Source organism: Grampus griseus, assembly GCF_964374135.1.
Source record: "Grampus griseus genome assembly, chromosome: 14".
Classification (NCBI taxonomy): domain Eukaryota; kingdom Metazoa; phylum Chordata; class Mammalia; order Artiodactyla; family Delphinidae; genus Grampus; species Grampus griseus.
In genome coordinates this window covers 5398556-5470644 of record NC_139008.1, presented here as the reverse complement: position 1 = coordinate 5470644, position 72089 = coordinate 5398556, and the positions used below count along the sequence as shown (strand labels likewise).

Sequence of the window (72089 nt, the reverse complement as noted above, 5' to 3'; positions counted from 1 at the left end):
CTGCCTGGAGCACAGCTGGTCAACAAACCTTGTGCTGATTTCAGGTCATGCCCTCCAGGCTGCTTTTGTCACTGTCCCGCTCCCACTTTTGGGAAACTGTGGCAGTGCCATGTTTTCTGTCATACCTAGGCCCCACAGGATTCTGGCAAATTACTCAGTGTCTCAGCTGTTCGAACTGCCGTAACAGAACAGCACAACCTGGGTGCTTTGAACAACAAACATTTATTTTCTCACGGTCTGGAGGCTGGAAGTCCAAGATCAAGATGTTGGCAGGGTTGGTTTCTGGCAAGACCTCTCCTCCTGGCTTGTAGAAGGCTGCCTTCTCTCTGTCCTCTCATGGTCCTTTTTCTATGTGTGTCCCGGGAGAGAGAGGGATAGAAAGGTCTTCTGCTTCTTATAAGGACACTGGTCCTGTTGGATTAAGACTCCTCCCTATGACCTCATTTAACCTCAATTACCTCCTTATAGGCTCTGTCTCCTAATATAGTCACATTGAGGGGTTAGGGTTTCAACATATAAATTTAGGGGGGACACAATTCAGTTCATAACATTTAGCAAAGACAATGCTGTGGTCCAGGCCCAGCCAGCTTTGAGGGGAATCCAAGAAGCTTAGGTCTGCTCCCTCTGTCTCTATCAGGGCAGTTCATCTGGTGGTGGCACTAGCTGGATGGCTGTGCAGGTCTCAGGCAAGTCACTTCATTTCTCTGAGCCTCAGTTTCCTCATCTGTAAAATGGGTATGAAAATAACTTCTATATTACAAGATTAGCATAAGGATAAAATGAGGTAACACATGTGAGGTGCTCAATACAGCAGCTGAAGCACTTTTAAATTTTATTCTATTATTTTTTAGATGTTATTTATTTAATTTTATTAGTTATTATTATTATTATTATTGTGTGTTGTGAGCGGCATTACTGCTGTTTCTCACTCTCCATCCCTCTTCTCCTTCTGGACCCCAGGAGGATGGCACCTCCCGCCCCCTTGAAGTGAGGCATGGATGTGTCATTTGCATTGGCCAATGAGAAGTGAGCAGATGGTCACATGACCTTCCATAGGAAAGCACTTCAAAAGCTAGTGCATGATGTTCGCAGATCTTTCTTCCCTGGGAAGATCATGCTGATGGGAGGGCTACACAAGACCAAAGCAGCTCACGTTGGGACAACACCTCTATGGGACAACACATAGAGGACAGCTGCCTGGAAAGCCACCTGGACTGGAGGTAGAATTTATGTGAACAAGAAATAAACATCACCTGGGTGAAAGCCACGAGATTTGGGAGCTGTTCATTACTTTTCAAAGCCCAGCTTAACCTAATACACTCTTCCAAGTAAACTCTTTAGTAAACTGATAATAAAATCTTCAATAAACCATCCTGGCTGGAGTGGTGGCTACCATTGCAAATGAAACATTGTTCTAAGCCTTTTGTTCCTAAGGTAGAAAAAATGACCCTCTATTCCTAAGAGGGAGAGCTGGGGATATCCTGGAAGGAAGATGTTGGTTCTAATCTGCTCAGGAGGGCCCTCACAGGCACACAAGCCTGGTTCTAATCTGCTCAGGAGGGCCCTCACAGGCACACAAGGCTCTGGCTGGGCTCATGCACAGGATGTAAAGTGGCTTTGCCGAGGGCCACCTAGCCTGCAGAGGCACAGTCTACGGAAGCTCTTCTGGGCATCCAAGCCCAATGGGCAGAGAACAGAGGTGGAGCCCCGAGGCCTGGGAGATATAGTAGGAGGGGTGCTCTGGGCCAACAAGGTCTGGAAAACAGAGGACAGAGGCAAGAGCACAGGGGCAATTTGCTCCCTCAGTAGAGAAACAGAGGCAGACGCCCTCCCAGGTTTGCAGTGGTTTTGTGACATCATCGGCAGGTATTAGAGGCAAAAGGGCCTGAGATGAGGGGCCACATGACAGGGTCACGTGGCCCTGCTGCCACCTGCTCTTCCATCAAGATCCCTGACGAGCACGATGGGAAGGAAAGAACAAGGATCACCCATCAGCTATCAGAAGGCGAGGGACCAGGTGCTACCTCCCCCCAGCTCCCTAGGAAGTGCTCAGCTCTGGCAGATGCCAGCACTGGCTTTGGACCTCACAATACCAGAGGTCACACGTCACTGCCCCCATTTTACAGATGAGGACACTGAGGCCCAGAGATGCCAAGTCTCGACCAAGTCACATGGCCATTTGGGTGGTTGGAACAGGTTTTTAAACCCAGGGCTGCTGGACGGAAAGCCTGTTCTTCTAGTAGGTGGCTGATGGCTGACAGCTTGGAGGGGATCCCTCTCTCAGTGATCCAGGAGGCTGGTAGCAGTTTGGGGGAAATGACCGTGGCCTCAAAAGGGATCTGGGCAAGGGTCTGGGACAATGATTTAGGCATGAGTCTGAAACCCCAGTGTGGTCCCCAGACCTCCAAGCCTCCCTTAGTCCTGGGAAGCAGAGAGAAACCCGGAATATGGGATTGAGTAGACCCAGCTGTGGCTTCTGACACCCGCCCTGCAGGGGACAGATGGTCTCGGGTGTTTGGCTCACCCCCTGTGCCTGACATTCCTTCTGTAGCCTGTCATCTGAAGGCCTGGCCCGTTTCCCTTGGTACCTTTGCATTCAAGTATTGTCTGCAATATGGTGGGGAAATGAATGTCCCTTTTTCTTTTTGGTGTTTTAATGACTTAATATGCAACAAAAGGAGAATTTTTCTCCTGGGAGATACTAACAGATGCTGCTATTTCAATCCGGGCTGTGCTTTCCCTTCCAGCTGCCTATCCCAGATAATGTAGACGCAACACTCCCGCGTCAGAACACGATCAGGATGTAGCTCAGCCACGCGGCGGGGACCACTGGATCCAATCTGGGCTGTTTGTTTAAAGGAAGGGGGTGGAATTCAAGTTTCTGTCAGATGTTCCTGGTTTCTTCCCAAACTGAGATGACAATAGAATCAATAGGGATGCCAGCTCAGCACAGTTGTCTTGGGGACTCTTCGTCTGGCTGAAGAAAGCCCCTAACTGCCTTCCTGGCTCCCGCTTGGTCCCCCTCTGCAGCCTGCATCCCAGCCTCATCTCTGTTCAGATGGTGATATTTGTAGTAACTTCCCGCTGTGTTGCATGATCAAGTATTTGGCTGCAGACAGGAAATCTGGTTGTAAAGTGGTGACAAGCGAGGGCTCAGAAATGAGCTGATCTAAGGTTTCAAATCCTGTTCTGAGTGACCTGGGCGAAGTTCCTGTATTGAGCGGGTAAAGCAGACATTTTGACATCTGGAGCCATGTTGACCTGGGAGGGACTGCCCACCCAGGGCTCACCAATTCCTAGAGATAGTAAAGGACTCACCTGCAAGTGCATCTTCCATATGCAAACCAACCAATCCAGAGCTCATACCCTCAACACCTTCCTCTATGAGGCTCTCACATTCTGGCCCAGAATCCATCTGCCCTAAGCACCCCAGGGCCAGGTACCAGGCAAGTAGGGACAGTTCTTATGCTTCAGAGCCACTGAAATTATTCAAATTAGCCCATCCTAAGTCTGCATCCCTGTGGAAACCACAATAAAGCTCTTGCCTGTGATGCCCCCTCATTCCCTCTACCACCTGGCTGACCCTGATGCTCCCCTGTGTGGCCCTATAAGACATGCCCCCTCCTCTTGGGATCTGTGTGTGACAAACTATCTCTTCAATGGCAGTCATCTCTTAAGCTGCTGGCCTCATCATATCTGAATAATAATAAAACCTACATTTTAAAGCAGTTCCTTAACCATCTGGACCTTAATTTCCTCATCTTTAAAATGGGGATAAAAATAGTATTTTCCTCCTAGAGTTGTATAATTAGGATCAAAGGAGTTAATGACTATAAATGCTAAACACCCAGTTCAGCACATAGTAAGTGCTCATTAAATGTTAGTGATGATGATTACAGCTCATGGTATGTCCACTGTGGGATTATTGTAGAAACAGCATGATTCTGAGGCCAGCGGTTCAATTCCTGACTCTTGACACTCCCTAGCAGGGTGACCGGGTACTCAACCGTTAGGGTTTCAGTTTTCTCATAGCGAAAATGGAGATTAAAACCATCAACTGCACGATATTAGTGAGAGGATTGAATCACCTGAAGTCTGCTGAATGCTGGCACATAGACCCGCTGATAAAAGCGGGTGCTATGCTAGAAACAGTGATTCAGTGTGATTTTGGCAAATAAAAAAGAACAGGTTTCAAGTCCAAAATATTGGTTGAGAGTTTATCAGTCCACAAGGGGAAGATTTGATCTTCCTTTCATCCCTGGGCCTGATTTTTGCCACTTGGGATTTCAGAAAGCCAGACTCTTGAGGGATATGATAACTCATGCTTCCCAGCACCTGGTGGTTATAAAAAGCTCTCATCTTCTCGAAGAGTGACTCAGGGTGCCTGCTGTAGAAGCACTGGGTCTGGGTTCAAATCCTGCCTCCAATGCCCTGAAGGTGCCACGTGGGGAAGGTGACTTTAATCTCAATGTGCCTTGGTTTGCTCATTTGTAAAATGGGCTCTGGGGAGGCTGAGATGGTCCATCCGTACCAAGTGCTCAGAGCAGCAGTGGCCTGTCACAGGCCCTCGTGGATGTGGCTCGGCACCTCCTCTGGCCTTCTTGCTGTTCCTCAGAGACTCTGAGCTCAGAGCACTGCATGGCGTCGAGCGATGTTCAGCCTCCTGCCCCATGTGTGAAACCGCAGGACCTGGGGTTGCTTAGCCTGGAAGAGAAAAGTCTCTGAAACAAACAGGCAAACATTTATTGAGCACCTACTATGTGCTAAGAGCTGTTCTGGGTGCTGGGGCTTCAGCAGATGAGCCCAATTTCTGCTCACACGGAGATGAAATACTATCAGAGGAGACAGAAAATAAAGAAACAGATAAAACCCACAAAACCATCACATAATGACAAGAGCTCTGGAGAAAAGAAAACTGGCTTGTATGAGAAAATGACCTGGAGGGGACAATGGGAGATGGTGAGATGAGGGAGGAGAGTGACCAGGGTTGAGGCTGTGACCCCAGGTGACCCAGATGTGAGTCCGATTTCTATTCTCAGCTTGTCCTGGGAGCGGGGCAGGATCACGCCGACCTTCCCTGCCAGGGCCTCCAACCGGGTGTGGGTGGAGAGGCTGGAAGGCCCTGGGAGAGCAGGAGAAGCCCCTCAGAGCTGTTTTAATTGAAAGATGGCTTCTTCCCTGTGTTCTCTGTAGGCAGTGGGGGCTTTGAATTAAACATGAGCGGTGATTTATTTATCAAGTCTTTGAAAAAGTCTCTCTCCGACTGTGATTCAGCACAGTCCTCCAGTTAACCCTTCCTGGCCTCTGATCATGGGTGGCTGAGAGCTTGCACATCAGGTTCCTCTGCAGAGATGCTGGGGGAGGGGAGGGGAGTTGATGCTGACTCACCTGGGAGGAGGTCAGAGGAGACCCGAGAGGGCATCAAGCTGCTGGCTGCTCTCTTTAATCACCCCTCCCATCTCTACCCCTCCCTGGGTTCTGGAGCCTGACTCTGCAGACTACCCCACCCTCCCCAGTGGACTGACTTTACTGGTCAGGATTCTTCACTCCCCTGTAGCAGAAATGCACTGCCACACCCTTGCCAGGGCCTGGGGGTAGACGGAGTGGACTTGCCGCCCACTAATTGTGGGCGTGGCCAAGAGGAGGCTAACGCGTGAGATGCACAGAGGTTCTAAATGTGCTTGTGCAGCTGGGCCTGCTTTCTTGGGCTTCTGCATTGCATGGGAAGAACACACCCTGGGCAGCTGCGGCCCCTCAGCCTGGGCCACAGAAGGAGATATGAGATGTGGGAACAGAGCTGCCAAGCTGTGAGAATAAACGATTGTTATTTCAGCCACTGAAACCTGGGGTAGTCTGTTACCAGCATCATCGCGGCAATATCAGACTAATACCCTCAGGCTCCACTGGAAAGCACCAGCAGATCAGAGAGCTGGAGGAGGTGTCGGGATAGCGCGGCCCCATCAGCAATGGCCTTTCTCCCTCTGTGCCTTGTGGTGGTTCTAGAAGCTACAGTTCCTGCTGTGTAGCCCCAGACAATCCCTGCAAATACCCTTCCCTGTCATCACCCATCAGGCTGGGGGGTGATGATGACTTTCCATTCTTGGGAGTCTCTGAGTATCACCCTTCCTGATTCCTCAGTCCTGCCCCTACCTCTGAAAACAGCCCCTCATTCAAAAATCCCAGGAAAGTACACCCATGTTCACTGCAGCATTATTCACAATAGCTAAAATGTGGAAGCAACTCATCCGTCAACAGAGGAATGGAAAACCAAAATGTGGTCTATCCGTATACAATGGGATATTGTGCAACCTTAAAAAGGAAGGAAACTGTGACACATGCTACAACGTGGATGAATCTTGAAGACATTACACTAAATAAAATAAACCAGTCATACACAAAAAACCGAATACTGTATGATTGCACTTATATGAGATCCCTAGAGAAGTCAAATTCATAGAGACAGAAAGTAGAACAGTGGTTGCCAGGGGCTGGGATGAAGGGGAACGGAAAGTCAATGTTTAAGGGGTATGGAGTTTCCTGTTTCCAAGACGAAAAGAGTTGTGGAGATAATGGTAGTGATGGTTGTACAACGTTATGACTGTATTTATTTATTTTGGTTGGTGGGATCTTAGTTCCCCGACCAGGGATCGAACCTGAGGCCCTGGCAGTAAAAACACCGAGTCCTAACCGCTGGACTGCCAGGGAATTCCCTGTTATGACTATATTTAATACCACGATAAATTTTATGTTGTGTGTATTTTACCACAATAAAAAAAAAATTGGAAAAAAAAATCCCAGATGAGGGTGTTCCTGTTTCCTGTGGGGACCATGAGTGACCTGTGGGATGTGCCCTCCCTCATCTCCAATCTCCGTCTCCCATCCCACCTGAGGACAGGTGTCAGGGCCAGAAGCTGAAAGGGACCACGTGAGACTCCAGGACCAAGCAGGGCTCTTTAGGGCCTGAGTATCAGCCAGAGCATCACTCTCATACATCCTTCCAGACCCTGGTACCCAGCCACCCAGAGAGCTCAGCTGTAGCCTGGACCCAGCCTGCTGGAGCAGCAGGTGACACTTGTCACCCGATGATGGACTCTGCCTTGAGGAGCCCAAGAGTCATGAGAAGCAACGTGTGAATTTGTCCCTGTGACGTGGGAGGCTCTGGGGATGCCCTCAGTGGTGGAGGTCTTGGGGGTGCCTGTGTTTCCTGCAGCTGTCCTTGTGGGCTGCCAAGACCCATGATCGACACTGGCCTGGGAGTCACAGAACTGCTGGGTCCCCTGTCAGCGAGAACAGTTGAGCTGAAGGACGGTATAGGTCAGAGCTTTTTAAGTTGTGAGAAGCGGAAACCTCACGTACACGTCCTTGAATGAAAAGGGTCTTTATTAGCTCACAAAACTGAAAAGTGCTTAGGGGGTGGGCTTCAAAATCAGTCTCCATTCAGCTGCTTGACCACACCAAGGACCCGGATTCTTCTGTCTCTCTGCTTTGCCGCGGGCTTCACCCAAGCCTGGCTTCCCTATAAATGGAGGAGTTGGGAAGCCAAGGAACTTGGGTGTGTGTTGCAGAGTGGAAAGGCGCATAGTCAGCAGCCCTGCAGCTCAGAAAGGCGGTTATTCTGCAAGTTCTTGCTTCTGTGTTGACTGCTTATCCCCGCCTGGAATATCAGCCCTGTGAGGAGGGAAGCCTGTCCAGCTGGCCCGCTGCCTGTGTGTGTGGGCGGGGTGGGGTGGGGGGGGTGGGCTGGGAGGGTGCCGAGCAGGACTCCAAGAAACGTGGTGGAAGGGCAGCCGTCCGGGCGTGTATCTTCAAGGTGACGGGGCGTAAGAGCTGGTGGAGGGTCCTGACCAAAGCCGCCCCTCCCGGGTGTGGGATGACAAATTCCCAGGCCCTCCTGTCCTGTTCCCTGGCCCTGCATTGGTCGGGGAGGGCCAGATGGCTCCCAGGGGCGGCAAGGCATGGCTGGGCAATTTGATTAACTTGCCTGATGAACTCTGAATTCACTCTATTTTTCCCCCATGACAACTGTATTTTCTCCCTAAAGTCGTTATTGATTCCTCATATGTGGAGACGTAGGTGTGACAGGAAAGCATGTTCTGCACACAGCCGACAAGAACAAACCGGTGGGGGTGGAAGGAGGCAGAGGCAGGCGGGGGGTTGATTTTAGCCAAATGTGGTCAGATGGCCTCTTCGTGAGGCCGTCGTGGACCTGGCCACGAGTCCTGGTTGCCAGAAGCACGTTGAGGGGTGAGCAGGGTTGCCAGATTAGCAAATAAAAATATAAAGTGCCCAGTTAAACCTGAATTCAGATAAACAGAAAAAATGGTTTCAGTGTAAGTATAGACAATGCTGTCACTCTCATTTATCAGGTAAGGAAAAAGGCAGGGAAGAGGCTCGCTGAAAAGTGGCAGAGCGGGACCCCAACCCTGGCCCCCTGGACACAGAGTCACCTCTACAGTCTCCCCACAGAGGGTCACTAGTGTCCCAGCTACAGCGGGTCAGAGTGGAAGGGGGACAGAGGGAGCAAAGCAGAGTGGGTCAGGGTGCTGACCCTCTGGCTAAGGATGTCCCCTAGGGGTGGGCTGGGGAGCACCTGGGTACCCACCTGTTAGTTTCCTGGAGCTGTGGGAATAAAGCACCTGCAAAACTGGGTGGATTAAAATAACAGAAATTTATTCTATCACAGTTCTGGAGGTCAGAAGACCACAGTCAAGATGCCGTCAGGGCCACGTTCCCTCTGAAGGCTCTAGGGGAAGACCCTTCCCAGGCTTCTTCTGGCTTCTGGTGGTTCCCGGCAGCCGTTGGTATCCTTGGCTTGTAGACACATCACTCCGATCTCTGCCCCTCTCATCATCTCCCCTTCTCCTCTGCATCTCTCTGTGTGTCATCTCTTCTTTTTTTAAAAAAATTATTATTTATTTATTTGTTTTTGGCTGCTTTGGGCCTTCGTTGCTGCATGCGGGCTTTCTCTAGTTGTGGCGAGCGAGGGCTACTCTTTGTTGCGGTGCATGGGCTTCTCATTGCGATGGCTTCTCTTGTTGCGGAGCACGGGCTGTAGGCGCGCGGGCTTCAGTAGTTGTGGCACGCAGGCTCAGTAGTTGTGGTGCATGGGCTTAGTTGCTCTGCGGCATGTGGGATCTTCCTGGACCAGGGCTCGAACCTGTGTCCCCTGCATTGGCAGGCGGATTCTTAACCATTGTGCCACCAGGGAATTCCCATCTCCTTTTCTTATATGTCACTGGATGTAGGGCCCACCCTGATCCTGTAGGATCTCATCTTAACGAATTACACCTGCAAAGATCCTATGCCTAAGGTCACATGCTCCAGATAAGCGTGAATTTTGGGGGGACATTTTCCAACCCAGCACACCGTTCAGTCAGGCACTGGATCTCCCTCCTTCCCAAAACACGCTGAATGCATTTTCCCAGGACTCTACCCTCCACATGTTCTTTCTGTCACCAGCAGCTGCCGCTCAGTTCCTCTGCTCTCCTGACCTCTAACCTGTAGTGTCCAGGACCCAGCGTCTCCCTCTCCTCTCTCCAATGCAACCCCCATGCCTGGGCCTCTCACATTCCTATCCCCAACCTGACTCTCTCCCAAATTCTGAACTCTGCACACACACCTGCACGCACCTGTGCACACCTCCACCTGATTCCTACAAACACCTCCGTCTCCAATGCCGACACTCGACCGCGTCACGCCCCCCCCCCACCCTGGTGCGTTGTCTCAGCCAATGGCATCAGCGTCCCCCGAGCTCTGGCCCAAATCTGAGTCATCCTCACGCCCTCCCCCTCTCGCACCCACAGCCAATCTGTCAGGAAACCCTGTCAGTTCTACTTTCAGAACCAATCCAGAATCCAAGCCCTTCTCACCACCTCCACTGCCACCTTCTTGCGCTCAGTCACTGTCATTTCCCTCCCAAGTTGGTAGAACAGGCTCCTCGTCCTCTCTGCCTTCTTTCTGGGCCCCTATATCTTGTGTCTGCAGCAGCCAGGATGGTCCTGTTAAAACCTGTCAGATGATACCGTGGTCTGCACCCTCCAGTGGCTTCTATGATACTAAATGAAATCCAGAGTCCTTACCTGCAGTATCGAGGTCTCAGAAGCTTCGGCCCCGCAGATCTCTCCCACTCATGTCTCACCACCTCCCTCCTCCTGCCACATAGGTCCTTCCTACCCTGGTGTTACTCTCAACTCTTCGTCTCAGCACCTGCCATTCCCTCTGCTTATATATATAGCCTATTAGTTCTGTTTCTCTAGAGAACCCTAACTAGTACAATTACCATCTGACATTCTAAGTATTTTACTACATCTATTGATAGATTGATTGATTGATAGATAAATAGGTAGGTAGATGATAGATAGATAGATAGATAGGTGTATGGATGGATAGATAGATACTGCATACATATTACTATATAAATTTATTAGAATATGAACTCCATGATAGGAGGAATTTCTTTTAATTTGTTTCCTGTTGCATCCTCAGCTTCTGAAATAGTGCCTGGCACATAGTAGGTGCCCCACAGTGTTAGCTAAAGGCATCATCGTTGTCTTGTTCAGCCCAGGCGGTCATAACAGAACACCACAGACTGGGCAGCTTAAACGACAGAAATTTATTTCTCACAGTTCCGGAGGCTGGAAGTCCAAGGTCAAAGTGCTGGCCCCATAGGTTTCACTCTGAGGCTTCTCCTGGCTTGCAGACGGCTGCCTTCTTGCCGTGTCCTCACATGGCAAAGAGAGAGTGCTCTGCTGTTTATTCCTCTTCTACTTTTTCTTAAATTGTATTGAAGTATAGTTGATTTACAATGTTTCAGGTGTACAGCAAATGTTCAGTTATACATACACACACACACACATATATATAGATATATAGATATATATATTCTTTTTCAGATTCTTTTCCGTTATCGGTTATTGCAAGATATTGACTATACTGTTCCTCTTCTTATAAGACACCAATCTTATCAGATTAGGGCCCCACACTTATGACCTCATTTAACCACCTAAAATCCCCATCTCTTGGGACTTCCCTGGTAGCGCAGTGGTTAAGAATCTGCCTGCCAATGCAGGGGACACGGGTTCGAGCCCTGGTCCGGGAAGATGCCACATGCCACGGAGCAACTCAGCCCTGCCCCTCCTCAGTAAGGAAGTGACCTCAGGACAGAGAGGGATTGGAGGGAGGCCAGCCTCCTTCCTAGATGTATCTGTGATCCCAGGAGGTCCCCCGGAAAGAAAGCAGCCCCTGGCTGTGCCTGGTCCATGCTCGGGTCACTGCCACCCCTGGGGCCCTGGGGACTCCTGCAGGCAGAGTCACTGTCCCTACCCACCCAGGGTGGGTCGAGCTCCTTGGAGACAGCAGGAGCCTGATGACATGCTTTCTTGCCACCAGCATGCCCAGGACCCAGTGGGGTTGCCCTGATTGGCTCAGGACAGACAGGGCCCAGCCCTGGAGATGGGTGTGGGCTCATTTCCCCCCACCCCAGACACAGTGGAGGAGAGGGTGTAAAGAATATTGGGGGCCACAGTACCCAGCACACACTCGATTAACTGCTGTGTGAATGCAGGGGAGAAGTCAGTGGTCAGGGACATTCCTGGAGGAGTGGGAAAGGAGCGGGGTCTGAGGATGGGCAGCGTTTAGAGAGATGGAGAAGAAAGGGCATTCCCTTGGGGCCATAGCCTGAGCAGGGCCTGACATCTTGGGACGTTGCCAGGACCTTCCCCAGGGCTTAGCACACAGCAAGCACTTAATAACTGCACAGCTGGCAACTGTACCCACAGCAGCAGGCGGGTAGACCAGAAGTCCCTTCATCCTTCTTGCTGAGTCATACTGCTTCCCCCACTTTTACAAGTGATCGCCCACATCCACCCAATAGAATAGCCTAGAAACTCAGGCTCAAAGAAAAGATGTTAAAGTTTCCATGTTGATGCAGGAGACATGATTGACATTCCAGTGGGACTGGTGTTTGTCTCCTTTTTCCCTTTGCTTCCCAGCTAATTAGAGTTTAATATGTGGTACCCCTGCCACTCGTCTGGGGGTGTTATGAGTCTAGAATGATCCAGACCAATGGAGATGGAAATGGGACAACTTCTCTTGCGATTAAAAGGCAACACGGCCTGGGTCTGAAATTGTAGTTGGAAAAGCTGAGCTGATCCCAGGTCTCCTCAGGGGCCATGTTGGCCCCACCGTTTTGTCCCCGTCTCAAAACGTAATGACCACTCCATCGGGCCTGGCAGGTACTCTTCCCACCTAGAAAGTGTCAGTCTCTTCCCTTTTTCATTCACTTTTTCTACAGATACTTATGTGCGACCCTACTGGGTGCTGCACGGAGCTGGGCTCAGGGGATGCAGAATGAATAAGACAGACCCGCTTCCTGCTTCTCCAGGAGATTTCAGCCCTGGAGGAGACGACAGCGATCAAGTCATCAATCGATCAATCAAAAACAAGCAATCAGTAAATCATTATATGAGGTAATGGTGGAGAGCAATTTGTGCTTTGGAGAAGATAAAACAAAGTTAAGGTTAGAAAGGAAGGATAGAGCATTTGAGACCGGGTCCAGGAAAGCCTCTCAGAAGCAGTGTCATTGGAGCAGATTCCTGGGTGACGGGAGGGCGTTGGTGCGAGGAGAGAATCTCGTTCTAGGCTCTTTGCATCTTTCAAGTGCTTGGATGATTATTGAATTCGTTCCTGGGCCCCAAGGAGGGTGAATGAAGCCGCAAGAACACAGGCGAGTAATGAGGCACTCCGGAAACCACGGGGAAGGCAACTGCGCCTGAGGCTTGGCATATACTCACACCAGAAAGAAACAGTGAGAAACCAAGCAGAGCTGGCTCGTCAGACTTCAGCTGAGTGTGGACAGAGCATGCACGGGGACCAGGATTGCTCACAGAGTGATGGGCAACTTCAGAGAGTCTCCAAGGACAAGAGGGTCCAGGGTGTCCACTGCACCCCAGCCTGCCCTCCAGCGCCACAGGGTGCCCTCTGGGCCTTGTCCACCCTCAGGGAAGACAGGGCGGGGGTCCACCCGGCTTCTCAGCCATACCTGACCCAGGCTGCGCGGCTCTACCTGGAACCTTACTCCTGTCAGTCATTCCTTGCTGGGTCACACCTCCTGCCCCTTCTCCCCCTGGCCCTTGATCTGGTTGCCAAGTCTCTTTGCCTGGCCCAGAGAATGTGCCTCATTTGGGGCCTGGAGTCCTCGTTCTGGGCCTGGTCTTTTTCCTGCATTCCCTTCTCCATCCTAAGTCATTCTAGTTCTGGGTTTGTAGCCCACATAGCGACTGTACTACCCCCATATGCTAAGTACTCACTACATGCTGGTACTGGGTGAGCCCTTTCCTCAGGTGGTAGCCAACCTTGAAGATGGTCCCCATGCTCTCTGCTCCCTGGATGCACAGTCTTGAACAGACCCCTCCCACATATTGCACCAGGGTTGGTCCATGGGGTCTATAGAAGGCAGCAGATGTGATGGTGTGAGGGGAACCACTGACCGAAACCGCCCACCCTGGCCAGGCACAACAGTGGCCACTCGTATGAGTTCTCTTACAACAGGAGGTCCTGGTAAGGAATGCGGAAGTAACAAGCTACCACCAACCGGAAGAATTCAGGCAAGGTCAAAAGGAGAGAGGGAGGGCTTCCCTGGTGGCGCAGTGGTTGAGAATCTGCCTGCTAAGGCAGGGGACACGGGTTTCAGCCCTGGTCTGGGAGGATCCCACATGCCGCGGAGCAACTAGGCCCGTGAGCCACACTACTGAGCCTGCGCGTCTGGAGCCTGTGCTCCGCAACAGGAGAGGCCGCGATAGTGAGAGGCCCACGCACCGCGATGAAGAGTGGCCCCCGCTTGCCACAACTAGAGAGAGCCCTCGCACAGAAACGAAGACCCAACACAGCAGAAATAAATAAATTAATTAATAAACTACTACCCCCAACATCTTCTTAAAAAAAAAAAAGGGAGAGAGGGACTCCAGTCCATATGTCCCACCAGCCTCCCAGAATCCTTACTGGAATCCATCTTGGCTGAGTGATGCGCACGCCACCAGGAGGGACCCTGAGTTAGAGTGATTGGCCAGAGACAACCCGGAAACTCACCCCATCACCATAAACCCTGAGACTGAGAGCCATGTGGCAGAGCAGCTCTTCCGGGTTCCCTGACCCTGCTGCTCTCCGCCCGGGCGCCCCTTCCTCATAAAGTCTCTGGCTTTGTCAGCACGTGTGTCTCCTCGGACAATTCATTTCTGAATGTTAGACAAGAGCCTGCTCTCGGGCCCTGGAAGGGGTCCCGCTTCCTGCAACAATGGCATGCCACTTCTGAGATTAGGTTACAAAAGATTTGGCCTGCTCTCAGAATACTCGTTGTGGGAAGCCAGCTGCCATGTCTGGAACAGCCATTTGGAGAGGCCCACATGGTGAGGGACTGAGGCCTCCTGCCCGCAGCTGTGTGAGGGCGCCATCTTGAAAGGGGGTCCTACAGCCCAACTGAGCCTTCCGAGACGGCAGCCCGACCGACATCTCAACCACGACTTCATGAAGGATCCTGAGCAAGAACCACCAGCTAAGCCGCTCCTGGATTCCCGACCCACGGAAAGCATGAGATAATAAAGGTCTGCTGTCTTCAGCTGCTCTGTTTTAGAATAATTTGTTACGTGGCAACAGATGACGAACACACTCATCTCAGCTCTTTCAATACTCAGAACAACTCTATGCTGTGTAGTGATTGTTGTCTCATTATATAGGCAGGAAACGGCTGCTCAAACACGTGAAATCACTGGCCCCAAGTCACCCAGAGACGTTGTGTAGAGGAGTGTGAGCTTGGGCGTTTGCATCCATTATAACCAGATCTCTGGATTTCCATCCACTTACAACCACATGTTCCTACTCAGAAAGCATGTCCTTAGCCGAGGGCTTTACTCTTCAAAATAAGCCCCGGGGATGCTAATCACCCTTATTTCACAGATGAGCAAACTAAGGCTTAAAGAACCACGACTTACTCAGGATCCACAGCTGGGGTGGAGGGAGCCCCATCAGAACTCAGTCCCCTGGGGTCATTGCAAGCTGCCCAGGGGTGGCACCCCTTCAGAGCAGGGGTCAGCCCTGGTGTGTGGCCTCAGGCTCTTCTTCTCCCACCCAGGACTGTGGGGCCCCTCCTCCACCTTCCCCAACCCCTCAGCCAGCAAAGGGCTCACAGCCTGCCGTGATGGGGGCTGTCATCTATAGGACTGAGGTTTCAAGAAGCTGTTTACTCTAGGTCTTGAATTTCAAAGAAGTTTAAAGTCCAACTTGAACCCTCAGCTCCTGGGATGCCTGTAACCATGGCAGCAGCTCACCGAGCAATAGCAAATATTTGCTGAAAGAGAGAGAGAACCAGGTAGGGAGGGAAACAGGGAGCAGGGCTTTGTCCTGGGCGCCTGCAGATGGCCTGGGGGCTGTCTCCAGGGGGCACTCAGATGCTGCCAGTAATAACTCCTCTACCCAGGGAGCACACCTCCACCTCCTGCCCATTCCCTGGGTTTCTGCATGAAATATGCCTTCAGGACAGCTTGTCCAGGGCCAGATTCTGGGTGGGCCTCCTCTGCACTAATAAGTTCCTCCTTTTTCTTGAGCCGCAGTTTTTTCATCTGTGAAACAGGAATAACAAAGCTGCCTGCCTTTTTAGGGATGTCAGTCGCTTAAGTAAAGTCTAGCCTCCCTGGAGCATCCTCCTGAGAACTGTGGTAAAGACCACTCCCCAAACTGGGTTCCAGGATGAAGGGAGGTCAAGAGCTCCAGGTCACCCTCTGGGTGGCCCAGAGAGGAGAGGTGGCTCGCTCAAGGCCACACAGCGCGTGCAGCTGGGCCCAGAACTCAGCCACCCAGGCCTGCTGTCATCTCAGGCCAGGAGGCCCTCTCTGCCCAGCTGTCAGAGCGGGGCGGTTGTGAACGATGGCTGCTGTGTGCTTCCTTGTGGACATGCTTGGGGCTTAGCCGCAATCTGGATCAGGGCCTGGGGCAGTGTATCGGCAGAGAGAAGCCAGGGAAGCAGATTCTGAGCTGCTGGGAAGGGGTTCAGTGTACCCTGCAGAAGCCTGCGGAAGGGACCAGGGCTCTCCCCGCAGGCCATTCCCCTCACCTGGGGTTTCCAGGTTAACTGGTCCACATACACACCTTGATTTGTAAATAGGTCAAAAGCGTCATTTCTTTTTAAATTACATCCTAGTAAAAAAGACTACATCATATTATTAAGAGAATAAGGTGTACAGACCAAGCACATGGAATACACTAAAGGTCTGGAATTGAGTCTTGGCTTTTTAGAGATCTGGGGCCTCAGTTTCCGCACAGGTAAACAGGACCCTCCCCTCCCCCAGCTGGGAGTGAGTCTGAACGTTCTCAGGAGACACTGTTCTGAAAGTTTCCTCGCAGCCCTCTCCACTCTGCCTCCTCTCTCCGCTGGAAACACAAATATATTTATTTATTCCATGTTCCTATTTTTTGCACTGGAAACTCCTAAAATAGAACAGGAGGTGGGGCTGTGAGGAGAGGTCTCTGGGCTTTGGAAGCTCCTCTCTGAGGGCCTACAGGCAACTGAGGTTCTGCCCAAGGTGGGAGGGAGGTGGAAATCCCTGAGCTCACCCCTCCACACCCACGCCACACAGACCTACCCTGGGTCCAGGAGAATGTGGCCTTTTTGGTTACCAACTTTGTCCACGCCATACCTGGATTCTTCCGCTTTGCCAGGGGCCCTGGCTTCTAATGGGTGGCTTGGGAACCAGCTGAAGTGCTGCAGCCCTGGGGGAAAATGAAGGCTGTGTCTGCATCAACTGAGTGGCCCTGGTCCCAGGGGAGGGGGACAGCACCCACTGGGAAGGTGCTGGCCATGGCTACGTCTCTAGGGACATGGCAGCATCGCCAGGGGCGCGGCTGCATCGCCATGGGCTTGGTCACACCTCCAGAGGCGTGGCTGCATCTTCAGGGGCGTGTCCACCCCTTCAGAGGCGTGGCTGCATCTCCAGGGGCGTGGCTGACTCCACCGGCACCCTAGGCCTACGGGCCAGCTCCAAACAGGCAGGGACTCCAGGGCCTCGTGGAGTCTGTGTCCAGAGGAAGGGCATCCGAGAGTCCCTCTTCCCAGTCAGACCCATTGCCGTTTTTGGAGCAGACAGATACCTTTCAGTCATTCCACTGTCTGTAGACAGACAGGCAGACAGAGTCAGAGATGGTAGACAGACCACACTCCTCCCCAGACTGGAAGCTGCTGAGGACTTGTGGCACAGGGCTCCTGGAAGCCAGGCTTAGAAATTACATAGATGTTAAAGTAATGAGACAAGGACATTAAAACAATGATTATAGCTGCTCAGTAGGCTTAAAAATGTTTTCTTCTCCATGTGTACAAAAAGTTGTGAGGCATTGTGAAATTAAAACACACACACACACACATTTGTCTCTGACCCCAGTTCCTGACCCAGAGCTCCTAAATCCCTTAGAATTTCCTGGGTGATAGGAGCATCTTTTGTTCTTATAAGATGACTCTTGGTGGGCTTCTGGATAGGGGCTGGTCACAAGAGAGACTAAGCCACGATTAGAAGCTTTGAACTGTCAGCTCCACCCCCACTCGCTGGACAGGGGAGAGGGGCTAGAAATGGAGCTGATAACTAGTCATACCTATGTGATGAAGTCTCCATAAGAGTTCCTGAAGTATGAGGTTTGGAGAGCTTCTGGGCTGGTGAACACATCCATGTGCCTGGGGGTGGTGCACCCCAGCTCCATGGTGACTGAAACTCCTGAGCTTGAGATTTTTTTCCAGATCTTGGCTTATGTATCTCTTCATCTGGCTGTTCATCTGTATCCCCTATTATACCCTTTGTAATAAACCAGTAAATGTAAGTGTTTCCACGCATTCTGTGAGCCATGCTAGCAAATTATTGAACCCAAGGTGGGGGGTTTGTGAGAACCCCACTTTATACAGTTGGTCAGAAGTACAGGTGACAACCTGGGACTTGTGATTGGTGTATGAAGGGGGGCAGTCTTGTGAGACTGAGCCCTTAACCTGTAGGATCTGATGCTAATGCCAGGCAGACAGTGTCAGAACACAACTGAATTGTAGAACACATCTGGTGTCAGAAGTATTCAGTGTGAGAGTAATGGAAACCAGTGAGTTTCTCCTAGATAGGTATCTCCTAGATAGATATCAAACCTCTAAATTAAACTTTTAGAGGTGAAAAATACATAGGATGAAATTAATGGCACATTAGAAATTATGAAAGAAAATACTAGTGAATTGAAGATACAGCAATAGGCAGTACCATAAGTAAAAGAAAAAAATCAAAAATAAAATTAAAAAGAGAACGAATGAACTGTGGGACAATTTCATGTGGCTTAACAAACATGTAATTTTAGAGAGAGGAGGAGAGCAGAAAAAAAATATTTGAAGAGATAATGGCTGAAACATTTCCAAATACAAGAAATTAAGAAATTACTCCAGGGTTCATCATTATCAAATTGCCCAAAACCAGTGATAGAGAGAAAATATTAGAGCAGCAGAGGAAAAAAACACAATATGTATAGAGGAAAAAAGCTAAGGATGACAGCAGAACTCTTGCTGGCGAAAACACAAGTGAGAAGTCAGTGCAAAAACATCCTTAAAATACCGAAAGATAAAGAAAACTGTCAGTCTAGACTTCTCCACCCAGTAAAAATAGCTTTCAAAAATGAAAGTGAAGTGAACACTTTTTCCAGACATACAAAAGCTGAAAGAATTTATCACCAGTAGATCTACATTACAAGAAGTGTCCAAGGAAATCCTTTGGACAGAAGGAAAATGACACTAGATGGAAATAAAGGAATGAAAATAAATAAATGAAAAGAACTGGAAATGATAACTACATGGGGTAAACATACAAGACTTTTCCCCTATTGTTTAAATCTCTTGAAAATATAACTGACTGTTTTAAGCAAAAAATAATAATGTAGTGAGGCATTTATAACAAACATAAGAGTAAAATGTATGACAAAACTACCTCAAGGAAAGGTGGAAGTATAAAGTTCTACGGTTCTTGTACCATACGTGAAGTAGTATCATAGTGTTTGAACGTACACTTGATAAGTTGAAGATGTATACCATAACCCCTAGAGCAACCTTTTAATAGTTTATTTTAACAAAATAATTCTAGCTAATAAGCCAGAAAAGGTGATAAAAATAAAATCATACAAAATAATTAATCCAAAAGAAGGCAGAAAAAGAGGAAAAGGGGAGCAAAAGAGATGGGATAAATGCAAAACAAACAGGAAGTGGACAGATTGAAACCTAACCCTAGCAACAACCACAATAAATGGAAATGGTCTAAATCCCCCAAGTTAAAGGCAGAGTTTGTCATATTGTATAAAAGAGCAACACTCAACTGTATTGCCTACAATAAACACAGTTTATATATTAAAAAAGCAAACAAGTTAAGACTAAAGAGGTAGAAAAAGATGTACCATACAAATACTAATCAAAATAAAGCTCTCAGTGAGGCTGGAGTGCTCATATTAACATGAGACAAAGTAGATTTCAGAGCCAAGAATATTACCAGAGATGAAGAGGGTATTTTGTAATGATAAAAGTGTCAGTTCATCAAAAGGACATAACAATCCTTAACGTATATGCACCCAGTAACAGAGCTTCAAAACACCTGAAACAAAAACCAATAGAACTGCAAGGAGACAAGTCATGGACTAGAAGGAAGTATTTGCAACACATACAACTGCCAAAAGATAAGTTTCTAGAACCCAAAGAACTCCTACTAATCAATAAGAAAATGGCAAACAACTTAAGGACAAAATATATGAACAGTTATTTCACAGGAGAGGAAACACAAATGTCTATAAACACATGAGAAGATGCTCAGCTGCATGAATAAACAGTAAACTGTGAATTTAAAGCAAATTCAGTATTATTTTATTCCCACCATGTTAGCAAAAAAATTACAAGTCTGAATATATCCAGTGTTGGTGAGGATGTGGGGCAATAATGGGGGTGCTGGAAGAAATGCAAATAGGTGCAAAGTCTTTGGAAAACAATCTGGTATGAAAACTTGTATAAGTTTGCTAGGGCAGCTGTGGCAAAGTACCATGAACTGGGTGGCTTCAAGAATAATTTGCTGGCTTACAGTTCTGAAGGCCAGAAGTCTGTCAAGGTGTGCACTGGGTTGGTTCCTTCTGAGGGCTGTGAGGGAGAATCTGTTCTAGGTCTCTCATCCAGCTTGTGATAGCCTCAGGTGTTCCTTGGCTTGTAGGTGGTATTCTCTCTGTGTCTTCACATTGTCTTCCCTCTATATGTGTCTGTCTCTGTATCCAAATTTCCCCTTTTTATAAGGACGCCAGTCATATTCGATTTGGGCTCATCCTAATGACCTCACCTCAACCTGATCATCCGCAAAGACCCTATTTCCCGATGAGGTCACATTCACAGATAATGGGGTTCGGGCTTCAACATCTTTGGGGGGACAACATAATTCAACCTATAACGTGTGGTTAAATGTGAAGATGCTGGGACTTCCCTGGCGGTCATGGTTAAGACTCTGCACTTACACTTCAGGGGGCACGGGTTTGATCCATGGTTGGGGAACTAAGATCCTGCATGCCGTGCGGTGTGGCCAAAAAAAAAAAAAAAAAGTGAAGATGCTCACATCTTTCAGCTCAGCCATTGCACACCTAGGCACTGGCCACAGAGAAAATTGTTGCAGATTGCACTACTAGATGTATGCCATCCAAAAGTCCCTCATCAGAAGAATGGATAGATAAATGCGGTATGCGCATTAAAGGAAGACTACATAACAGTGAACATTAATGAATTACAGCCACACGCATCGGCCTGGAGAAATTTTATGATTATCTTTTAAACTGTGCATAGGCATGGCACTTTGTTGTATATATGGTGTCTTATGATAAGTAGCCTTTGAAGAAAATAAATGTGGTATTTCTTGCAAGTTCTGAGTCTTGAGGCAAGATACAGACCCTTCATGATGTATGCCACTCCCTTAAGCACAGAAAGCCAGGGTTTTGACTACATTATTCCCACAGGACATGGTCTCTGGTGTATGATGACACTGAGAAGAAAATGTCAATCTACCCACAAGCTTCAGTCTTCTGTGTTTTATTTCTGCTTGAACAGGGTTTTGAAATGTGTTCATGAATATCTGCACTGACAACCACAGAGAGCAGGACTGCTTTGTAGAGAGAAGTAAAACTACCTGGTAAATTTGCCTTGTGCTTCCTTGAGAAAACAGTGGGAAGCCAGCAGCCTGTCAAGGCCAAAGTCACGTAACCAAACACGTGCAGTCCTGGCCTTGACAAGCTGCCTTATCATACTGAAATCCCCAGTAACAATCAAGTTGCTTCTATGTGACTGTCCCAACACCAACCCCGGGCAGAGTCAACTGGCGGCTATTTGGGTCATCAAGGTTGATGTCAATGGCTGGGTTGGTTCAGTTTGCAGCTGAATGTGGAGCAAGGGATCATTAAAGAAGTCCCCATGGAAGATGCCCATTCCCCAGCATTGGCCACCTACAGGCTTTTTGAGAAAACTATTTGCTTAATTGGCTTAACTGTCTATCTCTCATAGTAGACCATAAGAAGAGGTGCACTTCCATCCTTCTAAATGCTGCTCACAGTAGGATCCATAAATACATGTTTAATTAACTTGGCTTGTGCGCGAATATGGTTTCTAGCAGTGAGGAGCCTACAGTCCGCTCAAGGAAGAGGACACCTACTTTTCTTTACATTTACTATCCAAAGATGCAGAGGCTGGGTAAACACACTGGGAGTGCCTAGAGGGCAGGGGCCATGTTTTTAAACCCCAATTTTTATCTCCAGCCCTGACTTCTCAAAAAATCCATTGCCCACCAGACAGCTCCACTAAAATGTGGTCTAGACAACTCAGATTTATATGTAAAACAGAACTCTTGACTCTGTCCGCCCCCAAACTTGCTTTTTGCCTCCCCCCATCTCCCTGTCTCAGTAAATGGCATCCGTCACCTGCTCAGGTCCAAAACCTCACATTGTTTTCTTTTTAGAATTGGGATGTAATTTATATGCCATAAAATTCACCCTGAATTTTAAAGTGTAAAATTCCGTGGTTTTTAGAATATTCACAGACTTTGCAACCATCCCTACAATCCATTTGAGAACATGTTTATCATCGTAGACAGAAACTCCGTATCCATTAATAGTTACTCCCCATTTCCCTCCAACACCACATCTACGCCCAGCCCCTGGCAATCATTAATCTCCTTTCTGTCTCTATAGATTTTCTTATTCTGGACATTTCAAATAAATGGAATCATATAATATGTGGTCCTTTGTGAGTGGCTTTTTTCACTTAGAATAACGTTTTCCAGGTTTATCCATGCTATAGCATAGATCTGTATTTTATTCATTTTTATTGCAGAATAATATTCTATTGTATGGATATACCACAAGTTGTTTATCCATTCATCAGCTGATAGACATTTGGGTTGTTCCCACTTTTTGGCTATTATGAATAACACTGCTATGAACATTTGTGTTCAAGTTTACTGTGAATATATGCTATCAGTCCGCATGAATATACACTTAGGAGTGGAATTGTTGGGTCCTATGGTAACTCTATGTTAAACTTTTTGAGGAATTACCAGACTCTTTTCCAAAGTGGCTGCACCATTTTACATCCCCACCAGCAAAGTATAAGGGTTTCAATATCTCCACATTCTCATCAACACTAGTTGTTTTCCTTTTTGTGGGGGTAATTATAGCTGTTCCTAATGGATGTGCAGTAGTATATCATTGTGGTTTTAATTTGCATTTCCCTAATGATTAATGATATTGAAAATCTTTTCCTGTGTGATTGGTCATTTGTATATCTTCTTTGGAGTGATATCTATTCAAATCTTTTGTCACTTCAAAATTGGATTATATGTCCTTTTTTGTTTTTGAGTTGTTAAGAGGTCTTTACATATTCTGGATACGAGTCCCTTATCAAATACCTGATTGCAAATATTTTTCCCTAGCACTGGAAGCCCTTGCCAAGACTTGACCCATCTGCACCTTTTTCCATACTCTTGAGCCAAGTTGACCATTTTGGGGTAAAGAACTCTGGAAATCTCTTGCCCCACAGATGCTCAAAATACAAATCAAGATCACACATATCTCTGCTTACTAAAGCCATGGTACAAGAGCTCACCAAGATACTCCTTATCTCCTTCAGCTCTAGATATTATTGATAAGGACCAAGACACTGATTGCGCTTCTCAAAATACACAGTTCTGGGCTTTTGAACCAGCATTCAGCAGAACTCTCACCTCCCTTACCAGCCTCAAGCTATATACCCCATAATAGCTTACTTAAGTTCAAGTTCAATTAAATGCAGCATGGCACATTTCGGTCATCAAGCGCCTTGAGGTGAATTGTAACAAAGGGTCTGACTCCAGTTTTTGATGTTTGACTGCTGACAGCTTTTAAGCCTCACCACCCTCTTCCCCTTGTGCCCCTGATCTGGGGGCTAAAGCCTAAATTCTTTCTCCTTTGGTGCCAAGTGGGCAGTCCAAACCATACATGGGGGAACCACCACTCTGGCCCTACCCTCTGACCACCATACAAAACCCAAGCCAGTATTCTTTCCCTGCTCTCTCAAGCCATTTTCAGATCTGCTTGGGGGCCACCCCAATCTCCCCAGGAAGCCTCATTATGTGAGTAATAAACTTTTTCATACCCTTGGGGGTGGGGGTGGTGTCATCAGACTCAATATCTGAAACAATTTTTTTTTCTGCCAAGAGTCCACAGCTGTGATCTTAGCAATTTTAAGTCTACTAATCTATGAGCATGTTTATCTTTCCATTTACTTAGATCTTCTTTACTTTTTTTCTACAATGTTTTGCAGTTTTCGAAAGTTTTACAAATCTTTCATTTCCTTTTTTAAATTTATTCCTAAGTATTTGAATTGCTTGCTGCTGTAGCAAATAGAATTGTTTTCTTACATTTCAATTTCTCATTGCTAATGTATAGAAACACAGTTGATTTTTGTCAATTGACTTTATGTCCTGCATTCTTGCTGAACTCATTTAATCACTGTAGTAGTTTTTTGGTGGCATCATTATGATTTTATATACAAGAACATGTACCTGCAGATAAAAATAGTTTTCCTTATTTGTTACAAGTTCATTTTATTTCATTTTCTTGCCTAATTTCCTTGGCTAGAACTTCCAGCACAATGTTACATAGAAGTGATAAAGCAGAAGTCCTTGTCTCGCTCCTGGTCTTACAGGGAGAGCATTTTTCAACATTAAGCATGTGGTTAGCTGTGGGTTTTTCATAAATGCCTTTTATCGTGTTAAAGATGTACCCTTCTATTCCTAGTTTATTGAATGCTTTTATCATGAAGTAGTGTTGGATTTTATCAGATGTTTTTCTGTATCTATTGAGATGATCATGTAGGTTTTTTCCTTTGTTTTATTAATGCAGTGTGTTACATTGATTGATTTTCTTGTGTTGAATCACCCTTGAATTCCTGGAATAAATCTCACTTGGTCATAATATATAAGCCTTATAATTCCTATTAGATTCAGTTTGCTAGTATTTTGCTAAGGATTTTATATCTATATTAACAAGGGATATTGGTCTATAGATTTTTTTTTCCTGTGCAGTCTTTGGTTTTGGTATCAGGGTAATGCTGGCCTTAATGAGTTAGGAAGTTCTATCTCCACTTCTACTTTTTGGAAAGTTTGTGAAGGATTCATGTTAATTCTTCTTTAACTGTTTGGTAGAAATCACCAGTGAAGCCATGGGTCCTGGATTTTTTTTTTTTGGCAAGTTTTAAAATTACTAATTCAGTGTCATGTTATAGATCTATTCAGATTTTCTATTTCTTTTTGGGTCAGTTTCAGTAGCTTGGGTCTTTCTGGAATTTTTCCATTTCATCTAGATTATCCAATTTGTTGGCATACATCAATTCATAGTATTCCCTCATAATCCTTCTTATTTCTATAAGGTCAGTAGCAATGGCCTCTCTTTTATTTCTGATTTTAATTATTTGTGTATTTTTTTTCTTGGTCCATCTGGCTAAAGGTTTGTCATTTTGTTAACCTTTTCAAATAAAAAACTTCTGATTTTCTTAATTTTCTCTATTGTTTTTCTATTCTTGATTTTATTTAACTCTGCTCTAATCTTTATTATTTCCTTTCTTCTGCTACTTTGGGATTTAGTTTTCTTTTGCTAATACATTAGGTTGTAAAGTTAAGCTGTTGATTTGAGATCTTTCTTCTTTTTTAAAAAATTTATTTATTTATTTATATTTTTAAATTTTTGGCTGCATTGGGTCTTCATTGCTGCACGCAGGCTTTCTCTAGTTGCAGTGAGCGGGGGCTACTCTTCATTGCAGTGCATGGGTTTCTCATTGTCGTGGCTTCTCTTGTTGCGGAGCATGGGCTCTAGGCACGCAGGCTTCAGTAGTTGTGGCACATGGGCTCAATAATTGTGGCACGCGGGCTCAGTAGCTGTGGCTCACGGGCTTAGTTGCTCCACGGCATGTGGGATCTTCCTGGACCAGGGCCCTAACTCGTGTCCCCTGCATTGGCAGGTGGATTCTTTTTTGCGGTACGCGGGCCTCTCCCTGTTGTGGCCTCTCCCGTTGCGGAGCACAGGCTCTGGACGCGCAAGCTCAGCAGCCATGGCTCACGGGCCCAGCCGCTCCACGGCATGTGGGATCTTCCCAGACCGGGGCACGAACCCGTGTCCCCTGCATCGGCAGGTGGACTCTCAACCACTGCGCCACCAGGGAAGCCCGGCAGGTGGATTCTTAACCACTGTGCCACCAGGGAAGTCCTCTTTCTTCTTTTTTAATGTAAGCATTTATAACTATAAATTTCTCTGTTAGCACTGCTTTCACTGTGTTCCATAAGTTTTGGTATGTTGTGTTTTCATTTTCATTCATTTTTACGTATTGTATGATTTCTCTTGTGATTTCTTCTTTGACCCGTTGGTTGTTTAAGAGTTTGTTGTTTAATTTCCACATATTTGTGAATTTTCCAACTTACTTTCTGTTATTGATTTCTAGCTTTATTCCACTGTGGTTAGAGAAAATATATTATGATTTCAATCTTTTTCAATTTATTGAGACCATTTTGTGGCCTAACATGTGGTCTATCCTGGAGAATGTTTCATGTGCACCTGAGAAGAATATATTTTCTGCTGTTGTTGGGTGGAGTACTACTATGTATAGTAAGTTTGTATTGATAGTATTGTTCAAGTCCTCTATTTCCTTGTTGATCTAAAAGTGGGGTATTGAAATCTCCAGCTATTATTGTAGAACTTCCTCCTTCAATTCTGTCAGCTTTTGCTCCATGTAATTTTGGGCTCTGCTTTTAGGTGCATGTGTGTTTATAATTGTCATAATTTATTGATGGATTGACCATTTTATCGTTATAAAATGATAAATGTCCTTTATTTCTAGTAACAATTTATGTCTTAAAGTCTACTTTTTAGACTTTGTTTCCCTGGTGGCGCAGTGGTTGAGAGTCCGCCTGCCAATGCAGGGGACACAGGTTCGTGCCCCGGTCCGGGAAGATCCCACAAGCCGAGGAACGGCTGGGCCCGCAAGCCATGGCCGCTGAGCCTGTGCATCCGGAGCCTGTGCCCCACAACGGGAGAGGCCACAACAGTGAGAGGCCCACGTACCGCAAAAAAAAAAAAGATAGTAACTTGGCTATCTTCCTCACCGTTGTATCTCTGGTGCCTAGAATAGGGCCTGACACATTGTAGGTGCCCCAAATACTTGTTGAGTGAATAGAATGAATGGTAATACCTGTGCTTAACAGAAAGACCTCTCCCAAGGCCTTCCGTATAAGGAGAGCTGATGCTGGAGTCTCCTAAGTCTATAGAGGGCCCAGGTCTGCCTTCCCCACCAGCAGAGACTTCATCCCAGTTTGCCTTCGACTGAGTTGCATTTTATCACTTTAATTCATTCATCATTGATCGTCCAGCTACAGTTTCCATGGCAACCCTCAACTAAGCAGAATATTCCATCATCCAGGACACTCTCTATCCCACCCTTGTCAGAGCACCCAGTTCACTATCAAGGTGTTTTCCAGCCTCTAGCAAAGGGTAAGGTCTTGGGTGGGGAAACAGAGGCCTTGGGTCTCTTTTAGATGCGAGGCTCAAGGCATTAGAAATTCACAGGATTTCCTGGCTGATTCTTGTTTCTGCTTTTATGTCAGGAAAGCCAAACCTCCAATAGGAGGACCAGCCTGCAGCAGTGGTAAGGAGAGGTGAAATGTTTCACTTTCCCACATCGGGTCAGGAAGTACTTTGGCCCCGTGTTCTGGGTTCAGAGCTTCTCCAGTTGCAGGAAGGAAGTTACCTGGCTCAGCAGGGGTTCAAAGCCCTTATGCAAAGTTTTGCTCCTGGAAGAAGCAGTGCCAGGGAATCAGGTAAGGTAAGCTCAGTGTCTGGCGTGGGTATGAAATAAGGTAATTCCTCAGTGCCTTTCAGGGGGAGATCTGAGTAGCTTCATCATGAAGGAGATTCCAAATAAACTGCTCTCCACCTGACCTCAGCACTTTGGATTCCAAAGACCCCCCCAAGCAGGGAACCTGGCCTAATTTCATGTTCAAACCAACACTAATGATTGAGTTCCTGCCAAGTCATAACATACAACATTGAAAATAGACTCCAAGAGCCTCAGTGACCCAGTAATGATCTTGGTTTTAGAAGTCACAGCTTCCATTTTGGCCTATCAAGTACACCAAGCCCATAGTACATTTGTGTCATTTGGCCCCAATGACATAGTGTCATTGGCCCCAAGACTGGACTCTGCTCCCTTAGAATAAAAATTTAGACATTGCCACTTGGGAAGGGGACAAACTGAGTTATACTCTGCAGCTACTGAAATAAAGATACAAAAATAGGAAGTGGGGGTGAGGGAGGCATACCTAACATTTGTGGAGATGGGGAAAATATCAACACACCTGCTAGGGCCAGGTGGACACAGAGAGGTGGCACTGGGAGGACACATTGGCCCTAGGTCCCCTCGGAGCCAAAAGCCAGAGGCAGGGGGTGGGTGGAAGGGCCGTCAGAGCCACAGGCCGGCTGGGATCCCAGCTCTGCCCTTTGTCAGCTGTATGATCCCAAAGTGACTGTTTAATTGTTCCACGTATTCACCTGTGAACTGGGATGAACTCTTTCAGGGGGTCGTGAACAGGATTAAATGAGATTTTAATGCAGAGCACACAGAGTAGATGCTGAACAGGTGTCACACCTGGGACAGGGCGCTGAGGGTCATCTAGCTAAGCCTGATTCCCAGTTGAGATGACAGGGACAGGCTGGGGACAGAGAGGCTGGGAAGAGCCTGTGGGGCATCCCCAGACGCAGCCTGGAGTTGAGGAGGGAAGGGCGCAGTCCAGCACCACACCTTCCTCCAAGCGTCCTCAGCTCCCCTGGGGCCACGCCCTGGGGCCACCCCCTGGGGCTTGGCCCAGTCTAACCAGAGAGGACAACCTCCTGCCAGGGTTTGCAAAGCACCAGCCCTCCCTGCCCTCAGCCCTGGACAAGGAGAAAGCAGACATCAAGGCATCTTCCAGTGCATTTTAATCAAAATTCCATCATCAGAAGAGTTCTTGTAGCATACAGTGTTAGGATGGGCATGTCGACTTGCTCCTACAAATGGAATATCCACAGATTTGCACTTCAAACATGTATGAAAAATAAAATATATAATATTTAGCTGTATAAATTTCCCCACTAATCACGTTATCTTTAAAATAAATTACTACCTCTGTCCAATAAATTAATCAGTCTGGAGTTACTAAACAGACATCAGCCAAATGACATTCGTTTCCTGAAAACGTTCTGGGGGAAATACTGGAGACAGTCAAATGCTTACAGGAATCAACATGAATTAAAACTAGCACGTCCAAACAACAACAACAACAAAAAAACTAGCACGTTCCTCACAGTGAGGCGAGACATCAAAAATGCGAGCCAGCTAACGGCTGCTCTTTTCTGTCGGGAAAAAAAAAAAAAATCAATTCCCCAAACCACACCGAATGGTTGTAAAAGCTGCAACTGAACTTTTGGCACCAGTGGAGAAAAGACACCTTTCAAAGCCATACCCAACCAGGATTCTGCCAAAGCATGGGTCAGAGGGAGAGGTGACAGAGGGGGAGGGACAGCTGCCATGGCCCTTCTCCGTTCTGAGTTCCCATTCACGGCCCCCTCTCTGGAGCCATGGATGCCCCCTCCACCTTGGAGAAGGCAGGGAATTGTCCGGGCAGCCCGCCTTCCTCAGGAGACTCAAGAGTTCCTGGGACGGAAATATTCACAGCGTAAAGAACATCAAGAGAAAGGCCCTTTTGCGGGGAGGGTGGAACGGGGCGGGGGTGGTTTGCTGCGTGCTCAGTTGACAGCAGGGTGTACTCAACACACGAGGGACGCGGCCACGCCAGCGGGATGGATGCACAGCCTCTGAAGGGGACGGACAGACGGCGCACACGAGACACCAAGGGTCCGAGAGGGTGGGCAGGGTTGGGGTGCGCCAGCATTTACAGGGGTGCTGAACAGGGCTTTAAGGACAAGAGTCCCTTCACAGCAGAAGTCCGAAATCCACCCACCTGCAGCTCAGGGCTTCTTCCCCCTCCCCCAAAACCAACAAAATCTTGGTTAGGAACAAATAAGCTGGTGACAAACGCCTCAGGCTTAGAGATGCCCTGGGAACGGGCTTTGGGGGTCCCGGCGCACTATGGCAGGAGGTTTATACACAGTTCCACCGGGGGAGTAAGGGGAACGGCCCGACCCCCGCCTCCTGGACAGAGGAGCAGGTGGCTACAAGTCAAGGAGACGCTCCTCGCAGGTCTCCACCGGCCACTTTGAAGCCCCTCCAAACACGTCCACGTTGTTGTCCACCCAGGGGATGATGTTGCCTGGCATGTTCGTGGAGCAGTTGGCGATGTTGATGATTTCTTGTGCACGAAGGACGCGGTCCCATATGTTGAACTGGCTGAGCTCCCCCACGAATGCCTGCGTGGCATCGAACCTGCCCCCAACCGTGTCCTGGGAAGGAGGAACAGACTGCATCGGGGCAGGCTCACAGGCAGACACATCTGCTACCTGTCCCAGGGCGTGACCGGCTTCAGGGGAGGTGGGGGGATGCCAGCCTGGGAGGGAGATGGGGACTGGGGCATTTCCCTGACTCCCCAACTCAGATCGCAGCCCGTGACCACTGATTCCTGCCAGTTCCAAAGCTTTAGGCCACGTCAGGCCTGGGAAATGGCGTGACTCAAACTGGCCCATTTTAGGGAGGGGAAACTAAGCAGAGAGATCCTTGCCCAAGGCCCCAGAGCGAGGACTGGACCCGGGTCTCCCGACTCCCAGCCCCTCCCAGGGGAGAAGAAACAGGGTAGTGGGGAGCGGGGAGAGCCAAGGGCCCAGACTCAAAGCCCCCCAGAGGACCTGGAGTCTGTTCCCTCATTTTCCACGTTTTCCAGGAAACCCCAAACACAGACTGAAATGTGAATTCTCATCTGCCCAAGAGCAGATGGCCTCTGCCCCAGATGGCGAGTTTTCTGAGCGCAGTCTCTGAGGCCTGGCCCCATCTTGCCCACAGGTGTTGTTCCCCAGGTGCCCTTGCTGGGGATCAGGGTCGCGACCCTGAGCTGGCAGCTCCTGGAAGATGCCAATACCAGCCAGCGCCCAGCATCTGGAGTCAATGCAGTGGCCGGCAGAGGCCAAACAGCTGGAGAGATGGCCCGGGGTCGCTACCTAACCCTGGGACTCCAGGGTCACTCCTGCTCACCTGTATCGGACAGACTCCATTCTAGAATCTGTCTGAACCCACCACACCAACTTGGTCCCTGCCAGGAAGGGCAGGATGTGTCCCCATCCCTGCTCTCAGCCCCTTAGGCCACAGGACAGCACGGGCTGAGCCGGCGGGGATGCTGGCCATCCAGGCTGGTCATCGTGCTGCGGTGGCCAGGTCCAGGTCTGGCAGGCAGACAGACAGCTGAGCAGGGCCAGGGGCAGCCCGCAGGCCCGGCCGTGTGCTGCTTGGCCTGCCAGCCGCTCCTCCCGGCACCCCACCTGCACCCACCTGCTCCTGCCCGAGAATCAGCACACCCCCCGGCTTGATGGGGTGCCACGGGGCCAGGTTCTCCCCGGTGCCCAGCTTCTCCCCATCCTGGAAGGCCTCCCACATGCCGTCCCGCGTTGTCCAGGTGACACAGATGTGGTGCCACTTGCCGTCACTGACAAACAGGGGCAGCTGTGCGACCTGTGGGCGGCAACGTGCAGGTGAGGGCCCCCTTGGGGTTCCCAGGAGTCTGACCTGGGGATACGGAGACCCTGGGCCCACTGCTGCTCCCCTTCTATGCTCTGTGGGTAACATGCCCAACCTTGCCCAGCTCAGAGTGACCCTTGGGCTGGAGACACCACGTGTGTCACAGACTCTTAAGGGGAAAGGGGCAGCCTGGGTACACACCCTGACCCCAGGGTGACCTGCTTTCAACTGGACACCCTTGGACCTGGGCTTAGTTAAGGGCCTAGGATTCTGTGCAGACCAAGCAAATGTGACAGACGGCTCCCCACCCCGCATACTGGTCCTGAACATCCCTCACTGGAGAATCTAAAGGGAAGTCAGGACTCTACTGGACCAATTTCTTTGGAAAACAGACCAGGCACCTACCCGCTGCAGGCAAAGTCCCAAGTGCCACTGTGGCACCTGGGGATCTGCGTGTATGTGTGTCCTCCTGTGCGGAGCACCTTCAATTACGTGTGAGTGTAGGGGCGTGGGGGGATGCACGTAGAGCTGGGGGAGGGCCTTTCCCACCCACACTGTCTCCTGGCAGTCCTGTGAGTGCTCTACAGACCAGTAGGCCTGTGAAGCACTGTGTTGTTACTGCCGGTGTCCTAGCAACCTGGAGCTCCCTCCCAGGAATGGGCTATTTACACGACGTCTAAACCGAGAGGAAAACAAGGCTCTCGGCCTTGCCTCCTCCAAGGGCCTTATTTAGAATAATTAATCCCTAGCTCAAGGATGTGGTCACCACTGGAAAGAGCCCTGAAGGTGGATTCCACAGCATTTCCCACTTCAGTTCCAGCCAGGGCGGGTTTAGTAAAGACAGACGGGGTGGGAGGCCATTGTCTGGTGAGCGCTCTGGGGGCTCAGGCAGCCAGGGGGCTGGTGCAGCCATTCACCACTCAGCTCCAGCAAGAAGGGTGTGAGGATGCAGTTCGGGTGACGTGGAGCCTGACCTAAGTTTAGGTGAGGCTGTTGGAGGGTCCCGCAGATGCTCAGAGCTGATCTCTTGAGGAGACCGCGTTCCTGAATGTCGAAATAAGCCAGTCCGTCAGAAAGGGGACATTTACTCTGTAAAAGGCAGGACTACAGGGATGGGGACAGATGGGTGGTTGCTATGGGCTGCGGTAGGAGCAGGAGGTGACTACAAAGGGGAATGAGGAAATTTGGAGGATGATGAAACTGTTCTAGATTTTAATTGTGGTGGATACAATAATTGTATGCATTTGTTAAAACTGGTTGAACTATACACTAAAAAGTGTAACTTTTATTGTATATAAATATATTTCAAGCCCCCCCCACTAAAAGATGTGCTCATGAGAAATATCACACACTCACACACACACACACACACACACACAGATACACACCCTCGCCTAATTGGTGCAGCCCCGGGGAACAGTCCTCACTGACCGGCCCAAGGGTCCGTGACAATTCAGGCTAGCACGCAGAGACCCAGCTCATTCTGTTCCTTCTGTGGCCTCTGTGCCTGGACCCTCTGCTGCTTCCTGGCGGGATTCACAGCTTGGATCTCCACAAGCTGCAGCTGCCTGCCCCCTGCCCCCTACCTAGCCACCTGCCCAGAGTGGGACTGTGAGGAGGACAGCCCCGTGGCCAGACGTCAGGCTCCCTGCAACATCCCAACCTCGGTGGCCGCCAGGATGGGGGGGTGGCCGTCCCAGCAGGCCTCACCTTGTCGTTGATGAGCAGCTCAATGGGGTTGTTGCCCCACTCTATCAGCACGATCTCATTGGCCTGCCCGGGCACCGCGTAAGAGAACGGGGTGCCGATGCCCGGCGAGGCGCTGGACCGCAGCCACAGGCAGATGGTGAAGGCGTACAGCTCGGGCAGCGTCTTCTTGACCTTGCCGTACAGGTAGTTCGTGCGGAGGGGGAGGGACACTTTGAAGGCATCAGGCGACTTGAAAGCACTGTTGCCTGGGGCGGGGGAGAGAGGGGAGGCAGCATGTGAGCCCCCTCTCAACCACAACCCAGAGCAGCAGCCCACCTGGACCCCCGCCCGGCCTACCGGCGGGTCCCCCAAGCAACGGGGCACCTGCTACTGACCCGCTGCTGTTCAGTGCTGAAGCTCCAGTGGGAAACAGGCATATCCTCACTCTTGGAAGCTCAAGGAAGTGTGTAGGGGCAAGCAGGATTTAACTTTCTGGTTAAATTAAGCCAGAAACCCTGTTCCCTCCACTGTTTGCTTGAACTCCCGGCCCCTTCAGCAGGGCTGGGTCAGGGGCCTGCTGGGCTTGGAGGCAGGACATCTTACAGGAACCCAGGCGCTCCAAAGACACTTGTCCCCCAATGAGTCCCTGTCACTTCTCCCCCAGAAGAACCACCACCGCCCGAGGCGACGGAGCCAGGCACCCGTGACCCGACACAACTGAACTCAGAAGGGGCTTTTCGACTAAATCCTTGGTGTGAATTGCTTTGCTCATGATCTGCCCTGCTCTCCTCAAGAGGACACCGAGTTGATGGACCGTCTCCTGCAGTCTGGAAGCAATGGGAGGCAGGGAAATGCACAGGCTCCCCCTCCACAGCGGCTACCCACCGGCCGGGGTCTTGACCCTTGAGGCCTGCCTGGGGCCGTCCCCATGTAAATGGCACGTCCCAGACCTTTTGAAAAGAGTGATACTCTTAAACAGGCCTAAGGCATTTTCAGTACAGTTTTGATTTAAGCTCAAAATTGATGGCAGCATCCTAAATAAACACGCAAGAAGACAAGCCCCTGCCTGGTTATCACAGATCTCAGAGTTTGCAGGGGACTGGTGACTCTGGGAGCTGTCACAGTAAAAGCTTCCCTCTTATTTGGGGACCAGGCGCTGCCAGGGAAGGAACCTAAATGCCTTTCATTCATTCAACAAGTATTTATTAAGTACACACAAGGGGCCAGATGATCCCCATCTCTGTCAAAGACAGGCAGGCTCTCCCGGCCTGGAACCAAACTGCCCATGTCACTGGAGGACTAAATCTGTCCCTTTCTTGCCCCCCTCTGTAGAACAGGACCCAGAGTGGATGAACTTTCTCCATCATGATCCCCCAAACTCATTTTCTGCCACAGTGAGGAACACGTGAGAGAAGCTCTTCGGTGCCACGGTTCACACCTACCGAGGGACCTTCTGCAAAGGAAGGCAGCAGGGCCCAGTGTCACCCTTCCAACCTCTCCGGAACAGGCAGCATAGAAATACTAGAATCTGGGCTTCATACGTAGCATTTACTTCTATCTGCTGGTTGTGCAGTCTTGCCTCATCCATCCTGACCTCCCAAGGCCGTGGAGCACCCGGCGAGGGCTGGGAAGACCCTGTTGCCTGGGGAAGCCGAGGATGCGGCCAGGCTAGAGGTTAGGCTGGCACGGGCCCCACATGAGGCTGAAGCAGAGCTAAGAGAGAGAACCAGAAAGCCCCAACTCCCCGATTTGGCAGGTTGCACAGTGGGGGCACCATGGGACTTACCCCAGGTCACGCAGCCCGTGAGTGACAGAACCAGGAACCGAAGTCCCTCTTCCCGCTACGCGCAGCTGCGAGTACTTAATCTGCAAACGCTTGTGTTTTCACGAGATGTGATTATCTAATAGAGAGAAATTGCTTCTCTCCTGGCAGGTGGGCAGGCTTGCTGACTTAATAAGGCTCGGTGTCAGTAATATCGTTAGCTCGGTGACAACAGAGGTTTCATCAGAGCTGGGAGAGCCGAGGGGTGGCCATACCTCGAAAGCCGGTGCCCTCTATTTACATAAAACAGCTTGGAGGTTCAGAGGAAACTCAGTTAAAACCAATTAAGGAATTAAAAGCCCTGACCAATAAATCAGAGACTGCAGGTGGCAGACAAGCTAAGGAGGGGGGTGGCTTGAGACCAAAGAGACAAGGGTTCCAACATTTACTTCAACTCCGAGCTCGGCTCTCCCTCGCCGGCGGACCCGGGTCTGGAGGCAGCCGCAGATGAGGAGGTCTCACAATAAAGAAAATGAGCACCCGTGGGACCTGGGTGGCAGGGGCACACACAGGGTTGGATGCACACCACTGGGCTGGGAGGAGCCTCCCGCCCAGCATGGCCGGAGCTCACATGCCCCTCCAGGCTGCAGCCTTCATGACTCTGGTCCTCGGGGGTCACCACTAACCTCAACCCCAGCTCTGCAATCTGCCAGCCACGTGAATGCAGGCATCGCTTAGCTCTGACTCAGTCCCTCGTCTAACTAGATCCCATCTCACTGGGTTGCTGCAGGGGTTACAGAGGATAGAGAATGTGGAGCTCAGAGGCCAGCGTCTGGTGCAGAACAGGCACTTAACAGGCAGGGGACGATGCGGCGAAGGCCAGAGCACCCCAAAGCCCCCACTTTGCACATGGTGCAGGTCTCTCTCCTCTGGGCTCAGCAGGATGCTTCTCAGGAACGCAGTGTATATTCTACTCATGGTATATTTGGGGCCTGGGAGTCTACACATCCCTTCACACTTGTCTCTACATGACAGACATAAACTCAGAACTGCCCAGAAGGCTAATCGGTCAGCAGATGATAATTTTCCTCAAAGACTCATCCCACGGCTGGGTGGAGCAAACAGGATTCGAGAATTCTTGTGGTGGGGTCAAAAGGCAGAGGACAGCAAAGGCTGAGCTGCTGCCCAGTGCCAGGGCCTGCGGGCTCTGCAAGAATGGCCAGCCAGGGGACTTAATGTCGTGCAGTCCAGCTCTAGTTCGAACACGGACTTCCCCTCTGGGCCAGGTGAGCTCTGAGGGCTTTCCGTAGCACCAAAGAGCATGGGTACAGGAATCAGGCTGGCTGGGGTGAGCCCTGACTGTTGCTTTCTGGCTGTGAACAGGCAGGCTAAGGATGGGAGGGAGAGTCAAAAAGTGGCATCTCCTGGGTGGCCCAAGCCATGATGAAGAAGCTTAGGGGAAGCCACGTGAAACTCACAACCTCCCTGGAGTCACAGAATAAAACGGGGAGGGGCGGGATTGCTCACCAGCCGGTCCCCTCTCCCCACATGACACGTCTGGCTGGGAACCTCGGAGCACTTTTCTGGTCTATGAAATGGGTATAACAGGAATCCTGTCTCCACGCTCTAACTCAGTGGACTTCTACTAACCCACCTCCTTGTAGCCACGCGGCTGCCATGCCAAGCGAGGTATACAGCCACCAAGGTCTCTGGTAAAGCCCTCCCCTCATTCTACAGCCAACCCTGCTTCAAGCTACTGAGTAACTGCAGTGTCCCTGCTCCCTCAGCCTGCAGGTTCCAGGTCGCATGAGGGCGAGGCTGGGCAAGGGAACCCGAGCCACCCTCCCCTGGCCCTGACGCTGCCTTCCTCTCCTCCTGTCCTGTGACAGAGGCCTGAGCTGCAGTTGCTTTGCCTCCGGGGAAGGCTCTTGAGACCTAATGAGCTTTCTGAGGTCACCCAGCAATGGAGGTGAGGCAGAGAGGACTTTTTTTTTTAACTCAAGAATCCAAGTGTAGTAATAAGAGGAAGGAAGGAAGGACAGACTTTTCTGGAGGGAGAGAACAGGAGAGGGATGAAGGAGACCTGGGACTTCTGGGATACTGCTGTAAAAGCGACTAAATCAAATGAAACAGAAACACCATCCCCTTGGGTGACTCCATCTGGCCCTGCGGAGCCGAGGTCGCTGAAGGAGTAAGTGGACATTCTGCCATTGGACATTCACCTACCCATTCATAAAACTGAGTCATGAGAAATTGCCCTTGTCAGCTTAGCGTATCTGAAAAGACTACAATCTTATATCCACTACCAGCAGACCTAAAACTTCACACCCCGTGCAATCTGAATGATCTAGGCCCTTGATCCCTCCCCTTCCTGTCTGTGGAAGAAACTTACCCACCAGAAAGTGAGCAGAGAAGAGAAAGATACTCAGAATCTGCTGCAGGGGCTAGTTAAGAAGGGACTGAAATGGCCACCTGGCAGGAGGTCAGGGATTAGGTTGTTTGTCCGAGCATCAGCGTCTTACGGACGATGCCAGTGGGGCTGGGGGCAGGGTTAATTCCGGAAATGGTTGTTATCAGTCACCCTCATTGTCTGCTTCCTGTTCACGCATGCTGTGCGAGTTTGGATTCGCATAGTGGGAATAATACAAATTCAAAGCGGTCAGTAATGTCTCACCCTAGAAAGACATTAATGACAAGCTCTTCTTTGGAGACCTAGCAATGCAGTTTGAATTCATCAGCCATAACTGGGCAAGGAGGAAATTGGGCTAGCACAAACACTTCTTGCTGCGACTACATAAGTACAACCAATCAGGTACAATGGTCTCTAACTTGGCTAAAAGAAAAGTCACCTGGCTGGTCACAACTGACCCAGCTGGATTTCGGGACATGTTTTCCTAACCAGAACCTAGTCCTGTTTATGAGCACTATTTTGCTATTACAATTGGCTGAGGAATCCTTTCCAGAATCTTCAGAGCTATAGTACATCTGTTAAGTCAGATATTCCTATAATTTATCACGCAATAAAAGGAATATGAGTGAGTCTAACTACAGACTATAAAACAACAACAACAAAAAACAGCCACGAACCATGTGGTGCCACAATCACCGCTGACAACGGGGATCTGAGCACAAGTGATGAAACCCAGGCCACTCCCATCAGCCATCAGCCCCCTCCATGCCCACCATCTCTGACAAGTGCCAACAAGGCCAAGTCGGCCCACCCGTGGGGGAGAAACCCCAACCCTGTGCACCATGAGATGACTCAGGTTGAAAAAGCAACACTTCATCTGAGAAGTGAGAGGCAGAAGGGAGAGGTGGATTGTTGATTGGATGGTAAGGAGTCAGGTGGTTTTCTGCACCCAGGACTGAAGGTTCAGAGGTGATGGGAGAGCAGCCTCAGAGCCAAGCAAACTCGGGAGCAGAGCCACTGCCCCGAGAGTCAGCAGGCAGGGGTCTGGGAGTGGCCTCGTCTGTCAATGGCCAAGAGGGCTGTGCTGCTGACCCCTCCCGGCCTGCCCTCCCTTACTCTGAGCCCCACTTCCAAGCCAAGAAGGGGCAGCCAAGAAGGAAGACAGTGGGCTGGGGGGCCGGATGGATGTCAGCCAAGGGGCCACAGAGACACTGGTGAAGCACTCACCTCGCTCCAGCTCGGTCACCCTCTGCAGCAGCGAGTTCAGGGCGCTCTCGGTCTTCTGGCGGTGAGCTGAGGTCTCGTTGTGGAGCAGGGACTTCTCGTCCTCCAGCTCGGCCACCTTGCTCAGCAGCTGCCTCTCCAGCTCCCCCAGCCGCCGCTGGAGCACCTCCCGAAAGTCGCCGGGCAGCGCCGTGCTGGACACGTTCACTCGGAGCTGGTGCTTTTGGTGGGGGAGGAGTGGACGCAAGCGGGAGAAGTATTAAGGCCAGTTAAAAAGCAACTGTGAGATGTAGCTCTAATGCCCCCCCCCCCACAGGGAGAAGCTTCCAAAGTGGGAGTATTCAATCGTGCCAGTGGCAGGAAAGGGAGCATTTCACTGATGCTGGTTTTTTTTTTTTTTTTTGGTTGGGGGTATGGAAAGGATTTCATAGTCAGACAAAACTTGCTCTGCTGCGATATTTGAAACTTAGGAACCTCATTTCCCCTCTGAGAAAGCTGTTTTTCTTCTTTTACTAAAAGGTCAAAAATTTAACCAACATCTGTCATTCTCAAGTAAAGACCAAAATACAGCTAGGCTTAAAAGAGAAAGAGTTAATCAAATGGTCCTCAAAACTAATGAACTTTCATCTAACCCCCCCCAAGCTCCAGTATGGCACAAAGCTGCGTGACTAGGGTTGCAGGGATGTTACTGGAAAATGAGAACTCTAAAGCGTGACTACTCTGAATTCCAGAAATCTTTGCTTTTGTTTCTTTCACTCCTCTACCATTTTGCTGGCTCTGAAGGCAGCCAGCCACTGTCTAGCCATGAGTCCTTGGCAAGCTATTTACCCCCTCTCTCTAAGTGCTCCAAATTTTAAATGCAGATTATAGGATCTGCCTCACGGGGTTGTCGCACGGGTTAAAATTAGATAATACGCCTGGCGCATATTTAGTGTTCCAAAAATGTTAGCTGTTATTAATCATAATGAATCAAAGGATATACAGATGCTGGAAATACTGTATTTAGCCATCATGCCACGGGAAACTCTCAAGTAATTTTGCAATAATTACCACCTGTAATTGAAACCTAGTTTTGCGAAGTAGTATTTTGGTAAACGTGTATAACAGAAACATCCACACTGCTTAAACAGGGTGGAAAGTAAAGATAGAAATTAAATGAACATTTCTCTCTCAAAGTTCCAAACTGCATACGCCTTCCAAGAGAGAAGGGAATAAGGTCCCTTCCCCCAAAGCAATCGGGAAGGGCACCTTAGATCCGCGCAATTTGGGGACAGTGGCTTTGAAGTTAACCAGGTTTCCTCCAAGGCGCGTCTAGTATGGCCAGTGACTGGCCCGCGCTCGCCTCCCGCCGAGACCCCCGGACCTCCACCTGCTCTCGTCCAGCCCAACTTGATTTATGAAAGGAAACACCGGACGCCCAGGGCTGCTGACCTCACGCGGCAGCCTCACGTCACCCGACAGAAGCTTCACGAGCGCGTCCTGCTAGGGGAGACTCGGAGATTTGCAAAGAGAGAAAGGAGGCCATCCGCGTTCGCCAGCCCGGACCTCGGGAAGTGAATGGCCGCACAGCTGGCAGTTCTGGCGCGCGGGGCGATTTAACCCTTCCCTTCCAGTAAGGAGGTGGGGAGGAGGGATGCGAGCCAAGCAAGTAAGTTCCAGAGCAGGACCGAGAACGCCCCTGACCCCGAACCCAGCTCGCCTTGCTTCTGAGCGCGTCCGGGCGGCCGTGTTCCGCACAACCTGGTGGCAGGACCATGCGCCCCTCCTCTGCCCTGAGCCTCGGGGACGTTCCCCCAGGGACCCCTCGCCGTGCTACCTCGAGGCTCTCCAGGCGGTCCTTGAGGGTCTGCAGAGAGCGGCTGAGCTGCTCCACGACGTGGCCAGGGTCCCGCGGCAGGTCGCCCATGGTGTCCTTGCCCGAGGCCGCCCGGCCCGGCGCCTTGCCCCCCGCAAGCCCCTCGCAGCGCCCCAGCTTGGCCGTGAGCTCGCGAATGGCCTCGCGTTGCGAGCCCAGCGTCTCCTTCTGCTGCACGACGGTCTCACGCAGCTGCAGCACCGCGGCCCGCAGCTCCTCCTCGGGGCTCAGCGCGCCGCCCTGCATGGGCATCGCGGGCAGTGGGCAGCCGGCGCGCGCCGCCTCCGGGGGCAAAGCAGTGCACACGAAGCGGTTGCCGGGCGCCAGGCCGTCTTGGGCCCCGGCAGCCACGGCGAGCGCCACGCCAGCGGCCAGCAGCGCCAGCATCCCGCCGCTGCCGCGCTCACTCCAGCATCCGCGGGCGGGCGGGCAGGCTAGCGGGCTAGCGGGCGCCGTCGGGGCGGGCGGCGGGGGCGCCTGCGCGGAGGGCTGCGGCCGGGCGCGCCGCTCGAGGGCAGCGGGAGCGCGGGAGACCGCGGAGCCGCCAGCCGTCGTACGGCTCTTTCGCTCTGCCTGGCTCCGCGCTCTGGCCAGGCCGGGCCCGAGCGCCCTTTCTTAAGCTGGAAGGGAGGGGGGGGCGCCCAGCGCATGGGGAGTGGCGCCGCGAGCTCTGATTGGCTTGGCCTGGCTCACGTCACGCACGGGGCGGGGCGGGGGCGCCTACTCGCGGAGCGGCGGAGCGGCGGAGCGGCGGACCTGGGGGTGGGCGTGTGGGCCCGAGCTGAGGGCGTGAGCTTGGGCCCCCGGGTCCCCCAGAACTGGGGAGCTGAGGTAGAAAAGGCTCTGGGTGCCTTCGGGAGGCTCGACCGGCGTGTCCAGGCGCCCCTCGGACCCACCTGAGGACGCGGGCGTCGCGGGCTGTGGAGAAGCCAAGAGCCCACTGGTGCCCCGGCGGCCCCTGGGGCGGCTCTGGGCTGCGGGCGCGGCGCCAGGCCTCGTTCCGCGGTCGCCGCAGCCCCGGAGCCGGGGCGACCCCCATTTCACAAGTGGAGAAAGTGAGGAGGCGCCCGAGCGGGACTCGAACCGTGGGCTGCCGTCGCCCCCCGCCCGCGGCCCCCTCACTCAGAAGGCGGGAAAGAGACGCACGACGGCCGCCTCCGGGACGCCCTCAGCGGCCTCGTCCCCGTCCCCGTCCCCGTCCCGGCAAGAATTCTCAGGTCTGCGGGGACCAGAAACAGGCTCCAGACGCAGGAGGAGTCGCCCGCGCACCCTCGGGCCACGTTGCCTCCAGCTAGGGGAGTGCAGTGGGCCGGAGTCTCGAGGCCACGCGCAGGGCTCTCCCGTGCGGGTCCGGCGACAGCCCACCGGGTGGTGACCTTATGCAGCAAGGCCTGGGCTGGATGGGCCTTGATCCCGACCGCAGTCGCGTTGAGATGGCGCCATGTGGTGAAACCGTGCGTCACCCTTGTGAATGGGCTGCCCACCGTGTCCAGTTTACCCATTAGAAACCACTGTCCTCAGATTCTTGGAGGGTACATCGACGGACAGGAACCCCCAAAGGCAGGAGCAAATTTGTTTCAGAATCTGGGCTGTGGTTTACAAACAAGTTCAGAGAGATTTTGGTGCAAAGCTACAGACGGAACTGGTTTACTGCACATTATAAGTGGAAATCTTTATTTTTTTCTGTTTTTAAGGAATCCTGTGGCAAGGTCATTAATCATATTATCCATTATACGAGAAACAAATGGATTTGTCACTTATACACAGAAGCTGAGGTTGATTCTAAAAACAAACTGTATCAAAGTAAATGAAATTATTATGATAATATGAAATAGACTGCAGTGATAAATCTCCAGAAACCGAATTTTGACCTGCTGTGCACTTCGAACAATAGCTTCCATTATGTAAATAGCTGTGGGGTTTTCAAGGATAATGTTGCTAAATTACAAGAAAAAGTTCTATACATGAAACTCTCTTCATGCATAAACATTAGAGACAGGAAATCTGGTCTCCACAGCACTCAAGGCAGAGGACAGTGGAAGCCATGATGGTTCAGGTAAGAATATTCACTATAGTAGAGAAGGTGTGGAGTGGGGGTTGTGTGGCTAATGGGCTAATGTCTCTGTTGGTCTGCACCACCCGGAGGTATCAGTTTCAGGCTGTAAGTATGACCTTGAATAGACTCGTTCCTCCTACATCCTTCTTACTTCAACTCTTTGGAAACTCCCCAAGTTCAAATGAGCCCTCATATACACAAACTGCAATAATGAAGTAACAAGGTTGCAAAGCACTTTGTAAAATGTCACATTTTAGATTATTCCACAGTGCTCTGCATCCAGACGTGTTGAGAATTACCCAGATAAGGATTTGACTTTTCAATTTTCTCTCAGAGGTCCAATGTTTTTTTTAACGCATAGACCTGGGTGGATCTCAATTGGATGTGACAATTAGGGCAGTATGCCTATATTTTCCCATATATCCTTTCTTGGCATAGACTGATAGATTCATATTTACAGCTTGAAATAGAGGCTTGTTCCTTTAATAATTAAATAAATCAAGTGTATTTCCAGAATTCTAATTTCCTCCTGAATAAAGAAAACAGTGTACAAGAAGACATAGAAATAACAAAGCATATATCCCAAAATATTTACTCATAAATTTCTCAAAAGATTTCCGGTATGAGAAGTGATCAGTGAAACTGCCAAAGCCCAGATGGAATGACCCAGGCATTTAAGACGTTATTTTCTTTGGAGGCAGTATAATTAGAGGGTTTAGTTAACAGGGTATATGCTATTTAGGACTTTGTTTTGTCTTCCTGGTGCAGTGGAAAGTCTGCTGGCTTAGGAAGGAGTCCTCATACCAACTCTGTCACTAGCTAAATGGTTTGGGGGCAAGTCATTTCTCCTCTCTGGACATCAGTTCCCTTGTGTATAAGATAAGGGGATGAGACTAGACTCTCCGAAGGGCCTTCTGATGATGCTCAAGAGCTGGTAGTTTGAGAAAGCATCACTGTTCGGTGTGATGAATGTCCCAGAGCCTTGTCATTTCTGTTTGTGTTGTGAACCACCTGTAGCCAAGGGTGACTATGGGAAGGCAGGGTGCTTGTGATACAGCAGGTAACCCTTCTCACAGGGAGAGGCCATAGCTGGGGTTGAAATCCGCCCTTGGCGGCATGGAGGTTTGCCCTTGATTTACTGACAGCACAGCAACCTCGTCTACCTGAAGGATCCTGCATCTCTGACTCAGGCTACCCATGAATATGGTTGCATGAGTGGCAGAGACCAGGGCCCACAGAATCTCCTTCACTTGAAAAGTCATGCAGATCTGTAGCAGTGAATCAGCTCCACCTAATCTCTTAGTGTAATTTATGCTGCAGCATAGTAGCCACCCACTCATTCACTATGTCTCCTGGCTCCCAGGTTAGCTGAGAGCCCACTATGCACTTAAACCGTGTGCTGGGAATCCTGATGAGCTCATTCCACCTCCATTTTATTGCCCCATCTGTTTGGTTCTCTTGTTCTTCTCACATGCATTTTTATCTTGGTCTTCTGGGAAATGTGCTAATTTCCACCATGGTGTCAGAGGATCCATCTTATACTTTTTTACATTTCCTTCTCTCTTTCTCAGTGCCACTTGGGAAGTCAAGAATGGGGGTTTGAGCTCAATAACAGAATCCAAGGACAACTTCCTGCAAACATGACTCAGGAACTGTCCTCGGTTCTGAATTTCAGTCGTGTGGGGGGGGGAACTAAGAGTGTGTGGTTGGTGGTGTTTTTGTCTTTTTGTTTTTTTAATGTACGATTCAGTGCATATACAACAAAATTTGGAGGCTCCAGAGACTCCTAACTAATAATCTTTTATGCTTAAAATACTAAGACCCCCTCAAGAGTGGATTTTTCACTAGAATGAACTGCATGATAGAGTAGAAAGTGCTTGAGCTTTGGAGTCAGACAGCTCTTGTTTCAATTCTAGTTTTATAACTTGCCATTTGACCTTGAGAGGATAGCTTAATCTCTCTGAGCCTCAGTTTTCTCATCTCTAACTTCAAAGCTAAATTTACTACAAAATTTTGTCTGGCTTGAGTGAGATAATGTATGTGAACATGTTTGGCATATAGCAGGTGCACAATAGGTCCTAATTGTCCTTTTCTTCCCTCTTTAACCACTGAATTCAGAGATGAATTATATACATTTTTTAAAAACAAACTTAAAAATTTTCCTTTGTTTTCTATGACATCAAGTTGAAATGAAATAGGCAAGAAAGGATTCTTGAGAAAGAACACGTCAGCCTCTTTGGAGGAAAGGAAGGGATGAGAACTTAAGGAAAATTTATTGGTGTCTCAGCAAGAGAATGTTATCCTACTTTGTGTTGTTTTTTTAAGGTAAAGCATTGTATTTATTAACTTTAATCAGAGAATTCAGTCAAAATGAACTGTTCTACATCTACACTAACTTAAAATCTCTAGACTGTGTGCCTGGACCCAACTAAAAGATTTATAGTCCTTAACATTTCAGTGATTCTGAGTTTGCATTGCCAAGGGATCCCAATAGATATAAGGCCACTAAATAAAGCAAATGTTCTCTCTTCAGTGCATCTGGGTTCTTCTCAAATAACATATTTCTGGTTTAATTTTGGAAGCATGTGGTATGAGACATTGAGTTTCAGGAAGTGTTCCTGTACTAGTGTACGATCACATGTGGCTGGAAAACCATGATTTGGGGGGATTGATTATTAATATTACCCAACCGATTTCAGCAAACAAAAAAGGGGCTTTTGGTGGCATTCTCTGATTTCAAGCAGTAGAACAAGATACTGGATAAACTGAGGATAATGTCTTAGCTCAGTTTTTAGAAGTAAAGGATAGTAGACTGGGGATGGGATGAGCTGAAGGAAGGGACCTCATCAACTTGGTTTTCTTGGAGGAAATACTCTTAGAATGTAGTCTCAATTTCTCTATATTAGGAAACACTTAGAAAGCGCTTCAGTTTTACACAAGTTACAAGCAGTAAAACTGACATATATCTGTAACTCAATATCTTCGTGTGGTTTAGGCACACAGGTAGCTTGCTTCAATCTCTGAAAGTGAGATTGAAGGAGATTTTATAGAATTTTGAAGACTGGGAAATAGTTTAAGAAAGGTCAAAATGTCATATGGACACTTAACAGCAGGGCCAAGCTGGAACTCAGGTTCTCTGGTTCCCAGTCAAGAGCCCTTTTCTCTGTACCGCTCCCTAGCTTACTCATTAACCCTTTAAAATGCTTGGCTTCCTCAGAAACAGCTTCCTTAAAAATTAATAATTTGCCATACCAGATCCAATGACCATTTTCATATATTTCTCCTGGAACTTAAAGCATTCAACATTGTTGGCTAAGTCCTTTTTAAATTAAAACTTTCCATTATTTGTTTCTATGATATTGTATTCTTCTGATTTTCTTCTTGCTTTGGGAGAATTTTTTCTTTCTTTCCTTGATCTTCTTTCATTACCTGCACATGTGTCTAAAGTTGAGCTGTCATAATTCTCTCCCTTCAGTATACTCTCTACTGTGCTTTTAGTTCTGATCTCTATGTTAGTGGCTCTTTCCCTGATCCATACAGAGCTCCAGAATATGATAAACCAATTGCATGCTGGACACCTCAAGGAATATGCTACCAACACTTCTAACTCAATATGTCCTCAACTAAATGAATTGTTCTCTTCCCCATTCCTCTTTTCTTCATCCTGTATCCCCTATTTCTGATGTATTAATGTTTCCCAAGTCATTCAAATTTAAAACTCTGTAGTCTCCTCTTCCACCCTCCAAATCCATTCAAATTCTAGTCAGTTTCTAAGTTCCAATTCTATTTTTACAATATGTCAACTCTCTCTTCACTGATACAACCTCATTACTTTTATTCTAAACTATACCATTACCTCCTAACTAAACTCTGCAACTCTGCCACCTCCCTTTCAACTTACATTCTATTGCCAGATCCATTTTCCTGAAGCACAACTCTAAATCATTTAACTCTTCTGCTCGGAAAACTCAGTATTTCCCTATGCATGTTTGTAAACTCTTTAGTCTCCATCATCTGCCTCCCAATCTACTGTTCAACTCTACTTTTCTTTATAAGACTTTAAAAAATTAATTAATTAATTTTAATTTTTGGCTGCGTTGGGTCTTCGTTGCCACACACAGGCTTTCTCTAGTTGCAGCTAGCGGTTCTTTGTTGCGGTGCACGGGCCTCTCATTGCGGTGGCTTCCCTTGTTGCGGAGCACGGGCTCTAGGCACGCGGGCTCAGTAGCTGTGGCGCACGGGCTTAGTTGCTCCGTGGCATGTGGGATCTTCCCGGATCAGGGCTCGAACCTGTTTCCCCTGCATTAGGAGGCAGATTCTTAACCACTGCGCCACCAGGGAAGTCCCTCAACCCCATTTTCTGCTACATCTCTTAATCTACCCTTCCTTCCAGTCAAGGTAAACTGTTTTTCACACATGACCCACACTTTCCATCCTTCAGATTTGGAGTTCATGTTGTTTCCTACATCTGTACTGACCTTCCTACCAATTCTGGAACCATAAAACTCATTCATCCTTCACAGCTCTGCCATACGTGTTTCCTTCTCCACAAAGTTTACATGATTTCACTCAGTCTAAAGTGACATTATAAAGGACAGTAGTTTGTCTTTGCATTCTTTATTTCTCTTACTACTTCAGCCTCTATTATAATTACCTTCTCTACTGGACTGTGAGCTCCTTAAGGGCCACATCTAGTCTGATGTACTCTCTCTTTTCAATAAATATCTTGTTGGATATCTTTGTGCACAACAATAATAGTGCTATGGAAGAGAAACAAAGACGATTTTGCTCAGTACATGATCTGTGTTTTTGCAGGAAGAAAGTCACTGTGTAAGAATGGCAGGGAACATTTTCAGGGAGAAGTTGAGAATTAGCCCTTGAAAAGGATAATGAAAGGCATAGAAGATAGGAGGTGTGGGGCATCTAAAGGAGCAGGCAAGAGAAGGGAAGGTTAAAACCACGGGGAAGAAAACAAGAGATGTAGTTATTAATCTCTGACTTTTAGTCCTCTGTTCCAAGTCTGTTCTCTGTTTCCAAGGATACCTTAAGACAAATTTATCTTATTTCCAGTAGCTATCACTCACCTAGCATCCATAAGGAAAGACAGGGTCGTTATTTTGGCCAGGTGACCACAATAGCTACTTTCAAGAATGAACGAAGTGTGAGTAGTAACAATGTTCAGTTTTTAACTGAGCAAAAGAAAGACTTTGTGTCTGAAATGTCTACACATTCCAGACTTTCTGAAATTCTCCCATCTGGATACCCAGATGGAAGTGTCACAGAAATGGTGGGGGGAGGGTTAGCGACTTGTTTTCCTTCTGGGGGTTAATGTGAAATTACAAAAGAATGAAACTCTATCCTAGCACTGTCAGAGGTTCTGAGCCCTAAGAGCAATTGAAGTTCGAGGGTCAGAGAAAAAATAAGTTCTGCAATGACGTTTATTCTCAACACTTTAGGTTCAGTACATCCTTGAGCTTCGTGCTAAAATTTTTATTGGCTCTTTCATCTCAGCTGAATCAGTTATTCCCCCTAGAATCCTGATGTTCATACCTGGGACAGCCTCTTCCTTCGCTGAAAAAAAGGTGCAAAGAGACTGCATATTTTAGATTGCTAATCAGAGAGGAATTGCACTATTACCAGCTTCCATCAGGAAAGTATGCTCGTGTGTGTTCCAGATGTCCCATTGCCATCTCCACTCAGCCCTAGACCACACGAAGCGAATTAAACCCTTCATGTACATCGCCGCTTTTGTTGCAGAGATGGCAGCTTATTCCACCCAGACTCTTTCTTCTTTTGCTCTGTGATTCAGTCCAGCTAATGAACAACCCTTCTGGGTGGAAGGGGATAGAGGACATTTCCCTGAAACTTAAGCAACCTAAATAAATGAATTCTCCAAGCAATTCTTTTTCCTCTTCAACAAGAGCCAGTTAAACAATCTTTATTTCACTCCCCAACTCAAATGAATCCCAGCTGAGATTTATTAAGAAATATTTAAAAACCCTTAGGATGAAGGAAAAATCTTTTGTGGAAAGAGATACTGTGTTATGATTGGTTTTTAAGTCTTGCTTCCTGAAAACTACATAAAGTAGTAAAAGGGTTATGAGAACAAAGGCATAATGCTGTACTGCAGCCTTGAGTCTTTGGATTTGACAGATAAGGTCAATTTAATGATTAAAAAAAAGACTAAAAACCTCTCATGACATGTGAAAGCAGAAGAATCTGAGTCAATGTGTGATATTTTAGGTCAAAGCTTAGACTTCATTCTTCTTACTGTATTTCATATTTTTCTTTGCCATATTGGCACTAAAAAGAATTCTCTCAATTTCCAAACCTCATAACAAAATAAATATGTATTTAGTATGTTACTTGAAATTGCAGCTAACGTTTTGATGTTTAATCTTTATTTTTAAACAAATAAGCAGTATCATGAGTCCTGATTTGAAAACAGCCTAGGCCAGGAAGTATAAAGAACTTTGCTGAGGGCTATGGCAGGGGTGGGTGGTGGGGTGGGGAGATTTGCAGTTGAAATCAATATTAATCCTCAAATACTACGTAAATGCAATTCATGATGCTTAAAATCTTGCTGAAGTTTTTGCTTATAGAGTAAACTGGCCAGGAAATATTATCTCAATTGATAATGATAAAGGATAAAGACTCTTTTTGTTTACTTCTGTGTCTCTGGCACTGGAATAGTGCCTGGTACATCATAAGTGCACAATGAATATTTGTTGTGAAAGGTGTGTTGTTGTGTAGAGGGTCTGTATGCTTCACCAAATATCTCCATGAATAGGTAGTATACTAGTTTAGAGTAAAAGACTCCTAACTTCCTGAGACAGAAGGTTACCGATGGCCTAATTTGCTTCTGAAATCTTTAGGCAAGACTACCGTGTTGCAGTTTTAATTACAGTGGAGATTTGTAAGTCCAGGAAAAACTAGAGCAATAGAAGCTCTCTTAATTTTGATTTCCTCTTAGGGAATTAGAGAATGGAGGAATGGCCTCACCCCAGAGAATGAAAACCTTGAAAGGGCCTCCTTTGGAGAGAAGGATTCAAAACCAGAATAGGCCTGAAAAGCCTTTTCCAGTGGAATAAGCCTCAGCTATTCTCTCTACGTGATTGCAATTAACACTCCTTATGGAACCTCAGCCACCACCCAAGCTACACAGACACATAGACATTGCAAATGGAATTTTGCAAATACAAAGCAAAAGGATGAGAGCATTCACTTACCTCCAGTATTGCTTGTACCCTGGTTGCCATTATTCTAGAGCTATAATGTTTACCTTAAGCACAATCTGTGGGTTGACTTGAGCTGAACAGGAGTTATTTCTATGATCCTCCTAACCCCATGCACCAACATTGATAGCCGAGATACAAAAGGATTGTTTGTCCTCTTAGCCCAAATTAAAAGTGACCCCCCTAAAGTTTTGTTGAATCATCAATGATCATTATAAGCACATGCCTTTAGAAGGCTATTTTGACAAATCTGAAACAGAAATGGCTTTGTTAGGAGCTAGCGCATTGACCTGTTTTGTGATCAGTATCTGAGCTGACAGATTGGAAAAGAATGATATTGAAACGCAGTTTCACAACATGCCTTACTGGTGAAAGAAATGAAAAGCAACCAGGAAAGTAAGCAGCAGAATGAGGGGGAGAGCCTGACCAGTGAAATTTCACATCTTTTCTAGTACCTGTAGAAGGACTGGGGAATATGGTTTAAAAATTTCTGGCTGTAAAATAAGAACTTGGAGGTAATGTCAAGTAGTTTAATGATCTAAAAGCTCAACCAGTGCCCTCTTACATAATGCCAGTTTTTATTCCAGACTGAACATCGTAATCTTTGAACATGACTAATTCTTTTTTTATTCTTTTTTTTTTTACGTCTTTATTGGAGTATAATTGCTTTACAATGGTGTGTTAGCTTCTGCTTTATAACAAAGTGAATCAGTTGTATATATACATATGTTCCCATATCTCTTCCCTCTTGCGTCTCCCTCCCTCCCACCCTCCCTATCCCACCCCTCCAGGCGGTCACAAAGCACCGAGCTGATCTCCTTGTGCTATGCGGCTGCTTCCCACTAGCTATCTACCTTACGTTTGGGAGTGTATATATGTCCATGCCTCCTTCTCGCTTTGTCACAGCTTACCCTTTCCCCTCCCCATATCCTCAAGTCCATTCTCTAGTAGGTCTGTGTCTTTATTCCTGTCTTACCCCTAGGCTCTTCATGACATTTTTTTCCTTAAATTCCATATATATGTGTTAGCATACGGTATTTATCTTTCTCTTTCTGACTTACTTCACTCTGTATGACAGACTCTAGGTCCATCCACCTCATTACAAATAGCTCAATTTTGTTTCTTTTTATGGCTGAGTAATATTCCATTGTATATATGTGCCACATCTTCTTTATCCATTCATCCGATGATGGGCATTTAGGTTGTTTCCATCTCCGGGCTATTGTAAATAGAGCTGCAATGAACATTTTGGTACATGACTCTTTTTGAATCATATTTTTCTCAGGGTATATGCCCAGTAGTGGGATTGCTGGGTCATATGGTAGTTCTATTTTTAGTTTTTTAAGGAACCTCCATACTGTTCTCCACAGTGGCTGTACCAATTTACATTCCCACCAACAGTGCAAGAGGGTTCCCTTTTCTCCACACCCTCTCCAGCATTTATTGTTTCTAGATTTTTTGATGATGGCCATTCTGACTGGTGTGAGATGATATCTCATTGTAGCTTTGATTTGCATTTCTCTAATGATTAATGATGTTGAGCATTCTTTCATGTGTTTGTTGGCAGTCTGTATATCTTCTTTGGAGAAATGTCTATTTAGGTCTTCTGCCCATTTTTGGATTGGGTTGTTTGTTTTTTTGTTATTGAGCTGCTTGAGCTGCTTATAAATTTTGGAGATTAATCCTTTTTCAGTTGCTTCATTTGCAAATATTTTCTCCCATTCTGAGGGTTGTCTTTTGGTCTTGTTTTTGGTTTCCTTTGCTGTACAAAAGCTTTGAAGTTTCATTAGGTCCCATTTATTTATTTTTGTTTTTATTTCCATTTCTCTAGGAGGTGGGTCAAAAAGGATCTTGCTTTGATTTATGTCACAGAGTGTTCTGCCTATGTTTTCCTCTAAGAGTTTGATAGTTTCTGGCCTTACATTTAGGTCTTTAATCCATTTTGAGCTTATTTTTGTGTATGGTGTTAGGGAGTGATCTAATCTCATACTTGTACACGTACCTGTCCAGTTTTCCCAGCACCACTTATTGAAGAGGCTGTCCTTTCTCCACTGTACATTCCTGCCTCCTTTATCAAAGATAAGGTGACCATATGTGTGTGGGTTTATCTCTGGGCTTTCTATCCTGTTCCATTGATCTATCTTTCTGTTTTTGTGCCAGTACCATACTGTCTTGATTACTGTAGCTTTGTAGTATAGTCTGAAGTCAGGGAGCCTGATTCCTCCAGCTCCGTTTTTCGTTCTCAAGATTGCTTTGGCTATTCAGGGTCTTTTGTGTTTCCATACAAATTGTGAAATTTTTTGTTCTAGTTCTGTGAAAAATACCTGTGGTAGTTTGATAGGGTTTGCATTGAATCTGTAGATTGCTTTGGGTAGTAGAGTCATTTTCACAATGTTGATTCTTCCAATCCAAGAACATGGTATATCTCTCCATCTATTTGTATCATCTTTAATTTCTTTCATCAGTGTGAACATGACTAATTCTAAATAAGGGATTCATTGTGGAAATGGATCCTGTTCTTTCGGTCACTATGCCATAAATTGGGTGAAGGTAAATTATGTCATCAAATTACCAGTCACTGGAACACCCCTATCTTTAGGGACTTAGGGCAATAATAAATCAGTTCCCTGGATGGGCAAGTATGGCCTCAGTATTCTGCATATTTCTCTTAAGTTTCTGATTTCCCTAGTAATTTCATACTATCTTGTCAGGCTCTTTAATGTTTTAAAGGAATTTTTTAAAAATTGAAGTATAGCGGTTTACAATGTTGTGTTAGATTCCAGTGTACAGCAAAGTGATTTAGTTTAATATATGTATTATATTATATATAATATATATTAGTTATATATATATATCAATATAAGGTATAAATATATATATATAAAAACTTCAGACTCTTTTCCATTATAGGTTATTACAAGATACTGAATATTGTTCCCCATGTTTATCTATTTTATATATAGTAATGTGTATTTGTTAATCTCAAACTCCTAATATATCCCTCCCTACCAAAGGAATTTTTTAAAACTGCTTTTAGTTGTTTTCAGTGAGACGAGTGGTCCAAATACCCTAGTTCCCTAATTCTGTTGAGCTCAGATTGTTCAAACTAGTTACACTAATAGGGGAGAAGATGAATGGATGAAGATATGAGATTGCAGTCCTTTTCCTCCCTTTCCTCTCCTCAAAATTTACCCAGAATTAAAAAAAGGTATAAGTTGGAGGGAACCTTGGGTGTCATTTAGAACAACTCCCAGATTTCAGGGTTGAGAATATTGAAATCCAGAAAGATAAAGGGTCTAACCTGAAGCAATATAGTTAATTTTGGTGCAGTTTGAACAAGGAACTTCTGACTTTTCATCCAGCATGTTCCCCACCTCATCTTGATTATTTCTCTCTCCGTCTCTTCTGCAAGGATGTATCGAAGACCAATTGTATTGCCTTCACTATGTCTTATCTGTGGACCACAGTTGTTTATCTTTTGGGTAATCTAAAATAAGCCAGTGAGGTCATTGGAGTCCCTGAAGGAGAGGAGAAAGAAAGGGGGCAGAAAAAAATGTTTGATGACATAATACCCTAAAAGTTTCCAAAACTGATGAAAACTATAAACTCATAGATCCAAGAAGCTAAGAATCCCAGGCACAATAAACATGAATAAAATTACACCAAGACACATCATAATCAAATTTCTTAAAACCAGTGATAAAGAGGAAAATCTTTAAAATATCTAGAACATCTTTAAATAACTGATAGAAAATCTGTCAGTCTAGAATTCTATAACCCAATGAAGATATCTTTCAAAAATTAAAGAAAAATGTAGACTTTTTCAGATATTCAGAGCCACAAATAATTATCACCAGTGGACCTCAGTATAAGAAATATTAAAGGAAATCTTTAGGCATAAGAAAAATTATACCAGGTGGATATATGGATATAAATGAAGGAATAATGGACACCAGAAACGGTAACTACATAGACTACCTGATTGTCTGTGGAGAAAATTCTATGGAATCTACAAAAAAGCTGTTAGAACTAATAAGTGAGTTTAAGAAGATTTTAGGATTCAAGATCAACATACACCAATCTGTAGTATTTCTGTATACTAGCAGCAATTAGGAATTAAAATTTTTAAATTTATAAGAGCACCAAAAATATGGAACATTTAGAAATATCTATCAAAAGATGTACAAGACTAGTACACTAAAAACTACAAAATATTGCTGAGAAAAAATTAAAGAAGACCTAAGTAAATGGAGAAATAGGCCATGTTTGTGGACTAGGAGACTCACCATTGTTAAGATGTCAGTTCTCCCAGGTTTGACCTGTAGATTCAGTGCAATCCTAATCAAAATTCTAACAAGATATTTTGTATGAACCGATAATTTATCAATACTTCGAAAATTCATATGAGATTCAAAGGACCTATAACAGCCAAAACACTTTAGAAAAAAAGAACAAAGTTAGAGGAATTACATTACCTAAGTTCTTATTTTAAAGCTGCAAGCAATCAGGATAATGTGGTTTTGGAGTAGTGCTAGGTAAATAGATCAGTGGAACAGAATAGAGAGTCCAGAAGTAGACCCCACATATATAGTCAATTGATTTTTTTTTTTTTTTTTTGCGGTACGCGGGCCTCTCACTGTTGTGGCCTCTCCCGTTGTGGAGCACAGGCTCCAGACGTGCAGGCTCAGCGGCCATGGCTCATGGGCCCAGCCGCTCCGTGGCATGTGGGATCTTCCCGGACCAGGGCACGAACCCGTGTCCCCTGCATCGGCAGGCGGACTCTCAACCACTGCGCCACCAGGGAAGCCCGTCAATTGATTTTTTTAAAATTAATTAATTAATTTATTTATTTTTGGTTGTGTTGGGTCTTTGTTGCTGGGCACAGGCTTTCTCTAGTTGTGGCGAGTGCGGGCTACCCTTCAGTGCGGTGCATGGGCCTCTCATTGTGGTGGCTTCTCTTGTTGCCGGAGCACGGACTCTAGGCGCAAGGGCTTTAGTTGTTGTGGCACATGGTCTCAGTAGTTGTGGCTCACAGGCTGTAGAGCGCAGGCTCAGTAGTTGCAGCCCACTGGCCTAGTTGCTCCAAGGCATGGGATCTTCCCAGATCAGGGATTGAACCTGTGTACCCTGCATTGGCAGATGGATTCCTAACCACTGTGCCACCAGGGAAGTCCCAGTAGTCAATTGATTTTCTGACAAAGGTGGAAAGTCCAGTGGAGAAAGGAAAGGTTTTAAAAAAAAATTCTTTTGATTTCCATGCAAAAAACAAAAAACAAAAAAAAAAACTTTGGTCCATATCCCACATAATATTAAAAATGGATTATAAATCTAAATATAAAGCCTAAAGCTATAAAAACTTCTAGAAGAAACATAGAAAAATCTTTGTGACCTTGGGTTAGGCAAAGATTGCTTAGATACAACACCAACAGCACAATCCATTTTTTAAGAGTAATACATTAGATTTCACACAAATTTAAGAACGTTTGCTCTTTTAAAGGCACTACTTAATGAATTTTTTAAGCCATATGGAGAAAATATTTTCACATTATAGATCTGACCAACCACTTGTATCAGAATATGTAAAGAAGTGTTAAAACTTAATTTTAAGAAACAACCCAATGAATAAGTGGTGAAAGATTTAAACAGAAGCTTCACCAAAGATATATAGATGACTAATAAACATATGAAAAGATGTGCAACATCCATCAGTCATTGAGGAAATGCACGTTTAAACCATGAGATCCCACTACACACCCACTAGAATGTCTAAAATAAAAAAAGACTCACCCCACCTAGTATTGGCAAAGATGTGGAGCAGCCTGAACTCTCATACGCCTCTGTAGAGTATAAAATGGTACCTCCACCTCTGTGGAAAAGTTTGTTTCCTAAAAAGGTAAACATTTGCTGAACATGTGATCCAGCCATTCTACTGCAAGGAATTTACCAAAGAGACATTAAAGCTATGTTAATACAAAAACTTGTACATGAATGTTTATAGCAGCTTAATTTTCAATAGCCAGAAAGTGGAAACAATCCAAATGTTGATCAATAAATGGATGGATAAGTAGCTTGTGGTAAATACTCAGCAATAAGATGGAATGAACTATCAGTATATGCAACAGTATGGGTGAATCTCAGAATAATTATGCTGACTGAAAGGAGCCAGAGAAAGAAGAGTAATACTCATGATTCCATTTATATAAAATTCTACAATGTGCAAAATTAAAGCAGATAAGCAAGGGGAATAGGGTACTGGAAAGGGGCTGGGAGGGATTACACATGGCCAAAAGGAGACTTCTGGAAATGATGGATATATTCATTATCCCAATTGTGGTGATGGTTTCATGGGTGTATACATATGTAAAAACTTAACCAATTTGCACGCTTTAAATATGTGAAGTTTATTTCATGTCAGTTATACCTCAGTAAAGCATAATAAAAAATGGGAGAAAGAGCATAAGCCAATGATCATGTGTACATCTGATGTAACATGAATAAACATGAGATCATGTGCATGAGATCACACTTTTATGCATATGGGAGTATGTAAATCTAAATAATGCAATATAACTGTACATAAAGGTTAACAGATACACCTGAGAAGCCATAAATGTGCATTTGAGATAACATATCACATGATATGACATTTGTAATGGCCTAGCATGGAAATGTAATGTGATTTTAATGGAGGAAAACCAAAGAATAAATTTTCATCCAATGAACGTTACTTTCCTTCCTCCCTCCTGAACTAATAGTCCTGTCTTATGACATGAGTAACCTATTTCCTGCTGTGAATCACCTTGTCTTATTACTCACTTCGACCTCAATAAGGAAAACACAATAGTCAAGCCTTCCATGGTTCTCAGATATAAGCTGGCAGCCTGTTCACACAGCACACCATTTGTTCTGGGACATTGCAGGTTAAGTCAAGAGGTTTACTCTCTGAAACAAAATACTCTCAGTAAAGCCACAAAGAAGAAAACACCACCTCTTAGAGAAGCACATTGGGTAAAGATATAGAAATTTTTAAAAAAAATTATTCTTTGCTTTCTGCAAGAGGCCAAGGCCAGGACTTGAGTTAGTACAAATCCACAAGGAAGCAAGAGATGAGCAATTCATTTGGACCTTGACTGATTTTTTTCAAGGTTAGTAAAACCGATCCTTAGAGAACCTCCTGACATAATACAGAAAAAAACAGTTACATAAAATTGTGAAACTAATATGAATCTTTTATACCATTCACTTTCCCTCCTTCCTTCTCTTTCTCCCTCCCTCTCTGCCCCCAACACATTCTTACATACACACATTCTTTTTGCCTCTCTCTCTTCCCTCCCTACCCACCCCAATACAGTAAATCTGTGAAAGAATACCTCTGGGTGACATTCCCTCATCTGTAAAATGAAGAGTTGTATTATCGCTAAGGCCCATGAGAGAGCATCCAGCTTGGAAATGGTGTGAGGCATACTGTTAAGTTGATCACTGGGGTTCTAGCAAAGGTCATATTTTAAGGCACAAACTAAAAACTTCCATGATATTGTGCTATATGATGTCAGAAAGTTGAAGAATTTTAAACGTTTAGTAACTCAACCTGTTTTTAAGATCTGAGTGACATCAGAGAGCTGGTTTAACTGATTTTTTAAATGGATTAAAATCATATCTGCATAAATGAGTCTCAACCCTGCCTGTACATTAGAATCACCTGGGGATTTAATTAGTCTGAGGGTGGGGCAGTGAGGGATTTTGTCATTGTTTCTGCTGCTCATATTCTTACACATTCCAGGCAAGTGTAATGTGCAGTCAGGGCTGAGAACCCTACATTTATATACCATCAAATATCAGGTTAAAAACAGGCCACAGTCCAAACCTCAGGTACTTGAGTATTTGGATCTTGCTGGCTTTGTGTACATCCAGCCTGAATCTGAGACTACATCTGGGAGTTAGGTCTATTTCTTCCCTGAAACCCATGCCCACCATCCCCTGGGTGGATCACACAGGTCACTGTGAATAAAAAGTCAGTTTGTGTGAAGCAAATATATTTTCAATATTTTAAAAACTTCCCAAGTAATACTTGCTCTTTGTAATAATTCAGACAACTCAGGGGTAAGTAAATTATAAAATAATAGTGTTCCCCCTCCCCCTCCTCTCTAACACAATTCCCCTGATATAAGTAGTAATTAGTGTCAATGGTGGGGAGTACATCCTTCCATACTGTGTATTAAAATACACATGCAAGCATGTACAAATAGATGAATTCATACATCATGGTTTTGTTCTTTTTTCTTTCTTTGTCGTATACAGAAAATAGACATCCTTGTTTTTTTTTCCTGTCGTGTGCTTTATTCACTTAATCTACATCATGAGAGTTCAGTAAAACCTGGTGGATTAAATATCCTCCTGCAACCTCACTTAAAATGGCAGCAGAGGGACTAAAAAGGACATGAGCTGCAAGGATAAGAGAACAGCAAAAGAGACGAGAACAATAAAATCTCGGGACTGGAAAGCAGATGGGGGAGCTGCAACTGTCTTAGGAAACCAGAGAAGTGAAAACTAGACATTGGAGAAAGGCCCCAGACTTGGCTGCCTTCCAGTACAAAACCTCAGGCTGCGGAACTGGGGGCCCAGGTACTTCTGCACGTGGGTGTGAAGGTGATGCTAGAAACTGGAAGCCTGGCCGCAAGTCTGCACAAGAAGCTCTGGGTACTCAGATTCCCTTCCCCACCCTGAACAACCAGGTGGCCGTTCTCTACAAGGCAGTGGAGCAATGCCTTCAAAATTCTGAGAAAAAAAATTGTTACCAGCCTAGAAATCCACCTAGCATAAGGATAGACTAAAGAATGGTTGAAATCCATTGGCTAATACCCAAGTGAATGAGGAATACGCACACTTTATTCTGAAAGTCAATAACACTATGCATTTTGTTAAGGCAAGAGCGTGAATTAAGCTCACAGTGAAGCTGGCCTCACATCCACTTTGCAGGGGATTCTGTTGTTTTCTGTCTTCATGTAGCCAGTGTTTCTCATAATGTGAAGAATAACTGTGTTAAATTGTGAATGTGATGCTGAAAAAGAAAGCCCACAGCCAGCAGTGGCTTTGTATAGAGTTGAAGAATTCAGGCTTCAGATTAAGCAACCTGTGTTCAAACCCTGGCTGCATCACTACCAGTCTGTAACTTGGAGCCAAGTACCTAACTGCTTAGATTTAATTTCCTCTCCTGTAAGATGGAACTAATTAATATCTTCTCATCGGGTTGTTTTGAGGATTAGACGAAATACTCTCTGTTTATTAAGTGGAGGGCATGGTACCTGGTAAAGAGCACCACTCACTAATTATTATTATTAGTAGTAGTAATAGTAGTAGTAATACTAGACTAGTAATACTAGTACTAGTAGTAGTAGTGGTAGCAACAAAAATGAAGAGGTCTAATAAAGTGATATCATCGACCAAAACGTGGCTCATAAATGCCAAGGACTTGTACATGTTCAGCGTTCAGTTTGCCCTTTACTATACCAATACTCTGTCAAAAAAGAATCCTATTTCTTATTTTTCTTTCATCCGTAGTGAGATGGATTTTTCATTCTACACATGGCCTTTTGGGAAAAGGCCTAATGGCTTACATCTCTATCTGTAACTATATCTGAAACACAGCTTCAAGGTTTGAAAGCCTTCTCTTATCTACTTCTCATTGTTAACATATTTAAGAGTATCTGGAAAGATTCAAGTTCACAGTTTATAGGGGATACCAGGCAAATATAGTAAGAGAAGGGCAGAGAGTGGACATGGGTTCAGAAGAGGATTCCATACATTCATGGCAATTCATGGCTTTGGAGGTTGTCCATTACTGCGTTGCAACACTGTAAACATCGCGAACCAAAGACCCGGTTAATGTCGTGGAAGCAATTCAGATCCGAAAGTCTGTTGTCAAGACATAACAAAAACACCCCAAATAAGAGTGAGCACATCGAAGCATGTGGTTTTCTATTGGCTTAGTATCTGGCACCCTGGTGTAAGAAGAGGATTCCACCTCCGCCAGACCAGAGGCACATTCTGAGATGGCCATAGCAGGGCATAGCTGTTGTCCTCCATGGGGTCAGGGCCTGAGAGGCTGGGAATGGCCACAGACAAGAGAGGTGATATCCCTGGTCTTTCAATGGATTTCTACACCCTTACGCCATAGAGGGAGGTGGAAAGGCTGTCTCCAGGGATCTGTGCATGGGTTTGTCCACGTCAGTTTGGCATCTCTACCTACTTATCCCCCCCTCATAAAACACCCACCAGGCATCACTCCCAGTCTCAAGTTATCATTCTTAAAAGACACAGACACACAACAAAAACTGCTGAAAGGAACACGCACGCACATGCACGCACGTGCGCGCACACACACACATACCCCTCTTCTAACTCACAGCACTTTAAAACATACGCAGAATTTTCTTAGCTGTTTTGCCATTTGATACCCATAACAACCCTGCATGGGGGTACTTTCTTTCTTAGAGATGAGGAAGCCAAAGAGTTTGTAAATGGCTGTACAAGATCCCATAATTAGTAAGTTGTGGAGCCAGCATTAGAAGCCACATTTCTAGAAATGGCATGCCTTTTCCACAATGCCATACTGCTGCTTCTAAAATAATATGAATAATAGCATATATTTATTGAGTACTTACTGTGTGCCAAGTATGGTTCTAAGCACTTCACATAAAAGTTATTTAATCCTTATAACAATCCAGTTTTACAGGGAAGGAAACTGGGGCACAGAGGAATCGATTTTTTTCTTCAAGATAATAGTTGGCTGTCCAGAGAGGTTAGATCACGTTACAGGGGTTCAGCTCTCTCAAAGACCCCACCTTGAGTTTCTTTATTTTTTTTACTAAAGGCCAAGGTATTTTGCCAAATTATTTATGTCCTTTCAGTAACTGAAGGACCTGTTAGCATGCTAACGCCACTTAGATACCTACTCTGGATGCCTCTGAGGCTGTGTGGGGCTATTCTGAGGAGCAACTCCAGCCAGAAAAATGTGATCCCTATGTTTAGTGCCCCCCCCCCACCTTTGTTGATGAGGCGAGGAGGTGATGTGACTACCCAGGTCCTCTCAAAGTGATGGATGTGCTCATTTTTGCCTTTGTCCACATGCCTGCTTCCTGCCTTGTAAAGTGTTTCCTATGTCCTTACGTTCATGTCATCTAGGCCTCGGGGACACCTCTGATTCCAGTGTTGCAGCCTCCATGCCTCGGTCTGTGCACACATCCTGCATTATTTCAGAGACTTCCACCTGCCCTTTGGCCTAAACCTTCTAAGCCAGGTTCCTAACTTGTTCAGTCTCTCTATCTGCAGGAATCACATCAACTCCCTGACTGTTTGGTTGGCCTTCTTTGAGATTCCCTCCAGATCTGTGGCCTTTCTGCCCTGAGTTCCCGCATCCAGAGTGGCGCTGAGCACTTCTGTAAAGGTCAGTGTTGAATCCCATTTCTGCTGGGTGAGTTCGCCTTCCTCCCGTGCTTGACAGATACCGCTCTCCTTTGAGCTCAGAGAGAATCTGCACTGAGAACCAGTCCCACTCTCTCTCTAAGCCTGTTTGACCAACAGTGTGATTGCCTGCAGTAGTTTATATGTGTCTTTTCTTTCTCCACTGAACGTATATTCACATATACGTTCACTCCTTCACTTAGGAGACTGAGCAGGGCACCCCGTGAGGAGCTGGAAATACAGTGATAGATATGACAGTGACGATCATGGTCCTCCCAGGGAGGCCGCGCAGCAAACAATTAGAGCAGTGTTTGAACAGCGTGGTTGATGGACAAAGGCAGGAGGATGAGAGGCACAGAAGGGGAACACGCAGCTTACACGGGGCCATCAGGGAAGACTTCTAGAGAGGGTGAGAAGTAGAGAGTGGAGAGAAAGTGTTAGCAGGTAAAAGGTGCTTGAGGGAGGTGTTATGAGGAGGGAGGAGGTGAGGGCAGAAAGGGTATTTTACACACACACACACACACACGCACACACACACACACACACACACACATGCACAGGCCTGGTGCAGCCATGACATTAAAAGACCTTCCTAAGGTCAGAAACAGAACATTCAAGGGACATGTCCAAAGATGAGGCAGAAGTCAGATCATGCAGAAGTCAGATCATGCAGTCTTATGAGCCCTGTTAAGGCAACTGGACTGTATATATATATTTTTTTACATCTTTATTGGGGTATAATTGCTTTACAATGGTGTGTTAGTTTCTGCTTTATAACAAAGTGAATCAGTTATACACATACATATGTTCCCACATCTCCTCCTTCTTGCATCTCCCACCCTCCCTATCCCACCCCTCCAGGCGGTCACAAAACACCGACCTGATCTCCCTGTGCTATGCGGCTGCTTCCCACTAGCTATCTACCTTACGTTTGGTAGTGTATATATGTCCATGCCTCTCTCTCGCTGGACTGTATTTTGAGGGCACTGGGAGGCCGTGAAATGGTTTTAGGCAGGATGGCAATCTTGGGATCAAATCTGCATTTTGGAAAGGTCACTGGCTGCAGCGAGGAGGGAGCCGCCTGGGTGGAGGGAGGTCATGAGGGGCCGTCTGCATTAACAAATGAAGGCGGTGCCACATGTGTGCGCCTCTAGGGGTCCCCCAAGGGCCAACTCGTCACTCAGCTCCTTGGGGAGGTGGCCGTCCTTAGCCCTCAGCCAAGTCCCTGTCTGGGAACCATCCTTAGTTAAAGAGAGATGTCTCACCCAAAGTCACACTGCTCCCCAGGGCAGCCACATCAAACGACTGATTGACGGGACAGTATCAAGGCTCAGGCCCTGTCACCTCAAGGCAGGATGACTCTGAAGGGCCGTCCCAGCTTCAGAGCGCCTGTGGAATCCGCTAAGGCCTTTGTTGCAGCCACATCCCTGTTCAGAGTCCTCATCCTTCCTTCCGCATGGCGTTGGGCCCTAGGGCTCCCCAGGAAACTTCTTGCCTGGACGTCTGAGTCTCAGAGCCTGTTTCCCGGGGAACAGCTGGGATCAGGAGTGGTCCAGGGAAGAAGACTCTAAAATTGGACCTTGGCCCACAGTCCCCCACCAGTTGGCTGGCCTGAGGCTGTGTCGCTGGCGGCGTGGTGCTCTGATGGCCCTGGTGTGCTGTGGTGGGGCAGCTGCGAAAGCTTGTCCCTGGTGAATGGGGCTGGGGTGGGGTGGGGTGTCCTGGCAGGGCCAATAGCTCAGCTTTTGAGAGGTCAAGGGCATGAGGTAATATTACATTATAATGAAATGAATGATCCCAATGAAATGAGATGCTTTTTAATGAGTGCCACTGATGCCTAGGAGAAAGACTATAAAAAGCAAAGTGTGAAATTCAGAGTGCCTTCAAAACAGTTTATAAAGAGACTCTTATCTTCTGCATCCAGAGGCAGGAAAAGTCAGGCCCAGGACTTCACTGTGGGAGTAGCCCCAATGCTTCAGAGCAGAGTGAATTCTCAGCCCCAGCAAATCCGCTGTGTCAACTCAAGACCTGAGCTAGAAGGAGTGGGACCCTGAGGACTGAGATGGGGTCATCTGGGCAGATGCAGTTGAAAGTCTTGAAGCCCCAGACCCCTCGAAACCCCCTGACGCTGCAGCTGTGGCCTACCCCTTTGCTTAGAGGCCAGCTGGGAGACCATGCAGAAGGCTCAGCCTTTCAAGGCAATGTGTATCCCCCTCAGGATATGCCCCCACCTCCCCTCCTGGCACCAGACCAACATCAGGGGCCATGTCCTAACACAACCCAGCTGCGGAAGTACAGGGCGTGCTAAGGGATGAAGGTGATTGTCCCCAGGAGGAAAGAACGATGGGACTGGATCCTGAGGGAGCTGACACAGAGAGGGGGCATAAGAGTGGACGAGGGAGAGTCTGTTGGTGTGAAAGCACTTCTCCTACAGAATCCACTGTGCTTGACACCCTGACAAGGACCCCTGGAGAAGCTGCCAACATGCTAGTAGGGCAGATCTTGGAAGCTTAGAGGAAAGCAAGGGTGCGCATTCAGCAAAGTAGGAATAGCCAAACTGCTACGGCAGATGTGGAAGAAACAACCCAAAGGTACAGAAGTTCACACTGCCCGGTAAACTTCCTGCAGCAGAAACCCAACCTCAGACAAAAAGCTTCAGATAGCTAAAAAAGTATGTTGATTTTAATAGCTTACAATGAACTTGCTCCACATTTTTGTTTTTGTTTTTGGAAAATTTTTAATTTACGAGAAACTTTGTATCTCAGTTCACTTGAGGAAAAATGCCCCTCAGTTCACTTGAGGAAAAATGCCTTTTGTGGCTCATGATCATTTTGAATATGAAGTATTTACTAAAGGAAATTTTCTTTCCTAAGAGGTCTTAGAATGCAGATTGTTCAATTTTTCTTTTTCAGAGAAAGCTCTCTGCCATATCTTTCTTGGGAACAAATTTGCTCAATTCTTATCTTCCTGGCTGGTGAATAGGTTTACCCTGGATAGCATTACTGCTTGGTTTTCATTATTCTGTTTTCCTGGCTGTGCTGTGTAATTTCTCTCCATGTAATTTTTCTTGGTATGCTGTGTGGATCACATACTAAGCTTGTTTTGAATCATTTGCTATTAGTTAGGCTTCTGGGTAATGTTTTCATTTTACCAATAGTGTTTTAGACCGCATCAAACAATAATATTAACACAACAACACTACAGTGAAAACTAATATGTAATGAGCGCTTAACTCTGTGTCAGGCACTGTTCCCAGGGCTTTCCATAAGTAGCTTATTTCATCCACACAACGGCCTCATCTGTAGAGCCCTATCCCCCTTAAGACCTCGTTAAGATACGTCTCATGACATAAAGTAGACAAATAGGGAAGCTTCATCTCCAGGTTACAGATGGAGGAACTGAGCCACAAAGGCCATCCAACCTGTATTTGAGCCCTTCCCATGATGGGCGACTCAGCCTTTCCCAGGGAGCCCTGGAAAAGGTGGGCTCGGTGTTAACACATCTGAAGGTTTGGGACTTAGAAATCTCGCGGTATCCCCTGCCTGCCCCCAACAAATAATGAGGTAGGCTTTGTGGGGTTGCCAACCAGGGCTTCTAGTCCTGTCCCAGAAACAAGCAACATTTCCCCCAGGACTCAGTCTCTCCATCTATAAAATGAGGGTGTAGACCAGATCAGGAATTGCATTTTGGTGGCCTGAGGGACACTTGGTGCCCACAGATGTGTTTTGTTTAGTCTTCCTGTTTCATTTTGTTTTGATTTGGTTTTTCAGGGTGAGGGGGTGAATTCCTTTAAGAGATGGCCATTTCAGACCCTGCCCCATGACTCCTTACTGTCGGAAACACACGTTTATGTTCTCACCTGGTCCCCACAGACTTTTGAGATTAGAAATTTGAGATTAAATTATCTCTGAGACCCCAGGTCAATCGTGTATATTTCTCCCAGGAATCCCTGAGCCAAGGAGATGCGAGACCCCCAGACTGGGGGGAGGCAGAGTAAATGAGGGAGCAGGAGTGGTTTGCCGACCCTCCACGTTCTTAGTGTCCTGGGATCTTAGATGCTTGGCCGGCCTTGCCCAGTGCTGCCCACTCCACAGCACCAAGGAGGACAATGCAGCGGTGTGTTCCAGCTGGGAGGCTGGAGGTGGGTGCGATGCTCTGCTCTCATTCACGGGACACGAGCCATGGGTGGGATGCCTGCTGCGGGAGGGAGACGTCAGCAACGAGCAGAAACGAGTGCCCGTACTTTCTGGCAGCGCCCACAGTTGCGGGGGTACCTGCACCAGGGCACGTGGGAGCTGCCTGGGCACGTGGGAGCCACCTGCAGTCTTCAAACCACATGAAGCTGTGGAAACCGTTCCACTGGATGCCGACCAGCCTCGCCTGCGTAGTGTCAACCTTGACGGATCCAGCTCACCTCTCTCTTTTGCTGTCTGTGGTTGTCATAGTTACGAGGTTTCATTGCCCCTGATTCCTCCCCTTCATGGCGGAGGGGCTCAAACCCACTTCTTACCAGGGCCCAGAAACCCATCGCCAACTGCATATGTTGAGGTCACCCTGAGATTGCGTTGGTAACACCAGTTTGGCTCCCAAACTTCCTGGAGCATAGGAAGGGCCCAGTTTCTTCAACGTGTGTGAACGACCTTGACTTTCTTGTAGTCTCTTTTCACTTACTTATTCCATGCCCAGCTCTGTGACTGACACAATCAGGGCTGGTATTATCTCTCAAGCAATATGACATTTCGAAACATACAGGCATCAGGTGGACTGAGATAATGTCAGGGAAGCTCAATAGGGTTCCTCTCAGGCCCTAATGAGAAATACAAAGGAGCAAATTATGGAGACTTTCTATAGAGCCTTTTGGTGAGTGCAGGAAGGGAGAGGGGGTGAAAAAAAGAATCCTATCAGTAATAAGGGCCTTTTTGAGAGGAACTAGTGTTATTCATCTGCTCTTGAATCCAGATTGAGTTCCGTAGGTGAGAGAACGCTCTTCTCTCTTGGTGGATTTCTCAACATGAGCTTTGGGAAAACATTTCAAGCCGAAGAGAGAATCAGATCAGCAAATGAGAGTGTGTATGTATACCCCTGGCAGAGAAGCCCATAAATGAATTCTGTTCCTTTGTTTTGGCTCTCAGCTAGAACACCATGTTTAATGTTTTTAATAGCATTATTTAAGCTCTACCAACATTTGACAAGCTAGTCTTAAGGCCGGAACTTTTTTTAAATTGTTCATTTCCACAGAATTCCTCTGACATACAATTGTACCTCAATTGTACAAAGGTACAGTTGTATATAGGGGAAGCTGAGTCCTAAAGAAACAGTGCATAAGCTGATTTATAAAAAAACAAATTGTGTATTTTTATATTATTGTGACATAAAATACTTGAGAGCCAAGGGTCCTTGACAGGCTGTTTTATTCTTTTCTTGTAAACCTTGTAGCACTGAGCATTATGCCTTATACGTACATAGTAGGCAGTTGGTGGATGTAACTTGAATTGAGTTTATCAAATATTTATTGTCTTCTACATTTAATGATATAGTTTTGCTAGAGTAGGAGTCCTACTCTAATAGCTTTATTCCAATTCAAGTTTTGCAGGGTAGACTTAATTTGCTTAATTTATCGCAAATAGCTTGAAAAATTATAAAATATTTTGTCATTAACATAAGTCATTGTGAACTAGACTGAGGCCGAACATTTTTCTTACGTAGTGCAGTTCATATGCAGTTTAAAGTTAAGTTGGCAGAATCCTTAAAGAGATTTTTATAAAACGGCTTTCTCCTTGATTATCGAATAGCATTAGTCTGATCCTTTGGAGTCCCAGCCATCTTAGAGCTCAAAATAAGCTTGTGAACACTGCAAAGCAAAAGAAGGAAAAAAAAAAAAAAAGAAAGAAAGAAAGAAAAGAAAAGAAGCTCACTGTCTAGCCAGCTGCGTAAAGAGGAAATCCATTTCCACTTCTCTGCGTCTGATTGAACCTTTGTGAACTGCCAGTGCCACACACCCTGGAGGAACCGGATTAAAGACCTACAGGAGATGTATTATGGATCTTCTTAGACAGGTGCTCTTCACACCTCTGCAGTGTGTCTAAGGCTCGCTTCACAAAGACTTGGAGGGAGCTCTGCCCTTCCTAAAGCACACGAAGTAAAATAAACCCAGAGCTAAAAAATGAGATGTTCAGGTTCAAACTCAGAATTGTGTGAATGACGGACACAAGGGAGATAGCAAGTCTCTTTTTATTAAAATCCTGTGTGAGGGCTTCCCTGGTGGCGCAGTGTTTGGGAGTCCGCCTGCCGATGCAGGGGACGCAGGTTCATGCCCCGGTCCAGGAAGATCCCACATGCCGCAGAGCGGCTGGGCCCATGAGCCATGGCCGCTGGGCCTGCGTGTCCGGAGCCTGTGCTCCGCAACGGGAGAGGCCACAACAGTGAGAGGCCCACGTACCGCAAAAAAAAACCCAAAAAAACAAAAACTCCTGTGTATTTGGCATTCACCATATTCAGCAGAGATCATCATCGTTCACTCACTCATTTGTTCATTCATTCATTCAGCCCATTTCGGTGGAGCACCTGCTCTGTGCATGCTAGGAGTGTGAGCGATCTCTTACAGGGCTGTTGAAATGACTCCCCAGCCTGCAAGTTACGAGAGGCCCTGTAGGTGTAAATACTGTGTGGACCCACCTCAGTGATTTACACGTTGTATATTTGGAAATATAAAGTTCTTAATTCAGTTTGCCCAGTCGTCCCACAGACTTTAAGTGAGGGATGTGTTAGCCAAAGTAAAATCGCACTTGGACTAAAAATATTTGTGATTCAAACTCTTTTTGAAAATCTTAAAATTCCAGAAGGAAACTTATGTACTGAATTGTGTCCTCCAAATTCATACATTGAAGACCTAATCCCTAATATGACTGTATTTGGAGATAGGGCCTTTACAGAGGTAATAAGGTTATAAGAGGTCATAAGTGTAGGACCCTAATCTGATAGGACCAGTGACCTTATAAGAAGAGGAAGAGACACCAGAGATCTCTGTCTCTCTCACCAAAGATCTCTCTTTGTAAGGGCACAGAGAAGGCGGCCATCTCCAAGCCAGAACGATAGGCCTTACCAGAAACCAACCCAATGGCACCTTGATCTTGGAATTCTAGCTTCCAGAACTGTGAGAAAACAAATTTCTGTTGTTTAAGCCACCCAGTCTGTGATATTTTATGGCAGCCCTAGCAGACTAATGCAGAAACATTGCCAAAATCCACTAAACTGTTTTCACAGGATCATGGCATTTAGTATATCACTGAGCACACAGAGTAGACAATAAGCATTTGCCAAGTGAGTGGTGAAGAGAGAACTCAGGGGACACCTGATCCATGAGGTCATGCCGTGGACTGGGAGACGGGACCAGTTACCAAGTGATGGACCTTTATGCTTCCTCTCCGCTGTCTGGAAACTGCCGTTGCTCATCTAATTTAGACCATCTCTGCTTTATGGGAGGACTCTGAAAAGGTTGGATGATGATCCTAAAACACCTTAAACTTGAAAATTAAAAAAATGAAACACTTGATCTTTAGCTCCACACACTCTCCCCTACCTATTTCCTCCTTTTGCTGAAGAGTAAAGGGCAGAAGGACAAGTCAGGGTCACTTGCACTTTTTGACCTGTGTGTTCATGGAAACCCCCTCTTACAGGAAGATGCTCGGTCAGTTCTTTGGTGCCACATGAGTTATAGATAACAATCTCTTTGGATATCAAGAGAAGGCCTGCGTCAGGCAAAACTGTAAAGAAGGATTTGCTTGTTTTCAGTGTGTCTTCTCTTTCCGACCCCCCAAAATGTGCCAACTGCTCCCAGGTTACCTGGATGCCCCCCAGCACATTCATCTGACAAAATAATCTTCAGTAAAGTCTTAGGGATTAAGCTTTAATAATACCTTCCATACTATAGGTTGGGTTTGACAAAGTTTACACACAGAAGCTATTTCTTTCTTTTTAGGTTTCATGCCTAAAATTTGGGTCACTTCCAACAGATAAATAATGGTGCTTAAGCTAGAGACATGGTCCAAATGGCCAGAATTTCTGAATAAAAAGTTATCACACAAAAACATCCGCAAATTAGCATGCTTTTCCACCCAATTGAGTTGTTTCTACTAAAACAGAATTTATTAAAATGATCAGTCTATTCACTAATAATAATGTTACTAATATTAGCATAGTTTACCTTTGGAAGGATGGTATATAATTCAGAGCATAATTTGGGAAAATACAAAAACCTTATTCAGTGACTATTTACTAACTCTACCATCTGGTTTTATTGCAAATTTGAGAAGAATAACATAATCTAACTCAGCCAGTTGGAATATGATTGGAGGAAATGTGGAATTTTTCATACTTCCGTAGGTTTTGGAATCCCTGAAGCCTGTCTTTTACTACACATTTAGCTGCTTTGCCCCACCCTTACTTTCTCACTTGGGCTTAACTCTCTCCCTTTTAATCCCAGGAGGCATCATTGCCTTTCCCCCAGACAGCTGGTCTCTAGTTTTCATAAAAGTTCAAACCATACCTTTAATTATTTTATAGAGCTAAAATGTCATATTTAAAATATATTTAACTGACTTCCAGTTAAAAATGGCAGAGTACAGACAATTTTTACTCTACCCCCTTTACTTAAGACCCACCAAAGCAACAATAACCAAAAACTGAGGGGGAGTGGACATAATATGTAATGAAACAAGGAAGCAGCTACCAACCCACAGACTATGGGAGTTACCCCTGCCAGACACTGTGACATTGGACTCAGATGCAGGACCTGCTTGAGTAGGCAGGTTACAGGTGTCCTCAAGGATACAGGTCATACACCTGTAAATAAATAAATAGATTTCTTTACTATTAAAAAAATAAAGGTAAATTTATCATATTCAAGAATAAACTCCAACTGGATCAGCTATCTAAATGTAGAAAAGAAAACCCTACAAGTACTAAAATAAAACATGAGTGGATTCCTTGAACCTGGATGTAGGGAAAGGCTTTTAACTATGATTGAAAACTTAGATGCAATAAAAGAAAAAATTAATAAATTAAACTACATGAAAGACTTCTCCATATACACAAAGTCAAAAGACAACTAGTAACCTTGGAAAATTATTTCAACATATATTACAGATAGTGAGTTAATATACCTGATATATAAACAACTTTTTAAAACAGAGAGGAGAAAAGATTTTAAAAAACTGCAAAAGAAAAATGGGCAAAAGACATGAACAGACAATTCACAGAAAAAAAAAGTATAAAAATGGTCCTTAGATGTAGAAAAATATGTTCAACCTCACTCATGATGAGACATGCACGTTAAAACTACATTGAGATACAATTTCTCATCTATTGAATTGGGAAAAATTAAGAGCATGACACCACACCGTGTTGGAGTGACTGCAGAGAAACCTGTACTCTTAACAGATTACTGATGAGAGTACAAATCATTACAGCCTGTATAGAGGAATTTGACTTGCCAGCAAAACTACATATGCTTTTACCTTTTGACCCAGCAATTCCACTTCTGAGAATGTTCCCTGAAGACACACCTCCAACAATAAAAAATATTGGAAGCAGCCTACTGCACATACACAGCAGAGTGATGGAATGTACTCCATTGTGTGTACGTTCACACAATGGAGTACTTTGAAGTTATACTAGAAGAAGAGGAAGAAGAAAGAAGTGGAAGAACTCTATGACTTGATGGGGAGTGATTTCTAGGATATATATATATTTTAATTTATTTATTTTATTTATATTTATTTTTGGCTGCATTGGGCCTTTGTTGCTGCTCACGGGCTTTCTCTAGTTGCAGCAAGCGGGAGCTACTCTTTGTTGTGGTGCACGGGCTTCTCATTGCAGTGGCTTCTCTTGTCGCAGAACACGGGCTCTAAGCGTGAGGGCTTCAGGAGTTGTGGCACGCAGGCTCAGTAGTTGTGGCTCGTGGGCTTAGTTGCTCCGCGGCATATGGGATCTTCCTGGACCAGGGCTCGAATCTGTGTCCCCTACATTGGCAGGTGGATTCTTAGCCACTGCGCCACCAGGGAAGTCCCTAGGATATATTTTTAAGTGAAAAAAAGTAAAGTGCAAAAGAGCATCTATAGTGAGCTATCTTTTTTTGTGTAAAGAAAAGCATAAATTAGAAAATATGCATCTATTTGCTCATTTGACCAAAGAGAAATGCAGGAAAGATAAATTAGAGGTTAATGAGATTGGTTACCTACAGGGTATGAATGGAAATGGAATGAATAGGATAGAGGGATGAGAGGGAGACTGACACTTTTCTGTAAACTTTTTGTACAGTCCTGACTTTGGAACCATGTTAATATTTCACAAAGAAAGAAAGAAGGGCTTCCCTGGTGGCCTAATTGTTAAGAATCCACCTGTCAATGCAGGGGAAATGGGTTGGAGCCCTGGTCCGGGAAGATCCTGCACGCCGTGAAGCAGCTAAGCCCGTGCGCCACAACTACTGAGCCTGTGCTCTAGAGCCTGTGAGCCACAACTACTGAGCCAGCGTGCCACAACTACTGAAGCCCATGTGCCTAGAGCCTGTGCTCCACAACAAGAGAAGCCACTGCAATGAGAAGCCTGCGCACCACAACGAAGAGTAGCTCCCGCTTGCTGCAACTAGAGAAAGCCCACGCACAGCAACGAAGACCCAACACAGCCAAAAATACATAAGTAAAATAAACTTATTTAAAAAAAAAAAAGAATGAAGAAAGGCAGGAAACAAGAAATAAAATCAATAAGGCTGGGGGAGGAATTGAATACAAACAAAAAACAAACTGAACCGTAATTCAAATGAATAACAGAACCACACTGAAATGGAGGAGAAAGAACCTACCCAATTAACTTTTGAACACAGTATTTGGACTGTATACCCTCTGGCTAAAAACAAAAAACTGGAAATAAATATTTAACACTAATAGGCTTCTCAGAGACATGAGCTAGCAATTGTGAAATTACTTTCTGAAAATTCTAGGATTGAGCTAATAAGTACATTTACTGTGGTTAATAGAAGTCATGTTTCTCACTGTCAGAAGAAGGAGTTACAGATATGGAACGAGGGAAGGATAGAATGAGCCTTATGATATTGTGTTGAAAATTGGAAGTAACAGGGTGAGCTCGTGGGTTTTAG

At 46.5% G+C, this 72089-nt stretch overlaps 1 protein-coding gene across 1 annotated transcript; it reads right to left on the bottom strand.

The window, feature by feature from the left end:
- Window positions 1–29796: 29796 nt before the first annotated feature.
- NPTX2 (neuronal pentraxin 2) lies at window positions 29797–40573 on the bottom strand (the record flags this gene model as incomplete). The annotated part of the gene is made up of 5 exons (XM_082669819.1): window positions 29797–30024; window positions 31061–31240; window positions 32957–33201; window positions 38335–38551; window positions 40148–40573. 5 exons carry the CDS (start codon window positions 40571–40573, stop codon window positions 29797–29799), a joined length of 1296 nt encoding a protein of 431 aa, XP_082525945.1.
- Window positions 40574–72089: the final 31516 nt, after the last annotated feature.